The 71840-nt window shown below is 47.6% G+C and overlaps 2 protein-coding genes and 1 pseudogene across 3 annotated transcripts; 1 reads left to right on the plus strand and 2 right to left on the minus strand.

Moving 5' to 3' along the window:
- Window positions 1–38666: 38666 nt before the first annotated feature.
- On the plus strand, window positions 38667–46483 carry LOC133899288 (9-beta-pimara-7,15-diene synthase, chloroplastic-like). Of its 2 annotated transcripts, XM_062340266.1 has the most exons (14): window positions 38667–38982; window positions 39221–39273; window positions 39377–39662; window positions 39757–39937; window positions 43525–43742; window positions 43826–43946; window positions 44018–44115; window positions 44198–44412; window positions 44492–44604; window positions 44692–44787; window positions 44864–45079; window positions 45185–45326; window positions 45454–45699; window positions 45806–46483. In XM_062340266.1, exons 1-14 carry the CDS (start codon window positions 38772–38774, stop codon window positions 46151–46153), a joined length of 2544 nt encoding a protein of 847 aa, XP_062196250.1. In that variant the 5' UTR covers window positions 38667–38771; the 3' UTR covers window positions 46154–46483. The 2 variants fall into 2 exon arrangements, with proteins under 2 accessions (XP_062196250.1, XP_062196251.1); XM_062340267.1 differs by lacking the exons at window positions 43525–43742; window positions 43826–43946 and having other exon boundaries at window positions 38669–38982.
- Window positions 46484–47442: 959 nt separating this feature from the next.
- On the minus strand, window positions 47443–50470 carry LOC133898690 (leucine aminopeptidase 2, chloroplastic-like). Its single transcript, XM_062339362.1, has 8 exons — window positions 50336–50470; window positions 50225–50231; window positions 49964–50158; window positions 49832–49875; window positions 49546–49548; window positions 47948–48123; window positions 47676–47799; window positions 47443–47589 (listed from the first exon to the last, which is right to left on the minus strand). Exons 1-8 carry the CDS (start codon window positions 50468–50470, stop codon window positions 47443–47445), a joined length of 831 nt encoding a protein of 276 aa, XP_062195346.1.
- Window positions 50471–51411: 941 nt separating this feature from the next.
- On the minus strand, window positions 51412–52733 carry LOC133898691 (mitotic spindle checkpoint protein MAD2-like; annotated as a pseudogene).
- Between the last annotated feature and the right edge of the window lie 19107 nt (window positions 52734–71840).

Genomic DNA, 71840 nt, shown 5'->3' on the forward strand with positions numbered 1-71840 from the left:
GGCTGCTACTGAACGGGATGCTGCGGTTCTAGCACTCCAAGAGCTGAAGGAATAGACGCTCGACCGCATGACCCAATCAGCCTCCGTAAGTGCCGCTACGTTTCTTGGTATCCTCAAAAGTTACAACTCTGCACTCGATACTTCAGTAGTAACAGTGGGGTTCAACTGTACCTTTGAGGAAGCAGCAGAACTTGTTCGCAGTGTCTAGCCTGAAATCCCTGCCTTCATCGAGTCGATAGGGCTCAACCTGCCAGATGACAGTGAGGAGAGTCCCTCGAGCTGACGGTCCATTTGGCTCGAAAACACTTGAAACTTGATTTGTGATCTGGGAATGTCTGTAACAGTACTAGTATTTTTCCTGTTTAATATGCTTCTGCCTGCTATTTCCTTATCGATGAAATAGAGTTAGCATAAGTAGATGCAAAACCGATTAGCACATGCTATCACCATTCTCGTGACTGATTGACTGTATATCTGTTAATGCCAACTCAACTAGACAAGCCATTAGATGCGTGGCCCTTGAGTGAACACTCGAAGGAGCCGAAAGAGGAAAAAAGACTAGTGTAGAACTAGAAACTCGAAATAACGTAAAGACTATTTGCAAACTTTTACCGGCATGCGCACTTGACCAATCATACAAATAAGAACTCGTCAGAGAACACATACGGGATCGACTAGGACTTTCAGAACCTTTATCAGCTGTTAGGCGTTGAGATGTTTGACAATCTCGGTGTTGTTATGCCTTATGAGGTGTAATTGTCCGTCATCGACCCAACACATGCCTCCGTTGGTTCTATCCAACGCGATCGACGCAAAGCCAGATAAAACTTTGCAAAAAACATGTACTTACAAAAGAATATGGTATTATTATGTAGCCCCCGACTCTCTAGTCGAGGAAAAGATTTCTCGAGTGGAGAGTAAGAAAGAACATACCTGTACCATTGAAGATGTATGGTGTTATAGCCCTCGACTCCCTACTCGATAATTGAATCGAGAAAAAAGTAAAGCCACAGCATCGAAAGAATGCGATGTAGCCCCTGACGCTTTGCATGATGTGATAATCAAGACAGAGAGTAAAGCATATGCAACATACTTGATGTGGTCCCTGTCTCTTCACCCAACGACTTAATTTGAGTAGAAAGTGGAGCATAAGCACTGATATTGTATGACGTAGCTCCCGGTTCTACGACTGATATGATAACCAGACAAAAAATGAAGCAAAAGCATCAAAAAAGTATGATGTAGCCCCCGACTCTACGCTCGATGTGATAATCGAGTGGAGAGTAGAGCATAAGCATAAAAAATGTATGACGTAGCCCTCAACTCTTTATTCAATGTGATAATCGAAACAAGGAGTGGAGCATGAGCATCAATACATTATTATTGACCAAATACTCGAAAGTGCAAGCCTCCAAGCATTATGGCTTTGACTGCAATGTGGTCATCGAGTGAATTCAAACCGCCGGGTAGGTGGGTATTAAAAACCCACTCCCATTTGTGCTCGTTTTCACCGCAACCTTGATTTGACATGTCGTAATGACCGCTCATCCCTCTTTGCAGAGATCAGATAAACCATAATGCCTACACGATGCCTCGACTTCCGCCAGACGCGCTGCACGCTCGAGGCGATATCAAACACGCCACCATTTTGGATCTTGACGGCTCCATTTACACAGTGCGACCCATTCCCACGGCTATAAATGCAGGGACCTGGGGCCGTTTTATATTCACTCCATCTCCTTCCTTTCTTTCTTCACTTTGCCCAGTAGAACTCATAGAGCTTTAAGCCATGGCTTCCACTCCACCACCATCTCCCGAGTTGAGCTCAGAAATCGAAGGAGTAGAACCTATCTCCCCAAAGACTCTCACCATGGTTCAACCCAGCGTCATCATCATTTCTTCCAATGAGGAGGAATCGAGTAAGAGGCCTAGAGAATCACCTCGGGATGACCGACCCCTCGCTCGGTGGGTCCGGCGCTTCATCGCCGCCTACGCTTCGAGGTGAGCGACACGGATGATGCAAGAGGAGGATGAAGCTCGTGATGATCCTGATAAGATTATCGACCAAGCTACTGATGAGGTCTTTGGTGATGAAGCCCCCGAGCCTCCAGCAGTGAAGAGGGCATGGTCATCCTCTCCGTCGACAACCGCCAGATCGCCTCCGAGGTCCACGGAGGGTCCGTCAGGGTCGCCGGCGCTGGTTAGCAACTCCAGCAGGGTCTTCACGTTGGCCATCTTTCCTGGCCTGTACGCCGACCGTCGTCTAATTCCTGGGGTGATTAGCTGTCGTTCTAGGGAGGAGTATAAAAGGTTTCTCGACTCGTTCTAGGCCAAGTAGGGGTTCGTACGCTTTTGGACTCTTGAAGGTGGTGGATCTCCACTATTTGCAAGAGTTAAGCGGATCCTTTCTGTCAACTTTGCACTAGCCACGCAGGTTGAGAGGAAGAAGTATGTAATAGGATAGTTAGTTTGATCAATTGTAATCGACCTACCTATAACTTACCTTGTCTATGAATGAAACTATCAGAGTTGGTCGATGTGCCATGAGTTCTCGAGTATCTCACCGTTCAGAGTAGATAACCGTACTGATCCAGGTCGAGTAACTTCGACCACTACGTAAGGTCCTTCCTACTTAGGTGATAACTTGTGGCGCTGGGCCTGTTTCTGCACCTTTCGTAGGACGAGGTCTCCAGTAGCGAGTTTCCTGGGCTGGACTTTCTGACTATGATATCTACGCAACGCTTGCTGATACTTGGCCGCTCGAATAGATGCTCGATCATGATACTCCTCGAGTAAATTGATATCGGCCGCTCGTAATTGCTCTTGCCCATCTTCCGAGTAACCTTCCACTTGAGGCGATCCAAACTGCAACTCAGTCAGAAGCACCACCGCTGCTCCATAGACTAAGAAGAATGGAGTTTCACCGGTGGCCCTGTTAGTCGAGGTTCGAGCGGCCCACAGTACCGAGGGAAGCTCTTTCACCCATCGTTTCGAGTAGGCCTTCAGCCTATCAAAAACTCGAATTTTGAGACCCTGCAAGACTATACCATTAGCGTGCTCTACCTGATCGTTACTTTGAGGGTGAGCTACTGAGACGAAACAAGTTTCAATGCCAAATTCTTCGCAGAACGCAATAAAGGTCCCACTCTTGAACTGGCTACCATTATCTGTAATTATCCGATGTGGAATTCCACATTGAGTAATTATGCTCCTCATGAACTTCTTAGCCATTTCTGTGGTTATCTTCCCTACGGGTTCAGCCTCAATCCACTTAATGAACGTGTCGATAGCCATGAATAGGAACTTATAACCACCTTGGGCCCTTGGGAACGGTCCCAGGATATCCAAGCCCCAGACGGAGAATGGTCTAGAAAGAGGAATTATTTGTAGAGCTTGGGCTGGTCGAGTGGTCTGCCTTCCAAAAATTTAGCAGCTCTCGCACTTTTTGACCAGCTCGGAAGCATCCTGGACGGTAGTCGGCCAATAGAATCCCTGGAGGAAAGCTTTTCCGACCAAGGTGCGGTAAGCCGCATGATTACCACACATGCCTCCATGGATATCGAGCAATATTTTATTGCCCTATTCCTGATTGATGCACTTCATTAAGATTTCGTTACTCCCCTTTCGGTGGAGCTTGTCGTCTACTAAAGCGTATAGCTTGGACTGACGAGCAATTTTCTCTGTAGACGCATCATCGTCAGGGATGTCTCGACCTTCGAGATAGACTTGGTACGAAGCCATCCAAGTTGGCTCGCGTTCGAGTAGTGCAACTACCGTGTCTGCGGGTTCTGCCTCGCTGACCTGACCAGACTGCTGGTCGGGTTGGGCATCATCCGTTCGCTGAACTATCAGGACATTTGGTCTGAGGAGTTTCTCAATGAAGACTCCTATGGGTACCGGTGATCGAGAAGAAGCGAGTCTAGCAAGTTCATCCACACCAGACTTATCACCCCTTTTGATGTGCGTTACTTCTAGCCCTTCAAACTTCTGCTCAAGCTTCCGCACCTCTTGCAAGTAAGCCGTCATGTTGTCGTTTGAGCACTAGTATTCCTTTTGCACTTGGTTTACGACTAGCTATGAGTCCCCTTTCATGAGAAGTCGCCTGATTCCATGTGACGCAGCTATGCGGAGGCCATTTACCAGTCCCTCGTATTCTACAACATTATCGGAGGCTTTAAAATCTAATTGAACAACGTACATGAGTTCATCGCCTGTTGGAGATTTGAGTACAATGCCAGCCCCCGAGCTCTGAAGCATGAGCAATCCATCGAAGAAGAGCGTCCAGTGGTCCTCAACCACCCTTGGTTTGATTTCTTCAACGCTTGTCCATTCGGCGATGAATACCGCCAGTATTCCTGACTTCACGCTTGTGAGTGGTGTATAGTGTACGTCGAACTCGTTGAGCTCGACCGCCCATTGCGCTATTCGTCCGGTAGCCTCCCTATCGCATATGACATCCTTCAGTGGATACGTCGTCATGACGGTGACCTTGTGCGCTTGGAAGTAGTGCCGTAGCTTCCGGGAAGTCATCAAGACTGCATAAAGCAGCTTTTGCATTTGCGGGTATCGCAGCTTAGCGTCATGTAGGACTTCGCTCATGTAGTAAACAGGTTTTTGGGCCTTGGTCTTTTTCTCGGGGCATTCCCATTCGACCACCAGGACCGTGCTTACAACTTTTTAAGTCCTTGAAGGTGTTCTCCGCTTCTTCCGTCCACTCGAACTGGTAGTGTTTCTTCAGCAGCTTGAAGAAAGGCATCCCTCGCTCAACCATCCTGGAAATGAATCGACTAAGGGCTGCTATGGATCCTGTTAGTTTCTGGACATCTTTCAGTGTTCGAGGTGACCACATTTGGTCGAGAGCCTCGATTTTGCATGGATTAGCCTCAATGCCTCGACTTGACACCAGGAAGCCGAGAAGCTTGCCGGACGGCACACCGAATGTGCACTTTTTGGGGTTAAGCATCATACGATACTTCCTGAGGTTGTCAAATGTTTCCTTGAGGTCGTCAATCAATGCGTCTTCGGTCCTAGACTTGACTACAATATCATCGACATAAGCTTCTGCATTGCGCCCAATCTAGGGTTGCAGACAGTTTTGAATACACCTTTGACCAGCATTCTTCAAAATAAAAGGCATCTTTACATAGCAAAATACACCGAATGGAGTAGTAAAAGCAGTTTTCTTGTCATCCTCGACCCCCATGCTAATTTGGTGATACCCCGAGTAGGCATCTAGAAAGCATAGCAACGCACAACCTGCCGTAGAGTCGACTATTTGGTCGATGCGTGGGAGAGGAAAAGGATCATTGGGACAGGCTTTGTTGAGGTCGGTGAAGTCGACACACATTCTCCACCTGCCATTAGCCTTCTTGATGAGGACGGGATTTGCGAGCCATGTAGGATGACGAACCTCTTGAATAAAGCCCGCCTTTAGGAGTTTGTCGACCTCCTCGTGGATGGCTTGCTTCCTATCCTCCACGAGTGGCCCAATCATCGAACCATCCCTGGCTTCCGCAAGCACTCCGCCACCGTCTCCTCAAGCAGACAAATCCTCAGTGGACGTCTCTTGGTCAAGCTTACAAACCAACGAGGTTGAAGCACTGGGGTCGACCTCAACAGAAGATCCTTTGGCGGCACTGGAGGACCTCATCAAAGCCGCAAGTGCCAAGGTGGTCACTGCCAAGGCCCGGTATTCGGAAGTCAACCATAGCAACTGCCAAATGGAAAAGGATGCGGAGCTTGCTTCTAACTTGGCAAAAATTGAACGTTAGTGTTACTCTCTATCACAAGTAAGTGATTCGTCTATCGAGTAACTGCTAACTGATTCTTGTCTATTCTTTCCAGTTCTTGAGTCCGTAATTAGGGACAAAAATGCCCTCATTAATGAGCAATCAAAGACCATCGAGAATAAGGACAAATATCTAGAAAAGCTCTAAGGTGACCTGAAGCAAGCCATAACTGACCGAAAAGCCATGGCTGACGCTTTGAAGAAGGCGGAAGCCGATCGAGATGCAATGGCCGAGGCTTTGAAGAAATCAGAGGCTGATCGAGATGCTGCGATTGCCAGTCAGGAAGCTGCGGTTACAATGCTCCGAGAACTAGAGGAGCAGACCCTCGACCGCATGACCCAGCCGGCCTCTCTCAGCGCCAAAACAATGCTTGGTCTCCTCAAGAGCTATGACCCTAATCTTGACACCTCGATGGTGATGGAAGGTTTCGGATGCTCTGCAGACAAGGTAGCAAAAATTATGGAAAGCATCGATCCTCTAATCCCCGCCTTCGTCGAATCCTTAGGGCTTAGCCTATCTGAAGTCGAGAGTGAAGATAGTCCTTTTGGTTGTTGGTTCATGGTGCGGGACTCGAAACATTTGGATTTGATCCATATTTTGTGGATGTATGTAAACACAACTATTATTTTGCTTATCTAATATGCTACTGCCTGCTATTTTCTTATTGATGAAATAGAGTTAGCATAAGTAGATGCAAAACTGATTGGCAAGTGTTATTATTATCCTCGACACTGATTGACTAGATATCTGTTAATACCTGAAAACTCAATTAAATAAGCCTTTAGACATATGGCCCTCGAGTGATTACTCGGAGGAAGCCACAAGAAGGAAAAAGACTAGTGTAAGACTAGAAAATCAAAATAACATAAAGATTTTTTGCAAACTTTCACTGACCTGCGCACTTGACCAACTATGCAAATAAGAACTTGTCAGAGAACACACACGTGATTGACTAGGACTTTCAGAACCTTTATCAGCTGTTAGGCGTTGAGATGTCTGACAATCTTGGTGCCATTATGCCTTATGAGGTGTAATTGTCTGTCATCGACCCAACGCATGCCTCCGTTGGTTCTATCCGACGCGATCGACACAAAGCCAGATAAAATTTTGCAAAAAATATGTACTTACAAAAGAATATGATATTATTATGTAGCCCCCGACTCTCTGGTCAAGGAAAAGGTTTCTCGAGTAGAGAGTAAGAAAGAACACACCTGTACCATTGAAGAAATATAGTGTCATAGCCCTTGACTCTCAACTCGGTGACTGAATAGAGTGAAGAGTAAAGCCTCAGCATTGAAAGTATGCGATGTAGCCCCCGACTCTCCGTTTGATGTGATAATCGAAACAGAGAGTAGAGCATATGCACAATACTTGACGTGGCCCCTGTCTCTTACTCAATGACTAGATTCGAGTAGAAAATGGAGCATAAGCACTAGTATTGTACGACGTAGCTCCCGGACCCTCGACTAATGTGACAACTCGACGAAAAGTGAAGCAATAAGCATCGAAAATTATGATGTAGCACCCAACTCTACGCTCGATGTGATGATCGAGTGGAGATTAGAGCATAAGCATAAAAAATGCACGATGTAGCCCCCGACTCTATGCTCGATGTGATAATTGAGCAGAGAGTAGAGCGTAAGCATCGACACACCGTTCTCGACCATATGCTCGATGATCTCAGTCCCTGAGCATTATGTTATTATTAAATTGTGGTCATCGAGTGTATTCGAACCGCCAGGTATGTGGGCATTAAAAACCCACTCCCATTTGTGCTCGTTTTCACCACAACCTTGATTTGACGCGTCATAATGACCATGCACCTCTCTTTGTAGAGATAGGACAGTTCATAATGCTCGTACGATGCCTCGACTTCCGCCATGCGCCTCGTGCGACCGAGGCCATCTCGAACACGCTATCATTTCGAATCTTGACGGCTCCATTTACACAGTGCGACCAGTTCCCTTGACTATAAATAGTGGGGATCCAAGGCCGTTTGCGTTCACTCCATCTCCTTCCTTTCTTCCTGTGCCTTGCCTGGGAGAGCTTGTAGAGCCTAAGGCCATGGCCTCCACTCCACAGCCGTCTCCCATGTGGAGCCCAGAAAGCGAAGAGATAGAGATCATCACCCCTACGCCTCTTGCCATGGTTCCTCTTGGCGTCATCATCATTTCCTCCGACGAGGAGGAATCGAGTGAAAGGCCCAAGGAAAGAGGGAGTGACATGCCCATCAAAAATCATCGACCCCTCACCCGGCGTCTCCAGTGCTTCTTCGATGCCTACGCCTCTAGACGAGTGGTGCGGGAATCAACGCTGCGGGCTGCGTAGGAGGAGGATGAAGACGGTGGTGATCTTGATGCGATCATCGATCGAGTCACCGATGAGGTCTTTTGCGATGAAGACCTTGAGTCTTCGGTGGCAAAGAAAGTGTGGTCGTCTCCTCCGTCGATAGTCGCCAAATCGCCTCCGCGGTCCACAGAGGGTCTGTCCGGCTCGCTGGCGTCAGTCAGCAGCTCCAGCAGGGTCTTTGCGTCGGCCACATTTCTTGGTCCTTACACTGGCTGGCGCCCGATTCTTGGGACAATCAGCTGCCACCCCGAGGACGAGTATAAAAGGTTCCTCGACTCGTTCCAGGCCAAGTAGGGGTCCGTACGCTTCTGATCTCCTAGAGGTGGTGGATCTCCACTATTTGCAAGAGTCAAGCGGATCCTTCCTGTTAGCTTGGCACTGGCCACACATGTTGAGGGAAAAAGTATGTAATAGGATAGTTAGTATAATCGAATGTAATAGACTTACCTATGACTTTCCTTGTCTATGAATGGAACTGTCAGAGTTGGTCGATGTGCCATGAGTTCTCGAGTATCTCGCCGTTTGGAGTAGATAACCGTACTGATCCAGGTCGAGCAACTTTGACTACTATGTAAGGTCCTTCCCACTTAGGTGATAACTTATGGCACTAGGCCTGTTTATGCACCTTTCGTAGGACCAGATCTCCAGTAGTGAGTTTCCTAGGCTGGACTTGCCGATTATGGTACATACGCAACGCTTGTTGATACTTAGCCACTCGAATGGCCGCTCGATCATGATACTCCTTCAGTAAATTGATATCGTCCACTCGTTATTGCTCTTGCCCTTCTTCCGTGTAACCTTCCACTCGAGGTGATCCAAACTGCAACTCAGTCGGAAGCACCGCCTCTGCTCCGTAGACTAAGAAGAATGGAGTTTCACCGGTGGCCCTGTTAGTTGAGGTTCGAGGGCCCATAGTACCGAGGGAAGCTTTTTCACCCATCGTTTCGAGTAGGCCTTCGGCCTGTCGAAAACTTGAGTTTTGAGACCGTTATCTGTAATTATCCAATGTGGAATTTCACCTGTCGAAAACTTGAGTTTTGAGACCGTTATCTGTAATTATCCAATGTGGAATTTCAAATCGAGTAATTATACTCCTCATGAACTTCTTAGCCACTTCTGCGGTTATCTTCCCTACGGGATCGGCCTCAATCCACTCATGAACGTGTCGATAGCCACGAATAGGAATTTGTAGCCGCCTTGGGCCCTTGGGAACGGTCCCAGGATATCCAAGCCCCAGACGGAGAATGTCCAAGAAAGAGGAATGGTTTGCTGAGCTTGGGCTGGTCGAGTGGTCTGCTCCTCTAGCTCTCGCACTTTTTGACCAGCTCGGAAGCATCCTGGAGGGTAGTCGGCCAATAGAATCCCTAGAGAAAAGCTTTTCCGAGCAAGGTGCGTTAAGATGCATGATTACTACACATGCCTCCATGGATATCGAGCAATATTGCATTGCCCTCTTCCTGAGTGATGCACTTCATCAAGATTCCGTTACTCCCCTTTCAGTAGAGCTTGCCGTCTACCAAAGCATAGAGCTTGGACTTATGAGCAATTTTCTCTATAGGCACATCATCATCAGGGGTGTCTCGACCCTCAAGATAGGCTTGGTATGGAGTCATCCAAGTCAGTTCGCGTTTGAGTAGTGTAGCTACCATGTCTGCGGGTTCTGCCTCGCTGACCTGACCAGGCTGCTGGTCGGGTCAGGCAGCATTCGTTCACCCAACTGTCAGGACAGATGGATTAAGGAGTTTCTCGATGAAGACTCCTATGGGTATCGGTGCTCGAGAAGAAGCGAGTCTAGCAAGTTCATCCACACTAGAGTTGTCACTCCTTTTGATGTGCGTTACCTCTAGCCCTTCGAACTTCTACTCAACCTTTCGTACCTCGAGCAAGTAAGCCGCCATGTTGTCGTTCGAGCACTGGTATTCTTTTTGCACTTGGTTTACGACTAGCTGTGAGTTTCCTTTCACGAGAAGTCATCTGATTCCAAGTGACGCAGCTATGCGGAGGCCATTTACCAATCCCTTGTATTCTGCAATATTGTTGGAGGCTTTCAAATTTAATTGAACAACATACCTGAGTTCATTACCTGTTGGAGATTTGAGTACAATGCAAGCCCCCGAGCCCTGAAGCGTGAGCGATCCATCGAAGAAGAGCGTCCAGTGGTCCTCAACCACACTTGGCTTAGTTTCGTCAATGCTTGTCCATTCAGCGATGAATTCTGCCAGTACTCCTGACTTCACGCTTGTGCATGGTGTATAATGTACGTCGAACTCGTTGAGCTCGACCGCCCATTGCGCTATTCATCCAGTAGCCTCCCTATTGCGGATGACATCCTTTAGTGGATACGTCATCAAACTGTGACCTTGTGCGCTTGGAAGTAGTGCCATAGCTTCCGAGAAGTCATTAAGACTGCATATAGCAACTTCTGCACTTGTGGGTATCGTAGCTTTGCATCGTGTAGGACTTTGCTCACGTAGTAGACGGGTTTCTGGACTTTGGCCTTTTTTTCGAGGCATTCCCGTTCCACCTCCAAGACCGTGCTAACTACTTGTGGGGTTGCTGCAATGTACAAAAAGAGATACTCTTTTTCGTTAGGCAGTGTTAGAATTAACGGAGAAGATAAATACCTTTATAAGTCCTTGAATGCGTTCTCCACTTCTTCCGTCCACTTGAACCGGTCGTTTTTGTTTAGCAATTTGAAGAAAGGCATCCCTCTCTCACCCATCCTAGAAATGAATCGACTAAGGGCTGCTACGCATCCTGTTAGTTTTTGAACCTCCTTCAGTGTTCAAGGTGACCGCATTTGGTCAAGAGCCTCAATTTTGTGTGGGTTGGCCTCAATGCCCCGACTTGACACTAGGAAGCCGAGAAACTTACCGGACGGAACGCCGAACGTGCACTTCTTCGGGTTAAGCATCATACGATACTTCATGAGGATGTCGAACGTCTCCTTGAGATCGTCAACCAATGTGTCTCCGGTTCTCGACTAGACTACAATATCATCCTTGCCAGATTGAGGGTTCTTGGCGTGTACCTGGGTCTACGCTCACTTTGCACACTTGTCAGCCAACTCAAAAAGTTCCTTGACCGTGTGAATCTTTTGAGTAGCCAGCTTCCCAAGCAGGTCGTCGTTCTTCACACCTTGTTTGAAGGCGATGATAACCGATTCATTGGAGATGTCAGAGATCATGTTATGCCTATCGCTGAACTGGCGAATGAAATCTTGAAGGGATTTTTCCTCACCTTGGTGTAGCTGGTGAAGGTCGTTTTCCATTCCTGGACGCTCGAAGGTGCCTTGGAAGTTGGCAATGAATTGAGCCTTGAGCTCCGCCCACGATCGAATCGAGTTGGGCAGAAAGTTCAGCAACCAGGACCTTCTCGGGCCCACGATCAAATCGAGTTGGACCCGCTTTGAACTTCTCGGGCCACCGTATTGACTGGAGCTCATGTGCAAAAGCCTCATAGCCTCCATCGAATTCCTCAGGAGGGGATGGGGGCGGACTATCACGCCTGTCCCTTCGAACAGGGGGGTCACATCGACCGATCCATCCTGGAGATCTACGTTCATTGTAGCATCAATCATCCTCACGGCGCTCCTCATGGTTGTTGTTGATAACATCCCGTAAGTCACGTCTATTGTGAGGGATGAGGTTCCTTAGGTCTCCCTGACTTCTGCGCTCATGGATAGGGTAGTTGCAGTTCAACATGCAGGGCAGTACTCGAGGTCGACTTCCCGAGCTGCCTGCCTGAGACCCTTCTACTCGAGAGTGCCCGCGTTGGTGTCTCCTCGAGACAGCATCTTGCCGACGGGGGGGCCTAGAGGCGCTGGGGTTGTTGGCTCGAGCGGTTTGGATCTGAGTCGGATTGAGTAGGGTACTTACTTGATTAAGTAAAGGGGTTAAAGGATTTGCTAGATCCAACTCCGGGATGGATCTGAGGATCAGATGAGCTCCCTGGACATTGGCATCTGGAGTGATGAAAACATCGCTGCCACGACTGGGCTGTGGTCGAGCCGATGCAGCCTCGTGATGGCTGTCCTGTGGGGGTTTAGTTCTCGATCTCGTGACCAGTGCTGGTGGAGGTGTGCCCACCGAAAGTCATCATCGAAGACCGGGAGGCACCTAAACTCCTGCAATTCGCTGATGATTGATGGTATTAGGAGCATGTAAAGCTCCGGCTACAGATGTTCCCTGTGGGTTCTCTCCAATATTGCTGGCATTGGCCGCTGTCGCTGTTGGATCCTCGGGAATTTCCATGTCGTTATTCACCTTGGCATTTGGATCTACCACCATCGAATCAGCAGATGGGGGCTCGGTTCCTCTAGCCATAAACACGAATCGATCTGTTCGGCTGCTCTGGCTGTTGACGGAGACGTCATTGCCACTCGCATCGCTATCGGTGTCCATGAATTGTAGAACATTGGGCTCATTGGGATCCCACTCGAGGTGTCCCACTTTGCGGCATACGTCCAATGGGCTGGACTCGAGAATACCGGTGTGGATCAGTTCACCCTGATCGTCCCATTGGAAGACCATAGTTCCGAACATAATCTCCGATCCAGCCAGAGGCGATTCGAGAGCAATCTCTGTTGGCCTAAAGTGGTCGTAGAAGCCGTCGTTGGAGAATCCAGTGCGAATGTGCCCTCGAGACATTGTCGATCCTAAAAAAGCATAAGACCCCTACCTGGCGCGCCAACTGTTGAGGGTTAGTTCCTGACAATATGTCCGTAAATGTCGGGGTTACCTTCGTGAATCAGGGATCAAAGATGAAGTGAGGGACACACAATGTATACAGGTTCGGGCCCCTATTGGAGTAATACCCTGCATCATGTGTGGATGATTATGTATATGTGTTCACTCGAGAACAAGCAATGTGTCTAAACCTATTACAGGGAGTAGATCGGATCTAGGCTAGGCTAAACTGTAGATGAAGTTCCCGAGTATCTCCTGTGCTTAGGTCTCGATGCTTGCGTCTGGGTTTTTGGGAAAAAGGAAGAAGCCCCCCCCCTCTAGTCGACCTGTCCTCCTTATATAGGGGTCCTGTGCCACCTCCTATCCTTCTGTAGTTGATAGGGCATCCTTCATCTTGTACGTCAAGAAAAAGCAGATAAAATCCAGCCAGGATACTAGTTGTTATCGAGTTAGGTAACCAATCGAGACCTTCCTAGTATGCGCCTCCTATAACTCTGGGAGTATCAGGTATCACGGATTTGGTTCCGTAATATCCAGATTTGTTAAACATTTACATGGTATGCCCTGTACATTTATGGTATATTCCTTATGCGCATATACCCCAAAGTTAGATATTTGGCAGTTTGGTTTAAGAAGTGGGGTGGTGATGGATCATCTCACTCAATTTCTTGTTTGTTTTGAGGAATAGATTGGTTTGATTCATCGCCACCCCATCCCTCACAAGCACATGATTAGTATTAGATGAGGGATGGTGTCATTCCACTAAAATTCATAGGATGATTCTATGTTGGACCATCCCTCAGATGAAGGATGCGGTGATCCCTCGAACCAAACACCTATTAGTGTGCTTCCTCCATTATAATATCCAATGAAAACACTATACTCGCTTCAACCCGTGTCACATGCAACAAGTCTGTGATGCAGTCGCTTTGTCCATTGTCTCTGATTGAGTTGCATGCGTGCGAATGGTTTGACCACGGATACTGCTAGCAGATATCATTGACCACAAACACTGCTGGGCTCGCTACTACACAACTCCTCATCGGTACCCCATTTTCACGGTGCCGGTTCAAGATACGAATCGGCACTAAAAGTTTCAGTGACGGTTCATATCTTGAACCGGCACTGAAAGTTGAACGGTTTAGTGCCAGTTAAAGGTATGAACCAGCACTGAACCTTTCAGTGCCGGTTCAAGATACGAACCGGCACTAAACAGATCAAGTTCAGTGCTGGTTTGTTGTTGGTGCCACTTATTGGATCATTTTATATCTCATTTGAGTGGCTATTATATCAATATCTGATCATTTATGCCACTTGGCACCTAACATCACTACTACAGAAATGCCCTTTACAGATGATTTTGAACTCCTGTTACAGACGATTTTTTGAGCTGTCTATAAAAAAGTGTCTATGTGTATCAAGATACCACAGACGGTTTTAAATCCGTTTGTAACATAACAGGCCACAGACGGTTTTTAAACAAAAACAGTCTGCGGGTATGCTTCAGGGTGTGTCTTTTGTGCGCTAGGCATAGACAGTTTTGCAGGAAAACCATCTGTGGGCCTCAACACCACAGACGGTTTTAAAACAAAACCGTCTGTGTGGCTCAGACGGTTTTAGAGGCAGCCGTCTATGGGCCTTAATACGACAGACGGTTTTGAAACAAAACCATCTGTGTGTCTTAGACGGTTTTAGAGGCAGCTGTCTGTGGGCCTCAACACCATAGACAGTTTTATATGAAAACCGTCTGTGATGTCCATCACATAAAACTGTCTCTGGCGTCCATCACAAACCACTAGGTACAATTTTCTTGCTGGTGGCCACCCTTAGGCAAGAAATTGTACATCACATACATCACATAGGTCTCAAATCCACATCACATACAGTAGATATCATATACACTAAGAAATCCATCATGTAAATATAAATACACATGTAAACATCACAAACATCAAGTATATAACCATCACACACATCAAGTATCCATCGCACTCAATATGTATAAACAGCAAAATCATGTGTCTAGACCACCAGCATTATGGAACTCCCCTTTCTTATCTATTGCTTAAGTCATCAAGAAAAGGGTGAGCCATCCTCGAACTTCACATAGCTGCTGTTTCTGAAGGTTGGTAGTAGGTAGGTTGAAGGTCTGGCAGTAGGGAAAAAATGTGAGCAAATTATACTATGGTTGGACATTGCAATGTGAGCAATAGATTTTCATTTCATCTACATACCAGGAGATCTTCGGGGTATTGCTTCATGAGCAGCAGCATGTGGCAGGCAACATAGAAGCCGCATGTGTTGCCTGGGGGCTGCTAGTGGCACTGAGGGGTGTAGTAATACGAATTAAGTTATATGAGTTGATTACAAATAATGCGTAATGGAGAGTGTATTTAAATATGCATACCGAGAATTTGAAGCAATAGGTCAGGGTGGACATTTCCTGGTTGCCAACACCATGTTTCTTAATGTGGATGTCAAAAGCTCTACATGCATCATGCACCAATAATATCAACTAAAAGTGTGAAATTTAGGAACCGGTAAAAACTGAAGTAAGCATGGTTTAAAAGGACACTCACCTGTCGATACCTGACTGCAACCTAGAATAGTCTCGTGTGATACTATTTATAGAATCCAAGTACCACACCTGCTTGACCTTTGGAACAATGACCACTAGAATCCAATGATCACCCGGATTGTAGGCAAACGTAACATATCTCTTGTTATCAATGGTCCTTGTAATATAGTCCACCCCAAATTGCTCGTCAAAATTAATGCTCTGTAGAGATATAGGCCCAGGGTCCAGATATGCAATACGCTTCTTCGCAGCCCAATTGTCTTGTATCATGTGTCTACATATAAGAAAAAAAAGTTAAATGCAATATACATGGTCCTATGACTATATAACTGTTGGGTCTTATTGAAACTTACAATATGAAGCATCTTAGGAGCGACATGTCCAAAGCATCAAGGTTGAAGAGGTTGAATAAATCATTGAACTCCACAAAGAAGTAGTCGGCCTTAGTGTGAAAATGCTTCGCCGTATATTTGACAAAGATGTTTATCTACTTAGCTTTGCATGCCTGCATGTAGAAGTTATGCAGAGCAACACATGCAGGTCCTGCTTTGGTTATTTCATTAGGCGATAGCCACGGTCGGCCATACTTGTATTTAGGGTTTTGAACTTCCTTGGACACTTTTTTCTTAGCCTCTTCCTTAGGCTGCTCCTGGGTGACCTCTTCATCCAAAATGGGCAACTTCTCTTTGGAGGACGATTTAGCCTTTGACTTCTTACCCTGGTCCAATAACTGCGGAGGGGGCGCAATGGACTGCCTCGAACCTGACAAGCAGAGTGGCAGAGGGTTGAGCTGGATGCCCCTCCTCCTCCACAAGATCCTCTGAACTACTGCATCCCCTAGCAATGTGATCTCATCATTGGGGGGATCGCCAACTTGTGGGCCAAAAAGTTTGGATACACATGGTCCACATGTACCACTACGTAGCCTTGGGTCAGCTCAAACAGAATGCAATGTCCTATGCTGTGGGTGCAGGACACCCCAAGCGACCTCCATGGTTAAGCCGTTTGGCCTAATAAGCAGCACGCACTACGTGGGCTCCTCTAGTCCATCTAGGGGATCTGGCTGGCTCGGATCCACCATATTCTGGAACGCGCTGCTACTCTTTCCTAGTGCCACCTGACTCTGAGTGACTGGCACAATCCGGAGTCCCTAGGACTCTAGGATGCTGGGCAATGATGCGATGACATCATGAGTGACCTGCATCCAAATTCTCTGCACCAATTGGTCAACATCCATGCGCTCACCCTTCCTCTACTTATACATCCCTTGGTCCTCAGGCCACCCATACAACCAACTCTCATAGCTAGAGATGCCTCAAACCTGCCTTGGATGCTCTGGTTCCCCAGGTTAGCAGTGAGGATGTCATTCTCTCTGACAGGGTTGAATTCCTCTTGGCTGGCTTGTAGCTACTTCTCTTTTATTCTTTCAGAGACCTCCTGAGTCTCCTTGGAGTCAAAGGTGACGTCGCCACTTCCGGACACTTTGGTCCTGCCTTGCAACCAATTGCAACATCGCCCTTCAGGATACTCAGCAAATGGCACTGGGCGACCTTTCTTCTCTACTTTCTCATCCTCCTGCTGCCACTGGAGGATTTTGCCCTCATACCTCATTGTGCCTAACCTGTGGTTGTGCTTGTTCTTTGACCGAATCTCCTTGTGCTTCTCGCTTTCTGCCTCAAACTAAGGAGTACACTTTCTCCTCACAAATGCCTCCCAATCCTCCCTTGTTTTGTACTTGTAGTCATCAAAGGGCTCCTGACTGATGAGGGCAGAGGTGCCCGATCTTTCGAAAGGTAATATGATAAGTCGATTTGGTGGAGCTTTGACGTTGATGATCCAAAGGCTCCGATCCGAACAAATCAGGAACCCTCGCAACCACTACACCACTACTCCGTGGTTATCAACCGTGCCAAGGCGCGGTTGACCACGCCAAGAAGGCTTTTCCTGCTAGCGAATCGAGAACGCAAGCAAGAATAGGTAGATGCAATCTGAATATTGCTGATTACCAATGAAGTACTTGAGTTTGGGGTTCAACAAACCGATAAACAGTGAAATTATCTAAAATAGAATAATCTAAGCTAAACCCAAGCCTAAACTACGATAGCAACTATGTACATATAGGGGGACGTGAGGAGGTTGACCTAGGGTTGTGCAGCTGTGGAAAGAGGCGTACACAACCTAGACTCCGACCCCGACACGATTACAAGACCTCACAAGGCCCAAAACGGTGGTGCACCACCTTATTTCTTTGAGTCTGACTAAATTATAAGGAATATTTGGTCAAGCTCATATCCATTAGAAAGGGCTCTTCGTAAGCTTTCCAAAATGTCCAAGATCGCCTAAAATGGACTTCATCTGAGAGAGTTATGCCCATTTTACTGACGTGCTATCCTGAGACACGACCACGACCACGACCACTGCTTCGACCACGACCACGACCATGACCACGACCATGACTAGAGCTTAGCCTCGAGTCCGAGTAGACTTAGCCTTCGATGGGTGACATCCGAGTAAGGTTGTGGTGCTTCTCCCATGTTCCTAAGCAATAAAACAACACAAAACTTAGTAGTGTTCTATTCTCTACGAAGAAAATATGAATAATAAGGAATGAATTAACCATGTGTGTATCCGAGGGAGCTATGGGCTCATCACCGACCCTTTGCAACATATTTCCTCACAAAAACACTCTTGTGTGTCCTCCATTCCTTCAAAATCAGAGCTAGAGCATTCTTCTTACATGCTTGTTCCATATTCTTCGGAATCTCCAAATAATTCTGCAGGGTCTCCCATAAGGTATCCGCTTCTGACAGGGGTAGGGACTTCTACTTCTCCAGGAGTAGCGACACCCTTTCTCTAGCAATGAGGCCACATACTTTTTGAAAATGGTTCTTTGCTGTACGAGGTACCGTAGGCAACCTAGCCAAGTTGATTTGGGTGACGGTGATTTTGTCTGTTGGCCACCGGGTTGGGTTCCTACACTGTTGGGATGCACTGCTTGCTGACGTGGTGCCTATATCACCCCTATCCTCAGCTCCTGAGGGGTGAAGGTCCGAGGATGATCCTGATGAAGCTTTAGGACTTGATCCCATTTTCTGGAAAAAATAGGGGAAATGAACTAGTTAGAATCAAAAACCACTTTACAGAAAGCTAGGGTTGATATTTTCATCACAGAAGCATCTAATTAGAGAACTACGAGGCCCTAAAAGTTGCACAGCACCTAACACAACCTCTAATCCATTCATTGCTACCAATATAGTGTATTACACGTGAATGCTTGAAATGAACAAAACAAAATCTTATAGGCAAAGAACATTTAACAAATACAACTTGTTAACATAAGAGAAATTGAGTTTAAGCACAAGAATTCATCCTGCTTGTGCATTTGGGAAGATATTCTTTTATGGTTGAAAACAGAATTGCTTATAACTGAATAAAACCTACACGTTTGTATGTGAGGAACCGTCCAAATAGTATTCTAATTAATCATCAGGAGGATCATTATTCATAATCACAACCTCGACGATTAACCAGAATACCATTCCGGTAGTCCCGGCACGTGTTTTGTGCCCAGGATCGGAACACATGCCTTCCAACTCAAATATCACAACACAGTTTAATAGAGAGCAAGTAATTAAGCTGTATTACAATACTTAAACATGCAACTGCTTCCACAATTCACAACAAAAGAGGAACAACAACAACTACGCAGCGGAAGATAAACCTATACAACAAAAGAGTATGGAGTCGTATGCCCTTAGGCTCCATACCAAAAGCGCCGGAGTTCGGAGTAGAAGGTGCTACTCCTGCCCGCCACCCTGATCGGCAGGCACAAAGTAGCCGAACACTGCCTCTTCCTCGCCAACCTGTGAACCTGAAACTTAAGGGCAGTACCCTCAGTACGAAGGTACTAGAAAGTCTTACACAGTATGAGTATATATATTCTCGACTCCAAGGATCATGCATTTAAAGCTGTAGCAAGGATTAAGACATGTTTAAGTTCATTAAGCGATAAGCAACCTAGACTCTAGGTGTAAGCAACTGACTTAACCAACCACCAACTCAAACCCTGCCAACCAACTGATCAGAACAGATATATAAACAACAAGTGTATAAAAATAAACCATTACCACCCAACCACCGACCACGTGCCGACCAAACCACCCAAACCAACCATGCCACAACCCACATCGAAACTCTACGACCAAAACATGGTCGCTCGGTGGAGATAAGCGATAGCAATGCTCATGACCGAGAGCGTGGCAGTTCCAACTGATTATACACCCTGCAGGGGGATACTCCTGGACCCACACGACACAGGGACCATACGGCTTGTGCCACCCGCTAAGATGCACACAAGGGGGTACCCGTGACAACCTTTCCCCAACCAGGCCCAACCATGTGGATCAACCATAGCTCGGCGCGGCGATATTAGAACTACTCCACGAGCAAACTAATACCGCTAAAAGCACGGACTCAAACCGGACTCGCACCGTCTATGACGAGGCCCACATGACCACGTCTGCGAAGGTAATCAGCTCGCCTACCATTATATCAGCATGTGGTGAGTAAGGTAAGTGCTAAAGCCGACTACACCGACGGTCAGTGCTTAACCGGTGCAAGCAGTCTATGGTGTCCGGGTTCCCTCCCCAAACTGCCTGAGGACTCCTCGTGAGCAGATGACACCCCTAATACCACCCACACCTCGTCTCAACTCACCACTCACCAAACCGACTCATCATCAACACAACCACAAGTATGAACCAGTAATAAGCCCTAGGCTCGCGACAACGGTGGACGCCGTCGTTGACTTCTACCGGAAAGCCTAAGTACCATTAAGCATAGTGAACTATAATTAGACCTCGACGACACCACTAGGCTTCAAGGAATAACACATGACCGAAATGGGAGAATGCATCAGCATAGGTTCTACCCGACTCGGTACCCGACGCATGCAATGTATACATAAGCATAGATAACATATTAGATTTTCAAGTAGACACGGTACAATATGAACGATGCTTGCCTTGCTGCCCTAGCTGCTGCTCACAGCTACCCGAACCACGATCACCACCGTTAGAACCTCCGGGAATAGCCTCGCTCGCCTCTGTCGTCGAATTGACGTTCTCTATAAGAATAACGCGTGCAATGTAATGAATGTTATGAAAAGAAAGATGCTTCATAGTATGCGATAACAGTGTAAAGCGTCATGGCACGAGTTTAACGCACTAAAGATTTCCTAATTGAGATTAGGGTTAACCATTCAATCATCTTTGGATTAATCAAAGCATAACCAAGGCTTAAACCAATTTAGAATGCTAACTGTGCTAAACATGGAAGTGCATATTTTTACTAAACAGGGAATAAATCAACAAGATTTACAGAATTGGAATCATCAATTTTGGAGTTACCCATATTTAACTATGAATTAACAAAGCTTAAACACATTTCATTAATTCAATAATTCCCAGAACACATTTCATGGCTGCTGGTATTTTTAAAATGTAGAGCATGGTAATACGAAGCCAACAAAATTGGTTTCAATATTTTTGGAGCTATATACATTTTTCTACGCATTATACAAGCTATCAGCCGATTTATCAATACATATTTAAATCTATTTGCATTTTCCATTTAAACCGAATATTAAATAGCCCCAACCCTTTTTCTACCGGTGCTGATCTAGCTCAAGCCACTGACCGCGGGCCCGGCTCCCTTGACCGAAGTCAAAATCAGCCCACGGCCGGCGCGCGCGCAACAATGGATGGTCGGCGGCCCTTGCGGTGGCTGCCGGCGGCGAGCGGCGGCCTGAATGGCCCGGCCGAGGGCGGCAACAGCACTAGCATGATCACGAGCACGAGGTTACGGTAGGGGCACACATCGACGCCGGCGATGGACGAAGCACGGCGAGCGGCGGCGAGGGGCGAAACTAGCACGGCGGCGGCATGGTTGGCGTCGCCGGCGGCGAAACCGTGGCGCAATAGACTCGGACGAGGGCGGCTATAGCTTCTATGAGGGCGCGTGGACCAAATGGCGCGGCCAAACACTGAGGAGCTCGATGGTGGCACGGCCGGCGGCGAGAGCTGTGGCGCGGCGGCAGCCGGTTGTCGCGGACGCACGCACCGGCGACGGGACGGAGGGAAAACGGCACGCGCATAAGGTGTACAGGAGCACGGGGAAGCTCACCGTGCAGCGGGTTGGGCCAGTGAGGCTGTAGAACAGTGGGGCGACGGAGAGGGGCGGAGAGGAGGCTGCCGGCGTTGAGGGAGAAGGCTCGGCCGACTCCAATCCATGCGGGAAACGGCAGAGGAGGGCCCTGGCGTCCTCCCTCGGTGCGCCACCCTGCTCGGGCTCGGCGGGACACGCCGGTGGCGCGCATTTTTGGCCTGCGGCCGTGGCTCTGCTTTTTGCTCAGCACTGCGCTGTTCTCTGGTGCTCGCTGGTGCCGCGTGAGAGGAGGAGCAGAGAGAGGGGAAAGAGAGAGGGGAAGCAGAGGGCAAGGGGAGGGGGATAAGGCCTGGGTGCTGATCTTTTGGCCGGCAACGTGGAGGTGGCCACCAAAGTCAAGCATGGCGACGCCGCTTGCTCTGTGAGAGGGGACGGCAGAGAGAGCAGAGAAGCTGGGGGGGGGGGGGGGCGGATGACAAGCGGGCCCGAGAAACAGTAACTGGCCGGCAAAATATCCCCACTACTTTAGCCATCCATTTGAATGCCTTCCCAAGGTCCAAAATTGGCAAAACAAATTTTGTTTGAAACTAAAATTCATAAGGAACCCATTTGAACTTGTTTGACCCAGAATGCTTGAGCCAATTTTGAATAAAAATTGTTCAAATATGCTATCTTTTCCAACTTGTGATAATTTTTATGCCTTCTAAATATTTCCCAAAAATTTGGGAAAATTCATTTATATTCTTCTCCTGGCATCTACTAATTTCTAAAATTGTCACCAGCCCTATATTCCATAGAAGTTTTGAGAGATGCTTTACAACGCATCAGTTAAACCTGGTTTAACCAAATTCAGTTTAATCCACATTGCATGTCTATACTGCTCAAAACAAAAACAAATGATGCTACTCATTAGCGCTTAATTACGTGTTTAGAAACTCTGGGCCGTGACATTGTACTACTGGGAAAATGTGATAAAGTGTTCATTATAGTTTTACTTTACCATTTTCCATAAATACAAATCATTAGCATCATGCTATTAGTACCCCATTACCGAATCACTAGCTTTGCAATCCTACAATCTCAACTCCTACCAAATCCTCACCCTAAATATCATCCAACCACACGTTTGAACCGAATTTGCAATCAAATTTTCGGCAAGAGGCCAGAAATTTCACCTGCGGCAGAGGAGGGGCAGCTCAATGGCGGCGTAGGTCGGCGAGGGGTCCTCCTCCGTAGTCGACGGTGGCCTCAGGGACGGGGCGGCGGCCTCGGGGACGAATGCGATGGGGACGGGGTGGCAGTCTCGGGGACTACGGCGATAGGGACGGCGGCTTGGAGGAAGGCGGCCTCGGGGATGATGGTGGCCTTAGGGACGAAGGTGACAGGGACGAGGCGGCGGCCTCGGGGACGACGGTGATGGGGACGGTGGCATTTTGGAAGGCGGCCTCGAGGACGGTTGAGGAGGCGCGCCGCCGAGGCAAGGGGCAGCGGAGGAGGGGCGCTAGTTGAGGAGGGGCGATGGAGGAGGGGTGGCGACTGAGATGGGCGGCGGAGGAGGGCCCGCGGTAGAGGAGGGGCGGCGGCATAAGAGGGGCGGTGCGCAAAGGAGTATTCCAAATTTTTGGGTTCACGCCTAGGGTTATACGCAAATTCAAGGCCACAGACGGTTTTCTAAAAAACACTTGTCTGTAGTAGAACGGGACTTATACACGCCGGATGGTCCTGCGTATACATCTGATGCTTCACCAGAGTAAAGTCCAGTTCGGCATATACATCTGATGCTTCTCTGGATGTTCTGGCGTATACATTTGATGCTTCGCCGAAGTAAAGTCCAAAAGTTTTCTATTGAGTGAAAAATAGTACACGCAGGATGGTCCGGTGTATACATCTGATGCTTCGTCGGAGTAATGTCTAGTCCAGCGTATACATCTGATGCTTCGTTGGATGGTCCAGTGTGTACATCAGATTCTTCATCGGAGTAAAAATCCAGAAGGTTTCTTTTGAGTGGAAAATTGACATATACAAGCCGGATGGTCCATCAAGTATATTTCTCTTTGAATCCACGCATAATCAAATATGCATATATATTATACACATTTGTGAACTTTCTCTCATTTTTGCAGTCAATGTATGGCAACACATAAATTTTTTATTCCAGTTCAACATATCCGCCTCAGCAGCACACATGAATCCAGATACGCCATTAAGGTACTCGTCACAAGTACAATTCTCCAGGTACATCCAACTACGGTCAGCCATCTGTGATTTCCAAAATTACAAAATTTAATTGAAAAATTGCTACAAAATTGCTAACAAGTCGATCTGTCTCGCAAATCAACATTCAAGACATTTTTTTAACTAATTAATCTCACTAGTTGCAGCACGTTTGCCTTGATTTGCTCTACTTTAGTGGGGAACCAATTGACAAGAGCTAATTAATTGACAAGAGCTAGCTAGCAAGCAGCCGTACCTTTGGACGACAGGTCAGCCTCGATTTGCAAGGGAAATATGTGGAGAGACCAGCCTGGCCTCACCTTGCCTTGAAGCCCTCCCCTTTCCCTTTCTCTTCGCCTCCCCAGTCGCTTCTCTTCCCTTCCCCTCCCTCCCCTTTCCATTCTCGTGCGGCATAAAAATCTCCACGGAGGCAGCCGCACAGTCAACGTCAAAATTAGGATGCAGGCAGGTGCGTGGTGAAATATAAGCACCCACATACGGTTCACGTCCAAACCCGTCTCCAATATTACCATAGATGGTTTTTGGGGAAACCGTCTGTAAGATTTCAGATATGTGTACATTAAACCCGTCTGTAACTTCGCCACAGACGGTTTTCCCTAGTAAACCGTCTGTGGTATCCAGACGATTTTAAATGAAAACCATATGTGATCTTGCCATAGACGGTTTAGAATAAAAATTGTCTGAGGTATGTAGAAATCAAAGACGACACGTTTCTGCCACATACACTTCTTATTAGAAACCGTTTGTGACATCCCTCTTAGTGACGGTTCGCAAAAAACCGTTTGTGATCTGCCGTCTATAATGGGCATTTCTGTAGTAGTGTATTAACCTCTTTTTTTAGTATGTTGTGTATTTTGTAATATATTGCTAATTTACATGAAAAGCACACAAAACGAGGCAATTTTGAGCAACGCAACATCCCACGGGAAAGTCTAGAGGAAATCACAAAGAAAATTAGAAGAAACCGCATTGAAAAAGGGCAAAAATTAGAAGAGAAGGAACCAGGGAGCAGTGGGCCCAAGTGGGCCTAGCTGCCCTGGGGCACCCCCTGGGCCGGCCATGGGTGCCCAGGGCAACCAGGCCCAATCTGGACCAATTCCGGTGTACGGAAGCTCATGACCTACTTGAACAAGAATAGAAGGTTTTTCCGGCGAAACCAACTCGAAAAGGTGGGGAAAAAAGATACACAACTGCAGGACACTATCGTTCCCCGCCTATATATTCGGAGGACCTCAAGGGGCATAAGACATCGGATTTGGCAGAATAAACGCCAAGGCTAGGGTTAGACACATTAGGGCAACGCCCTTGGCGAATTTCGAGGTGATCCGCCGATACGGTGAAGTCACCGGGACCGTCATAGCCCCCCCCCCCCCCTGTGCAATTTGTTTCGATGGATTCCATCCGTTTGATGGGGTAAGCCTCCGTTCTTCCCTCGAGTAAGGGGGATCTCGCCATGTAAACTCTCTTGATCTATTATATCAAATTGATGCTTGGTCTATGTGATGTGTCCCTTGTTTCTAGCATATGTGTAACATCCCAATTTTGGCCAAAATCAAATTTCAAATTTGTTCAAATAAATTATTTCAAACCACTTCAAAAACATCTCAAAAATCAATTTCCAAAAATCTCATATCCTTTGAGCTCAATTTCTCCTCTCTTTTCTCTCAGCCCGGCCCAACCATCATTTTCTTTTCTTTTCCTTTTCCCCCCTCCCGGCTGGCCCACTTCCTCTCCCCGGCCCGATTTTCTTTTTCTCTCTGGGCTGAACGCCCCCTCTCCTCTCCTGGCCCGCATCACTCCCACCTCTCCCTTCTTCCCTCCCGCGGGACCGATCCGGCCCAGCCCACCCTTCCTTCTCCTTCCTCCCGCCGCGATCGCCGGCTTCCGCTTGCACCGTGCACCCCACCAGCCCTGCCACCGGCAAGCTGCCGTGCCGCCCTCGCCTTCCTGCCCTCTCCCCCTCTCTCTGCCTGGTCGTCGTGCACAGGAGCGACGACGAGGGCACAGCCCTAGCTCAGACCAGACCCTGTACGATCGGCCACCTGCCGCGCCGGCCACCGTCCCTGCCGGCCCCTCCTCCCTCGCTCTCCGTGCCACCACGCGCGTACGGTGGTCAATCCAAGCTCTAGCGCCCGTTGACGCCGGACCCCACCTCGGCTAAAGCCGCACGCCACTACGGCGACTCCACCGCGAATCCCGGCGGCTGTCGTTGTCCTTCTACCCCTCCTCCGCCTATAAATAGGTGAACTCGGGCTTCACCGCACCACGCCACCCTCCCAACCGAGCTCAAGCAAGAGTCACCCTTCCTCTCCCTCCCTCACTGCTCTCTCTCTCCCCCCGCCGAGCCGAGCTCCACCTCCTCATCGATCTCCCTCACCGGCCCAACCCAGCCGCCTTTAAGCCGCCCAGAGCACCACCTTCACCTCCTACACCCTCCCATGTGCTTCACTCCCCTCCTCCGGCCTCCATCGAGTCTACCAACGAGCTCCCCGACCCGCTCCAATGGTGGCACGCCACCAGCCGCACCCGTTGCCTCCATCGCCCGGACTCTGCTCAAAATCGACTCGCCGTCCTCCCCTCTCTCTCCTGGTGCACTCGCCGTCGTGAGTGATGGCCGGGAAGGCCGTTACGGCCATCCTGCGGTGAGACTGCCGCCGTAAGCCGTCGGCTGAGCGATGGCGCCGCTCGGTACCGTTCGTCCGGGGCAGTTTTACCCCCCCTGGGCTGCCTCGGCCTGATGTCCTGCCAGGCCCAGCCCAGAGACCTAAGGAGCCCAGCCCAGCACAGTTTCAGCCTAGATGAATAGTACCCGAGCACAGTACCATTTCCCATTTTCCAGAAAACCGGATTTTTCTAAGAATATTCCGGGAATATTCTCCCCTTTTCAATTTTCCCAATTTAAATTGCTGACCAACCTCCAAAGCCCATATTTCCTCCGTTACAACTCCGATTTTGACGATTCTTCCACCGATATTCATCTAAATTCAAACTCTATCTTTTCATACCAGTTTCATATTTATTTCATACTTATTTATATTTTATCTGTATTTAATTGTGTGTTTGCTTTGTTGTGTGCCGCGTTTAGATACCGGAGAGTTCTTTAAGGAGGAGGAGCCAGGAACCCAAGAGTTCGAGCAGGACCCCCCCGAGGACTTCAACGGAGGCAAGTCTCAATCTGTTTCCCTTTAATCATATTGAACCCAGTTTTATCACCACAACCCGTAGCAGCCATTTTACACTGATATATTGCATGAGGTACTACTAGTTGGCATATTTTAAACTGTTGATCTAGTTATAACCTAAAATAGTTTAGCCAGCCTTTTGCGTTTATCCTGTATGCTTAATCTTGTAAACTTAGGACTTTGTCTCGGCTGTCTTACTCATGCTTAGACGATTACCTTGTCACTAGCATGCTTAGGATGGTAATCCTGCTGTTACTTCATAATTAACCACATCTAGCTTTTTGAAATGTGCAAAACTTAGTGCTTGGTGCTGCGTGGGTTGTGGGATGGGAAAACCTTGTTGGATGATGATATTAATAACTGAGTTGGGGTTAGAGCTGGGGCAAATCAGGGTTCCATTAGGAACGCCTTGGGAGTTGAAGTGTTGTATGTGTGACGGGCTTCGTGAGGAGTGCTGCCTGTGTGGCAGGCTCTATGTGGATATATTTGTCTTGGCTCGTTTAAGGACCGAGTTGATGTGACATCCTACCTAGTCTATATAGTACAGCCACTCGATCCTGTATGGGCAGGACTTAGCCTAAATCCCACCAGCTAGTCTACTGTGGTATGGAGGTAGGTGTGCAGCAGGAAACCATGAAACAGGTGCAGGCGGTGCAGGCTTGGCGACCCAGTTGGAGGCTTAGCTAAAGGTCATGAACCACTAGTTATCTCCCGTAGGCGGTTAGTGTGATGATGCTATGGTGGGTAATAGCTTTGTTGAATCGCACTTCCACGGCGGTGGTATGTTGCCGAACTCAGCTTGTGGGTAAAGTGTACCACTCTGCAGAGGTAAAACTATTCGAATAGCCATATCGACGGTCATGGACGAACTATGGTTCGGTCACAGCAACTAGCAAGGGTTGCATGTGTTTTCCTTGTGCGTGAGTGGGCAAGGTGTGCCCGTTTTTGGAATATAGGTCCGGTCGTGTGCCATGGGTTGCCGTGGACGGGGTGTCCGGCAACGATAAAACTTGGGCCCTGGTGACTTTCTACCATGGCCAAAACACCCCTTCAAATTTATAATGTTGTTATAATGTTTTCATAAAACTTGCCTTACAAAAAATGAACCTTGCATGTGTAAAACTTAGCATTTCCGCAAATTAAACATTACAGCTTGTGCCTTGTCTATTCCATATGCATGTATTTATATCCCTACCGTAGGGCCAGGGTTGGGACTTGCTGAGTACTTTTGTACTCACCCTTGCTTGTGCTTTCAGAGTACGACCCGGACTTCATTGAGGCAGACACTCCTGGTTTCCCGAAGGTGCTGTACGCTGCCATGACTCGCTACCTGTTGGCCCTGGATGAGCTGTACGACCAGCAGGCAGCTGAGTTAAGGAAGTGTGTCTACCGAGCTAAAGAAGGTGAGACGCGTGGGAGGTCTCTACGCATCCAGCTCGCAGAAGCCAAAGCTCAAGATGCAGAAGCAGAAAGCCGCATCCTAGCGGCTAAAGAGGCAGCAAAGGCAGCAGAGGAGAGCCACACCAGGCTGATTAGCGAAGCCTACCTCACCGGCCGTGGCAGCCGGAGGATCCTCCATCTCCCTGGCATGGAAGGATGCCCAGTGCTTGAAGGCCTTCCCCTCTGCCCCATGGAGAGCGTCAAGAGGAAGTTCTCGGAGGTGGTCCCAGCTCTGCCACTGCCTACACCTCATGAAGCCACCGGTGCAGAAGAACCTCTCCTCCTTACCCAGCATAGCTCCAGCATGGAAGAAGAAGAAGAAGAAGAAGAGTACACTCCCCTCACCCCACCAGAAAACCCTCTCCCCAAGGAGAGTGAAGACATCACTGGCCCCGCAGAGGCCTAGAGTTCCAAAAGCAGCGGAGTGAAGCTTAGTGGTCTGACCTTAGTTTATGTCACGCTTATGTACCCCCCTTATGTGTCACGGAGTAGTCGCGTGTAGTTCCCACCAGTGATGTAACGTGTTTCCCCCTAAGTAATCGAGCTTGTGGTGTGCTTGTTTGCCCTTGTGTGTGCTTTCCTTGTATGCTAGCAAGACTTTTAGTCTTGTGATCTTTGTTTTAAAAAGAGTTTTCAAGAAAAACAACCCTAGTATATGCTCTCAGCTTATGCTTCTCCTCTTCTCTCAAGCAGATGGCACCGAGGAAAACCATCAGAAGCCAGCAGCAGCAAGACAACCGCAGAGCAGAAGAAGAACAGCAAGATGAAAGTGAGGCAGAAAATTAGGGTGGAAATCAGCAGGGTCAAGGTCTGCCAGATCCTCCAATCAATGACTTGATGGTAGTTATGGCCCAACAAACCTGCCTGCTAGCAACTTTAGCTGAGGGATTCAATCAACCCCGTCAGCAACCACTAGGACTCCCTAACAAGATGGTTGAGTTCGTGAGGATCAAGCCACCCACTTTTGCAGGCTCTGACAATCCAATGGATGCAGATGACTGGTTGAGGAACATACAGAGAAAGCTAGATGCAATCAGCTGTGTGGGAAGAGACAGAGTTCTCCTAGCATCCCATCAGCTGACTGGTACAACCTTGGCATGCTGAGAGAACTACTGTGAGGCTGCAAATAATGCTGCAGCTATCACATGGGGAGAGTTTGTTGAGGAGTTCCGCCAGTACCATATTCCGGAAGGAACCATGGAACTCAAGGCAGATGAGTTCAGGAGTCTGAAACAGGGCAGTATGTCTATTAATGAGTACATCCGCAAGTTAGTTGAGTTGTCTCGCTATGCACCTGAGGAAGTTTCCACTGATAAGAAGAAGCAAAACCAGTTCAAGAAGGGTTTAGAGAGTAGCTTGAAGGCACAGCTGACACCTCATATTTATCCAGACTTCAACACTCTGATGAACATGACCATCCTGACAGAAGAAGCCAGAACAAAACTCTACAAAGACAAGAAGCGCAAGTTTGCCGCCCACAGAGCTCAGCAGCAGGACAGGTCCCAGAGGTTCAAGCGTCCCGCTTACTCTGGCCAGAAGACACAGTCTACTATGCAGTACAGGACTCAAGCCTCATCTTTACAACAGCCCAACCCTTCACACCGCAGCCAAAGCAACACCAGAACCCAGCAGAACAGTGGCAGCCAAGTGTTCAACAACAAGGCATGTTTCAACTGTGGTGACACCGGGCACTTCATCACTAACTGCCATCATAAAGCCAAGCAAGCAGCATCTGTTCAGTCCAATACAGTGAATGGACCCTGACCCGCAATGTCTGGGGCCAACCGTGGAGCCTCTCACGCTCCCAACCAGCAAGCAAGGTCACAGTAGTCCTTCGAGCGTGCACGTGTCAACCACATCCATGCCCAGGAAGCCCAGGATGCACTAGGAGTTGTGCTTGGTGAGTTTCTAGTTGAATAAATTCTTGCAACAATACTGTTTGATTCTGGAGCATCGCACTCTTTCATATCATCAAGTTTTGTGAAAAAGCATGATCCACCTACAATACAGCTTAAAACCCTCTAGTAACTAGATCACCCGGAGCAAACATTAAGTGTCAGCTAGGATGCTCTCAGGTAAGGATCTCTCTAAGTGGGGTAGTTTTCCTAGCAGACCTAGTGGTGCTTAAGTCGAAAGGGATAGATGTAATCATTGGTATGGACTAGTTAACTCAGCATGATGGCATCATAGCCTGTGCAGCTAGGACAGTGACCCTAACCAACTATGAAGGGACACGAGTAACTTGTCATACACTTGGGTGTAAACCCGATCCCATAGTGTATAGCTTGGAGGCTAAGACCCTTGAAGAAGTACCAGTAGTTGATGAGTATCCGGATGTCTTCCCAGAAGAGTTACCTGGTATGCCACCAGACCAGGATATTGAGTTCATCATTGAACTCATTCCTGGAATAGCCCCCATAGCTAAGAGACCCTACCGTATGGCAGCCGAAGAGCTAGCAGAGCTGAAGGAATAGTTGAGAGAACTTTAGCAGAAAGGGTACATCAGACCCAGTTCATCACCCAAGGGATCACCTGTTCTGTTTATCAAGAAGAAAGATGGAAGCATGAGAATGTGTGTGGACTACAGGTCCCTGAATGAAGTCACGATCAAGAACAAGTATCCTTTGCCAAGGATTGATGACCTGTTTGATCAGTTGAAGGGAGCCAAGTTCTTCTCTAAGATCGATCTAAGATCAGGCTACTACCAGCTGAAGATAAGAGAAGAAGATATGCCAAAAACAGCTTTCGTGACCAGATATGGGCAGTATGAGTTCACAGTGATGTCCTTTGGTTTAACCAATGCACCTGCGTATTTCATGAATCTCATGAACAAGGTGTTCATGGAGGAATTAGATTGGTTTATCGTAGTCTTCATTGACGACATATGTAACACCCAGTTTTAAAGGAACAAAATCGGGCACAACACATGTATGCCAGGATCAAGTTTCCATACATGTGCTACATCATCAGTGCATCATCACAGTACCATTATTACAACGTTATTTAACTTATTACAAAAGGACCCGAGGGTCTAAAGGAAAACACAGTGGAACTAAAGATCTTCAGCGCCAGCAGGCCTTCCATCTTCCACAGGCGTCGACAGGGGGCACACCAGCCTAGAACAGCAACTCCGGGTCGAAGTCGTCCTCTTCGAAGGTAGCAGCTTCATTGACAGCTTCTGATCAACAAAGAGGATGCAAGAGAAGGGACAACGGGTGTGAGTACAAAAATGTACTCCGTAAGTGTAGGGAAAACATGTTATGGGGCTCAAGTCAAGGAAAGGTTAAACATAGGTTAACTGCACTAAGCAACTAAGACTTATGACTTCAACAACAGGCATCCTATTTACTAGGTGTGGAGACACAACTATAACAAAAGGAATGACTCATCGGATTCCATCCGACTACCAAGACTCACTAGGTAATTCCATCACCCGGCTACCCAACCAACCATACCGAACCCTGATCCCATCTAATCCTGAAGAAGTCCAAGTTTGCTCTTGTCCGTGAGCACGACTGATCGACCAGATAGATACTCTGCAGAGTTTGCACAGCTTTCTCCACGAGTCATGATTCTCGTGTTGCTTCACACTTCCGGGGTATGGAGTCGGGGTCTCACTACAAGGCCTTTACAAAGCTCCTGCCCACTTGCAGGCACCCACTGAGGTTTCACCGCTAACAGATGATTACATCGCTGCAGAAGCCCCCTCTTATGCCACTCAACCGTCCAACGATGCCCACAGAGTTAGAGGGGAGGCTAATTAGTTGGCCAGGCCGTACCCATATAGGCCTCGTGGTTGTGCAGATTCACTTGGTTACATGTTCAAGAATAGGTCCTTAGGAACCCACATAGGAACAATCACAAACTTGCTGTATAGCACCACCTCAAACCAACCATCCTGTTAGGATCCCTATATCATGTTGCTACAACATTACCATACCCGATTCTTGTTGCATATACATTAGTCAAGATTAACATTTTCCCAACTATGACTGCACTAGCATATACTACCCATTTTAACCCATGATCCATCAACGGCGACAAGGAATTATCATACAAAACTAGTAATTCATTTACACAAGCATGCAATTGAAGGATAAATAACTACACATGAATCCTAAAACAGGGGCAAAATGTTCAAGGACACTTGCCTTCAGTGGAGGGTTGCTCAAAGTCTTCGAAAGCTTGCTCGTGAAGATTTCTGAACTACTCACCTCCTAATCGACAAACCGGAAAAAAACACACAAAAGAAACCTCTAAGGACAGTACACCAAATAGTACTAAATCTAGGTAAAAACCCTATAAAAAGATTCTACACGTCGCTACGAACATTTGAGCTTGAAAATCGCCCAAAATGGAGCTACGAGCAAAAAATATTATGCTTTTGAAGTTCCAGGGGCTAAACTGCAAGTTTTAGTAGATTTTCAGAGAAAAACCCGAATTGATTTTATACTGAAAATTCTATTTATGATGTCATAAATCAAAACCGATTTAATTTTCTATTGGAAAAGTGCATCGAATAGGTTTACGGGCCCATGGACCACGGCTTGGAGGCCGGTCCATGGGTCCACGGTGGACCGAACCGAAGAGGTATGCACCCCTCTGATCTGGGCCGTCCATCCGAGATCGGACGGCCGGGGTTCAACCGGGGCTTTGGCCGGCGGCACTGGACCGGGGGGGGGGGGGGGCAACAGCGGCGGAGTCGCCGGCGCTTCGCCGGAGTAACGCCAAATCATGCTACCGGCCACGGATCACGACGGGGAGCGGTGCAAAATGAAGAGGAGGGCAAGGGTAATCTATACTGAGGTTGCACGATGGCTTAAATACCCAAGGCAAGGAGAGAAACAGGTAGAATTGAAGAGATTCGGCCGGAGCCCTTAATTCCATAAAAGCTTTGGGTTCCAAATTAGAGAGGGCAATAGAAGGGGGAAACGGCCGGAAAGGAGGGAATAGGGGGCGGGGATCTCGACCATGCACCTTAATCGGTGAATAAAGGCATGGGACGGCTCGGATTTCAAACGGCGCGCGCGGATTTAAGGACCGAGTTGATGTGACATCCTACCTAGTCTATACAGTTCAGCCACTCGATCCTGTATGAGCAGGACTTAGCCTAAATCCCACCAGCTAGTCTACTGTTGTCTGGAGGCAGGTGTGCAGCGGGAAACCATGGAGCAGGTGCAGGCTTGGCGACCCGGTTGGAGGCCTAGCTAAAGGTCATGAACCACTGGTTGGCTCCCGTAGGCAGTTAGTGTGATGATGCTGTGGTGGGTAATGGCTTTATTGAGTTGCACTTCCACGGTGGTGGTATATCGCCGAACTCAGCTTGTGGGTAAAGTGTACCACTCTGCAGAGGTAAAACTATTCGAATAGCCGTGTCCACGGTTATGAACGAACTATGGTTCGGTCAAAGCAACTATCAAGGGTTGCGTGTGTTTTCCTTGTGCTTGAGTGGGTAAGGTGTGCCTGTTTTTGGAATATAAGTTCGGCCATGTGCCGTGGGTTGCCGTGAACGGTGTGTCCGACAACGATAAAACTTGGGCCCTGGTGACTTTCTACCATGGCCAAAATGTAACACACTAATTTTTAACCTTTCCTAATAGTAAAGAATTTTTGTTAGAAGTGTTGTGCTAGCTCTTGAAAACCCTAGAGAGAGAAAAAACATTAATTTATAAAGCAAATAAATAATTTAAGAATTGTTTGTCGCATTCATGTTGGAGTAGATGCATTAGGGTTTTATTGTGTGGAAAGTCCCTTTTGAAAACCCCCGCGAGAAGCCGTTTAAAAATCGTGGAAGAAATCATCGCAAAAGCCAAATTCAGAAATTCAGAAAATTCCTTCCGGGCCGATTTCTCCTTTTTCTTCTTTTCTTTCCGCCGGCCCATTTTTTTTCTTTTTCTTCCGGCCCGACCCATTTTTCCTCCCGTCCCTTTCCCCGGCCGCCCACGTGGGCCGAGCCGCGCCGACCCAGCTTCTTTCCCCGCTCGCGCTCGCCCTCGCTGGCGTGTGGGTCCCGCGCGTCTTCGTCTCCGCGCTGCGCCGCTCGCCGAGTCCGTCTCCGCACTGTCTCCGCGTCGCGCCGCCGTCTCCGCGCTGAATCCCAACAACCCGAGCCCGAGTCGGTTCCGCAAGGCTTATCCCCGCGCCCTCCTAGCCTATATAAAGCCCCGAGCCCCCCTTTTTCCTTCGCCCAGATCCAATCGACGAGCAACGCCGCCGCCCGCCATTGCTCTCGGCCAAGCTCGCCGTCCGCCGTTGCCGCCGCCTCCGCCGCTTTTGAGAGCGCCATTGTGACCGCGTGCTTGCGTAGAGCCTCCCCCGCCGCCCGTCGTCGCCTTTCCGCCACCGGAGCCCCGTCCCCGACGAAGAACCGAGCACCGTCGAAGCCTCTCCGTCGCCGACCCCCTTCTCGAGCCGCGCCGCCAAAGGTGAGCCATCCATCGAGTTCCCCGTGCTCTCCTCTCTCTATTCCGCCGCTCACCATCGTCCCCCGTAGCAAGTTGGGAGAGGCAAGTGTCCTTGAACATTTTGATCCCAGTTTGTTTAAAATGCGTTCTTTTCAAACATGCATGCTGTTAATCCTGAATCCTATATATGTATAGTACCATGTTCCATATAATTCCTTGTCGCCATGTTGATAGTAGAAGATATGATGGGTAGTCATGCTTAGCTTCGCACAAAAGGGATTGAAGGGTTAAACATGATTAACTAATCAATGCATTTATGAGTTGGGAACATTAATGATGGCAATAGCAACATGAAATCTTAGGCCTTGAGCAAAGTTGGGTCAGTGATGATGAAGTTATGATGTTGGTTTAGTTTTTGCTTAAGTAACCTAAGTAAAGACCGGTTCGTGGAGCGACAACCCAAGAAATATCGTACCAACCATGAGACCTGGTATGGGACAGGCCTAGCCTATTAATTAGTGGATTCCAGTTTTGTGCATGCCAAACGGAAGGGTGGTTGTGTGGGGACGGCAAAGGCCAGAACCATTTGGTTAGTGGTATGAGATGTGTAGTGGAAGGGAAGGGTGAGAACTTCCTGGAGCTACGGGGTGCAAAAGGGGGCTTCTGGGTGGTGTGATGCCACTTTGACGGCGGTGAAACCTAGCGGGTATGCACATACTGGATGAAACTTTGTAACGGCTTTGTAGTGACTTTCCGGGCGACACACCACTGGAGTGTGTTAAGTGTTTCGCGGACACGGCAACAAGGAAAATCACGACTTGTGGGGAAAGCTGGACAACCTCTGCAGAGTGTAAAAACTGTTATAACAGCCGTGCTCATGGTTATGAGAGACTTGGATCCTCACATGATTAGCCAAGAGGGTTGGGTCATTTTGGTCTGTGGGAAGCCTGATGTGGGAACTCAGGTGGAGGGAAACACTGTGGAGATGGTTCTAGGAGCTGGAGGTTTAATGATGATGAACCTAGTTAAGTAGGTTGCTTTCATAAAACTGCATAGTACAGTTGGCTTTTATGCAAAATTATAACTGTTATGGCATATTCCTTGTTTAAGCTTGCATAGCATTTTATTTCTCACACTTGCGGAGTACTAGTTGTACTCACACTTGTTGTTTTACCCCAAATGTTGTTCAAGCGCTGCTCAGACAATGAAGGAGATCCAGATTACTTCGATGATGAAGAGGAAGACTGCTAGGCTGGCGTTTCCCCAGGTCAAATGCCTGTGGAAGTTGGAGTTTCGCTGTGTGCTTTTTATTAAAGACTTTTAGTCTCATTATTTATTATAGTTAAAGCGTTGTAATAATGACACTGGATGTGATACACTGATGAAGTCGCTGCATGTATGAAACTTGATCCTGGCATACATGTGGTTTACATCTGGTTTTGCCCCTTTCTAAAACCGGGTGTGACACAACCCCCCCCCCCTTCAAATTATTAATGTTTTTATAATGTTTTCATAAAACTTGCCTTACAAAAAATGAACCTTGCATGTGTAAAACTTAGCATTTCTGCAAATTAAACATTACAGCTTGTTCCTTGTCTATTCCATATGCATGTATTTATACCCCTGCCGTAGGGCCAGGGTTGGGACTTGCTGAGTACTTTTGTACTCACCCTTGCTTGTGCTTTCAGAGGACGACCCGAACTTCACCGAGGCAGACGGTGAGGCAAGCGAGTAGACTTGGTCGCGTCTGCACCCGAGTTTCCTGTGGAGTGGCGTGTTCACCATGTTGTCTCTACTGTGTACTCTGTTGTCGTGGACCTTTGTAATAATGCATTGTTGTGTTGTGCTCTATGTTCTGTTAGGTTGGTGGATTATATTCACCGCCCCTCGTGTTGTATGACCATGATAACATCTGTTGTAAGACTTTTATTTACCAGCGACTGATCCAGGAACTGGTATAATAATGGTTTTAAGCACCGAGGATAACTCGGGGTGCTTCAATATGTTACTACAGTCATATGTTCTTAGTCGGTTAGATGTAAACGTGGGACTCGATTAAGTTACTTCCGTGACAGGGTTGACGCGAAAGATCCTTGTTCTAGTGCGTAACCGCTAAGTGTCATCCTTCCAGTTAGATCTATCGAGTTGCATGCGAGTGAACCATAGCCTGAGGGGGAGAATCACCTTTAGCCATTGTTGTCAACCCTAAGTCTTCTTGTTCTGCTGAGTTCTAGATTAGGGTTTGCTCTAGTCTAAATCGTTGTTCTAATCATCTTCTTTCAACCAAACCAATCGCTTTGTTAGTAGTATAAAGCCTAGAGTCTAGATAGAAGATCCACTTGTTCCCTGTGTTCGATAAACTATGGAATACTCTAAGGGAAAAGCTACATCGATACAGTGTGCTTGCGGTTAAACATAAGTGTGCATAGAGATCACCAACAAGCTTTTCTGGCGCCTTTGCCAGGGAACAAGTCTGTTTTTCTATTTAGTCTTTTGGATTTTTACTACTAACCCTCTAATCCTTAACCCCTTTCTCTAGTATTATTTGTTTTTGTGTTTTCTTCGTTGTCATGGCTTTTGCAGGATCTTCCAAGACGCTGCTGAAGCTTTCTAAACCAGCTGCCCAATTGATGATGCCTCCAAGGCCTAATGCTAAGGTTGAGCGAGGAGACTACAGGCTGCACCCAATGCTCATACAGTTGGCTCAAGAAACTCAGTTTTCAGGAGCAGAAGATGAGATAATCCCTCCCTATACATATCTCAAATACCTCGAGATGCTTTGTAGCACATTCCAACATTAAATCAAGGAGCCCTTAGGCCCAACCTACCTAAATAGAAATAAAACCATATAAAAAACGATGAGGTGCTTGCATTCTTGTAATAAAACAATGGTTGTGTGTGCATCTCACGATGTAGAAGGTTACCAGTTAACTCTTTTATTATCTTCAGTATAAAGGTACAAACAAAACCATCTAGCTGTCCACGTACAAGATAAGAAGAAACCAGATGTCAAAAAAACATGCCTGGAAGAATGGAGAAGTGACTCGAAGATTTTTCGGTCGCCGTTCAACGGAACCCGGCTCACTATTCACAAAGCCCAAGTCAAACTGACAATGACACAGTTGTGTACACGTGACTTTTCTGAACTTCTACACAAGTGTGTTCAAATTAACTGGCTAGTTGTACCCGTGATCTCATGGCACTGCAGACAACTGATTTGTGCACATACTAGACAAGAACCAGACGTCAAAAAACATGCCTGGAAGAATGCAGAAGTGGCTCGAAGATTTTTCGTTCACAAAAGTCCTACACATACTAGACAAGAAGAACCAGAAGTCAAAAAACATGCCTGGAAGAATGCACAAGAACCAGAAGTCAACGGAACCCTGGCTCACCATTCACAAAAGTCCAAGACATTGTACCAGTGACTTCAAGTGCACTGCATACAACTAATTTGTGCACACCTCAATTACTTTTCTAAATGACCAGCAAAAGAATATTTGACAAGCTGGAGATGGAAGGATTATAGGCAGAGACAGATGCCCAGCATTTGTTCCAGCCGAGCAAAATAAAAAACCATCTTCCACGCGTGCGTGCTTGCACCTGCGACTAAAGCGCCAAGCATGTAAGTATAGTACTACATTATAGATTCTCCTAGACGGTTCTCCGATATTTCCAAAGTAAATTACCATAACGATATATTTTCGCCAAGTAAAAATACACGATGGGATTGCCATGCCTTAAATTTTTACCGCCTCTTCTGTAAACTTAAATATCGAGCAGACGACCAGAGAAACGTACGTCTCGTCCACCATACTCAAACCTCGACCTATCAGTCAGTGACGCAGACTCGCTCCTATATAAAACCCTGCGCCCAGCAGGATGGATATTACACCGGACGGAAGGTCGTTTCTCCAAAAATAAATAAAACCCATTTCCCCATGGCGAATCCTATAGAAGCTGTGGTCCGTTCCGTCCTCCTGGCACCTCGCCGGCAAGCCCTCCTCCTCCCGGCGGCTGCCCCGTCCGTATCAGAGTGTCGCTCGCAACATAATAGAAGAAATCCTCCTCGCGTCAGCTTCTTCGCCTGCTCGGCCGAGCACGCCCCCAGGCTTCCTTCCGTGGGGACTCGAGCGATGTCTTCTGGTTCTGGTAAGGAGTAACAACCCCTAGCTTGCTTGGATGGAGTCTTTTAATCCTGTCTATCCAATACATGTAATTTTTGTTGAAACAAATTAATTGTATAGACTCTGTGGACCAATACCTAAAATTTCGGCTTTCTGAAATTTACTCTTTTAGTTAAGATGCTACTCCATATTTGTGTTTGTAGAGTAGCTAGCGCCATATCTAACTGATCTGTAACATAATCTCCTTTAATTTGTTCAAACAGAATATGTTGAGGGGAGATTGGCAGGAGAAAATACAAGCCTGCAGATAAACATGGTATGGACATCACCACTAATCGTTTTTTTTTTCTTCAGCTAAATGTTTGAGGTTCATGTCTCAATTAAACATGCACGGTCGTCAAATGGTTGACATAAATTAGGAACGGGAGGCTAGAATACGGAAGTACCTGGAGCTGGAGAATCCCGAATACTTGCCGTCTTCGTATGACACGGCATGGGTGGCTATGGTGCCATTGCCGGGCTCTTATCTTCGGACTCCATGCTTCCCTCAATGTGTGGAATGGATACTTCAAAACCAACACGGTAATGGGTCTTGGGGTGTCAACGAATTTGACTTATCAGTCAACAAGGATATTCTCTTATCCACTTTGGCATGTGTTATTGCACTCAAGAAATGGAATGTTGGCTCGGAGCAAATAAGGAGAGGTACTAGACATAGATTCAGTTACTTTCCATTGTTTTAATGTCTTCTGTTTTTGAGATTTGAAAGACCTTAACACGAAGAAAATTATATTGGCAGGACTACAATTTATTGCAACGAATTTCTCCATTGTTATGGATGAGCAGATTGCTGCACCTATAGGCTTCCATCTCACATTCCCTGCTCTGGTTAGCCTTGCCATTAGGATGGGTTTGGAATTTCCTGCCACAGAAACTAGTATTGATGGGATTCTTCGCCTCCGTGATATGGAATTGAAAAGGTACGTCGATGACAAAATGATGGTATATAAATTAGTGTTGTACAACAGGCAAACAATTTTGGAGAGTAATAATGTTATAGTTTTTGAATAACTTTATCCAAATATGGAATTATAATTATAAGAAAAAACTTAGATATCGTTTTTTGAAATATTATTATTAAAAACATGTATATGTTTTCCTTGGTTACCCATAGGGCAAAAAGAAACTATATTTCTAAAATTAGTTCCTGATTTGACATTAAGTGTATGTAGTTTTCCAACGTTTATGTATTTCTGTGTCAAATTGCTATCTGGCGTCATATTTCACATATAGACATACGAGCCATGCTTATGACTTCTAGGATTGTTCCTTTTACGGTGATGGTCACTTCCGATTATGAGAGACTTAATTGGAATCCATGCACATTGCTCTAAAAGATACATAATCCTGTATATGAGAGCTCCGCCATACACTGTTCAGATAAATGGTTTAATCAATTTACTCTATACTTTTGTTAATTTTATAATTTTACAACTTCTACAATTTTTTTGGATTAATGTGGTAAGCGCTAGCTACTTTTTGGTCTCCATAAATAGAGAGACATAATTGAAATCATGCACAACTATTTTTTATCGTAACAGGTATATTTGTATAACATATACATATATAAGGCAATATAAGTGCTATTTAGCACCCTGGGTGTATGTTGGTGGCCACTATGCACTCAAAATATGAAATAACCGTAAGCGCACGGTATCCGTTATAGCTTTTTCGTCACAGTATTCTAAGGTTTAATATCGATCTCCAAAGAGCATGCCTAATACATCCCTAAGCACACTAGTAAGGTTTCCTTAAGGCAGTTGCATATACAGAGCAGGGCGAAGTGTATGCGATGGGCGATGTGAACGTGGATGGTTGTGACAGTGCAAACAGTAAACGAGATAGAAAGGCGATAGGTCGGATGGATTGATTGATAAACGAGATCTTCTATTATCTTCTAGAGAGTATAGTTACATCTATTATCTTCATCTAAATCATCTTAAAACCGTATCCCTGCCTGCCTGCTACTCACGGTCCCTTCGCTTAGTCCCCTGTCACAAGATTGGTACCTCGGTAGCACTGGTTTAACGAGCTACAACAGCGTCGACTAAGTAACTAACATTGCTATATACCTTAAGTATCGTAGAGGCTCAGCATGCAAGACCTAATCACCACGATCAAGTAAAGCAGCTATGTATGTCGTTTAGCCCGGAACCAGACGAAGAATTAAGCAAAGCTATAATAGTGACAACAAATTTAGAGGATCTTTTTTTTTTAATTTGTTTAGAGGATCTATTGGTGGCAAGAAGATCGGATAAATAGAGGAACATAACTTTGATAAAAGATACTTGATTCATCACCAAGGTAAACATACATCGACAACTGTCAAGTACTTGGTTCCAGAACTCCGGTGTAATCAACTATACAGGGAGATCACCGGATAGACTAGCCTAAGCTAACCTAGACAACTAGATCTTCGGTCGGATGGAGGAGCAGGGCTCCGCCCTTGTGGCTCTTAGCTCCAGGTGGTTGTGTTATGTGGTGGATGGATTGATTGATCGATTGGTGCCGAGAGACGTCAAGGGGTCCTCTATTTATAGTCCAAAGGGTCTAGGGTTACCCATCGGCCAAGTTGGTGGAGATTTCCTCCTGTGCCGATCGGCAAGGGGAGGATCTCCTTCCTTACCTGCCAAGTCTTCCCTGAGTCGGTTCAGGGGGTTTTTCAGGAGATGTCTCGTGACTTCCAAGTGGGTCTTTCCATAAAATTATCTCCGATTCAAATCTCCGGATAAGATCCAAATCTCCGGTGATCTCCGGCTTCCATATTTCGCTCAACAGATTTGCCGCGAGATAACAGAAGATTCTAGATTACTTAGTCATGAAGCAAAGCTTGGAGTCGACATAGGCCTTGCTGGGCCCTCTTGGCATGTGTGCTGATTGGCAAGAAGGGCCATGCCGAACGGCACAGTGGTTGTTTTCCACTGTGGGCCTCCTGGATTTGCAGTGTATTCTGGGTATCTGTTCTGAAGAATCTGGTTGTGTCATATTTGTTGTCAATTTTGTGGCATTCTGCAAAATGTACTAAACGACACAACATGTGGAAATTTGTCAAGGTTAGAGAGGATAGTCAATACTAATGGTAACAATTAAGCCCAAAAATCAAGAGAATTTGGCACTAAAGTGGGGAGTTAGTGAGCGCCAACAGTGTAGAATACTTTACATTGCACTCATGGTGTTTTTACGATTGTTTGATTTAGAATTTACGATTCGTATGTAAACATTTACGATCTTGTTGACTTGGATCATAAAAACCAACATAAAAATTGTAAAATACAAGTTAGAATATCATTAAAAACTAAAAAATTTTATTGGTATTTAGAGTTTTTATGACATTTTGCACTTATGCAATTTTACGATATTTTGACTAGGAATTTACAACCATATGTTTATGATTTCGTTGAAAAATTTAATTTTCAAATTGTAATAGGATTTATGTACTAATAGTGCTACCCAGGGTGCATAATAGCGCTACCCTGGATGGCAATGTGTATTTATGTACTATGTAGATCGACTGGATTCTGATCAAGATGCTCGTATTAAATGGAAAGCTTTATTTCTTTATATTCAATCATTCCCAAGTTTTAAAACTAAACAATTAAACATGTCACAATTTGTAAAACTATAGATGAAAACTGGAAGGTTATAATCTGGACCCTGCAATAGATGGCACTTTCAGTATGTTTTTTTTTCTTTTTTCCAATTAATATGGAATTTTGAGCCTTTTACGTTCTATAATTAATCTGATGGCTAACGGAAAGCCTCAAATAGGATTTACGAGATAAGAGTAAGATTTCATTCCCCATATCTATTGGTTTGATTGATCTTATACTTGTAAACTATCTGAGTATGTATTTCACATAATTTATGAGTAAATTTCAAGAAACTACAACTATTTTGACATAAGTATCACAAAACTACAACTTTTCAGGCACATATCACAGAACTACAACTATTTTGACATAAGTATCACAAAACTACAACTTTCTCACAGAACTACAACTATTTTTGCACCAATTTGACATAAGTATCACAAAACTACAACTTTCTCACAGAACTACAACTATTTTTGCACCAAAATTTGTAGTTCTGTGATACTATTTTTGCACCAAATTTTGTAGTTCTGTGAGAAAGTTGTAGTTTTGTGGCACACATTGTCAAAATAGTTGTAGTTCTCTGATATGTGCACAGCAAGTTCTAGTTTTGTGATACTTATGTCAAAATAGTTGTAGTTTCTTGAAATTTACTCATAATTTATTTATAAAGTTAGTATATATGTATGTGTTGGTGATGTGAATGGAAATTCAATGTGTGCTTCGTTTCTTTTCCTTTTCTTCAAAAGTAGGGGGAAAGTATTTCTCAATCTTTCTTTATTGGGAGTTTTTGTACAAATCAAAATTTGGATGAATAAAGGGGTCAGATTGTCAGTCATATGTTATTTTTGTTACCGATGAATATAGCATCAGAATTTGATTATTATCCTTGAGTAACACATTTACACTTAATTTAGACTGGCTGGTGAGAAATCTTATGGGAAAGAGGCATATTTGGCCTATGTTGCTGAAGGGTTAGTAAGCCTGCTGGACTGGAATGTAGTTATGAAGTTCCAGAGGAAGAATGGATCGTTGTTCAACTCTCCTGCCGCAACTGCTGCTGCATTAGTCCACAACTATGATGATAAAGCCCTCCAGTACCTAGATTCTATTGTCAATATATTTGGTAGTGCAGGTGCGTTTGTCTATGTTTCCTTGTGAAGGATCTGCAAGCGTGTAGACTATTGCTAAATACTTAATGCTATTATATCTTTGCAGTACCAACAGTGTACCCACTAAATATATATTCTCAGCTTTCAATGGTGGATACTCTCGAAAAGATCGGAATATCTCGGCATTTTTCTAGTGAGATAAAGAGCATCCTGGATAAGACATACATGTAACGACCATGAGTAAAGACTTTTTATATGTTCTTAGTAGCATGTAAACTTGACCTTATCTAGTTTGCAGTTTCTGGTCACAGAGAGATGAGGAAGTAATGTTGGATGTAGCAACATGCGCAATCGCATTTCGCCTTTTACGGATGAATGGATATGATGTTTCCTCAGGTACTTCCATAGCTAGAAATTTCCTGTCTTAGTAATTTACTCTTAGGTCTTGATCTAACTCATTATGAGTAATCTCGCACAGATGAGTTGTCCCATGTTGCTGAAGCATCCACTTTCCATAACTCACTTGAAGGATACTTAGATGATACAAAATCTTTATTGGAATTGTACAAAGCTTCAAAAGTCAGTTTATCAGAAAATGAGCCAATCCTAGAAAAAATAGGTTGTTGGTCAGGTAGCTTATTGAATGAAAAGTTGTGCTCTGATGCCATGCAAAGAATACCAATCTTTGGAGAGGTGCGTGCATGAAACTTAAAATCCCCATTTCACTTGGTCGTTCAGTTTACATTTGATTCCATTGTTTTTCCAATTTCAGGTAGAATATGCTCTTAAATTTCCCTTTTATGCCACGGTGGAACCTCTAGACCACAAGAGGAACATTGAACATTTTGATGCTAGGGTTTCTCAAAAGCTAAAGACAAAAAACTTGTAAGGTTCTAATTTCTAGATAGAATTTCCCATGAAATCGTATCAATATATGAGTTAGAAAAAAACGCAAATATTTTTCTGAACCAGGCCGTGTCATTTCAATCAAGATCTCTTAGCTTTGGCTGTTGAAGATTTCAGTTTTTCTCAATCTATTTACCAAGATGAACTCCAGCAACTTGAAAGGTAATCTCACTGTTATATGCTCACTTGTCTTCTTAACTTCCTTTCTTGGACTATCTACAAAATTTTGTTGTGACAGTTGGGAGAAAGAAAATAAGCTGGACCAGCTACAGTTTGTACGGAAGAATCTGACAAATAGCTATCTCTCTGCTGCTGCCACCATAAGCCCTCATGAATTATCCGATGCTCGCGTTGCATGTGCCAAATCTATTGCACTCACACTTGTTGCTGATGACTTTTTTGATGTTGGAGGATCAAAAGAAGAACTAGAAAATCTCATATCCTTAGTTGAGAAGTACAATCCTTTAACTTTATTTCTTTGCCAGCACTTTCTAAAGTAGTGTTTGTGTTATGCTTTATTAATAAGTTATCCTCCCTCTTTTGCCAATGGTTGTCTTAGGTGGGATCAACATCACAAAGTTGAGTTCTACTCTGAGCATGTAAAAGTAGTATTTTCTGCTATTTATACCACAGTTAACCAGCTTGGAGCAAAGGCTTCGGCAGTACAAAACCGTGATGTTACAAAATACGTGGTTGAATCAGTGAGTTTCGTGTGTGATCCTCTGATTCTGAATTTCATTGAGTTGACAAGTTGATACCACATAGCAGGTGTGGTAAGCTACTTAAAAAATAATATAAGTATGTTGACAAGTCGACATTCATCTGCAGTGGCTAGATTATTTGAGGTCTTTGGCGACCGATGCAGAATGGCAACGGAGCAAATATGTGCCAACAATGGAGGAATACATGACAAATTCAATTGCCACATTCGCATTAGGCCCTATTATACTCATAGCACTGTTTTTTGTTGGACAAAATCTCTGGGAGGACATCGTCAAAGATCCAGAGTACAACGAGTTGTTTAGACTAATGAGCACATGTGGCCGTCTCCAGAATGATACTCAAAGCTTTGAGGTATTTTAGTTCCTTTCTAACAAAATATTCATAGTAACTAGTCATCATTGCCATACAGATTAAGCTTATCATTTGGTATTTTCTGACAAATGATCTACTGTTGCAGAGGGAATGCAAGGATGGTAAACTGAATAGTGTGTCACTGATTGTTCTTCACAGTGGAGGTTCTATGTCAATAGAAGCGGCTAAAAAGAAGATACTGGAGTCTATAGCCTCATATAGAAGAGACTTGCTACGGTTGGTTCTTAGAGAAGACAGTGTCATTCCTAGACCATGCAAGGAGATGTTCTGGAGGCTTTACAAGACAAGTCACGTGTTCTACTCTGAGGCCGATGGATTTTCCTCGCCGAAGGAAATGATGGGCGCACTGAATGCAGTTATCAACGAGCCACTGAAACTAGAGGCTACTAGTCCATCTTTGGCTGATCAATTGAAAAATAATGATTCCTTGTAATTTTCCCCAATCATATGATCAGGTGCAGCATCAAGGAAATATACCTAGAAAGGTATATCACATTTGCCAAGCATGGAGAAGGAAAACGGTAGTAATCATATGAACCTCCCAAATGAATCATCGGATAAGCATAGCTGATTCTCTCATTATCTAATTGCTATACATGTAGCCAACAAAAGAGTAGTAGCCTAAGAAATTAACTCTGTCCCTGTGGTCATTGTGCTTCGCTCCTGGTCGACAAATGGTATAAGTTAGGAAGGCAATAGTGCCAAAAGAATTGTCATATGTTTTAAAAGCAATACCACTATAATAATTGTCATTTCCTCGGTCTTTATAATCTACTAGTTTATCGGCACGTGCAACACACACATGCAACTCTACAACCACCTCATTTTAAAATCAAAATACGATGAGACACCGATGAGACACCAAAGTGTGCCATCGTCCTGTCAGTGCCCTCCTCACTATTCTAGCCACCCCACCTCATCTCTCCATCACTCCCCTTCCTCCCACGTCACCTAGCCATACGTCGGCCATGGTCAGGTCAAGAGGCAGCAAGGCTCAAGCACCGGTAACATGCAGTGGCGGAGCTCTGCGTCTAGCAAGAACCGGTCCAATAACTAAGCGTGTAAACCACCCAAACGTGTAATGATATAAAAAATGTACAACTTAGATACGAGAAATTTCAGTATTTGCTATCGAATTCACGTGTCTCTCTAGAATTGCCATCTAATTCGCGTGCCTTTCAGAATATAACACCGAGCATGCGAATTTTTTCAGAATATGACATCCGCGCCAACACCATTGGCGCGGAGGTGCTCTCTCCACCGGGCCGAACCTTTATGCCCCTGTGTACTGTGCAATACCCGCGCCAATGGTGTTGGCGCGAACACTCCCGTGCCAAACTGCTTGGCGCGGAACCTCTATGCGTTCGAGAATGCTGTGAAGGACTTATTCCTACAGAGAATGTTCCGCACCATTGGCGCGGGAGGGTCCGCGCCAACACCATTGGCGCGGGTATTGCACAGTACACAGGGGCATAAAGGTTCGGCCCGGTGGAGAGAACACCTCCGCGCCAATGGTGTTGGCGCGGATGTCATATTCTGAAAAAATTCGCGTGCCCGGTGTTATATTCTGAAAGGTATGCAAATTGGACGGCAATTCCAGAGAGGCACGCGAATTCGATGGCAAAAACTGAAATTTCTCATTTAGATAGTACTTTAACTTCATACTTATACGGTACAACAAACTACATAAAAACATACAATAATACGAAAGTAATTACCTAATTAATGAGTACTCCCGTTGGAAGCAGACACAATATGCTTGAAGAAACATAGCTCAATGGTCTTCCCGTTGGAAGCAGTCACAATGTCACCAGTTCTCATGCCTGTACCACTAATCATATTTTCACAGCCAGCAACTATAAAGTGAACCTGTGAGAAGGGAAAATCATTGGCATTTAGCAAATACACTAAACAAGGTTTACCAAGATATTACTCCTACTAGAAAACTGAAGTACCTCTACTCCAGGGGGCTTGATTTGGCCCAAAGCTTTAGCTGCACCAAATACTGCCGCAGAGCCTCCCATGTCAATTTTCATCAGTTCAATGCTGCAACCTGGCCCAGTCTTAATGTTGTAGCCACTGGAGTCATAGGTCAATCAAGTATAAGAACAAGCAACAATTATTAAGAAAATTAACTTCATGACAAAGTATATCAACTTATATATCTACTACTAAATGTATCTATCATTGTACTAAATTCATGAAACAAGATGAAAGTATTACAAACCTGTCAAAAGTTAGACCCTTCCCAACGATAGCCAGCTTTCTCCTGACGTTTCCACCAGTCAGTTTGTAACACAAATGGATAAAGTGAGGAGGGTTAGCAGAAGCTGCAGCAACTCCTAAGTAGGAACCCATCTTTAACTCTTTGCATTTCTCCACATCTAATACTGTGGCAGTGAACTGAGAACACAGGGGAGATTTGTGTTGTTGATGATGAGTGATTGATGTAATTGTTGATTTGGAGCCTTTGGTTTGCATAGCATGTGTCAATTGCGTTTGATTATGTTTATGGCTAACCAAGAGTGAAAACAGAGGATGGCGGAGAGACATGTTTCTTGACTCATGATGTGTAGGTGTATGGATGCGACATGACGGTCGACGGCAAGACGGTGAAGGGCAAGTGGAGGCTTAGTGCCGATGGACCGTGCTAGCCGGGTGGAGCCATGGGCGATCCGCATCGCTCACATGGAGGGCGCAAGAAAACATGGTGGGAAGAGAAGTGATGAAGATGGCAAGTCAAGAGGTGGCTCGGTGGCGGGAACGCAAAGGCTTGAAGGCGTCAAAGGTCATGGCGGAGATTAGACACACGTCGACATCGAGGAGTCATGCTTCGAGAAGCATGCAAGGTGGTTTTGCCGGTTTTTCCTCAAAACCGGGGGCGGAGTCGGAGGATGCATGGCATCATCACGAAGCTTGCATAGAGACGAAGCAGAGTCGTGAAGGCGCCGGGTCCATCTGATGGACAACAAAAGAGTTGGACCATTTTGCCATTCGAGAATAATATCTATGTATTAGTCTTTAAGGGCATTTTGGAAATTAGCCATTTGTCTATATATATGAGAGAGGGTTGGTGCAAATAAAGCTTTTCAGGACCTATTTTCATTTGGATATTTCTTAGGCTTGGTTAGGGTTTCAAATAGAGAAGTTAGGGTTCATAGCTCTAAACTTAATCTCATCAAGAGTGGGAGGATGAAGGGCGGATTCCAAGCCATGTATCTATGATTCTTGCTATGTTCTTATTTCTGTTCATCAGTTGTTTAGTAAATTTGTGAAGCTGTTGATCTCCCTCCTTTTAATCTGTTGCTCTTGAAGATTTAGTTGATTTTTCACTCTTCGCTTGTGGCAGCGATTTCGAGTGATTTTGTTGGAGCAAAAGTTTGCTAGGACATGTGTGAGAACATCTAGAGTGATTCCAAAATGATTTCCTCACACGAGCACCTTTTAGTTGTTTTTCTCTGAAATTTCCCTTTCTGTGTGATTTTGGTCAAATCCACGAATCGAGGGTGAATTCTTGATCTCTTTGAGGAGATCTTTTGGATAAAGATTCATTATGTACGTGAGAAGCTCTGGCTAAAATTTCGCTGGATTTGGACCACGTTTAGTAGGTTTTCTAGTTTTGATTTTAAGTTCTGAGCTGCTATTTTTCAGTTCTGCTATAGGTTCAGAACTTCCGGTTCCTATCCTGAACATATATGAACAGTATTTTGCAGCAACCAGATTTTTTACTGTTCATCAGTACTGGTCGAAGTATTATTCATCAGACTGATCAAGGTGGTCGTCAGGCTGGTCGGATTTACTGTTCATCAGTATCGGTCGGAGCACTACCTGCACGTCTAATCGAAGTTACTGTTCATCAAGACTGGTCGAGTGCTGGTCATCAGTACTGGTTGGAGTACTATTCATCAGTACTAGTCAGTGAACTTTTTCTATTCGCTGTGAGCGTACTTTCGTGTTGTTTTTCACTGTGTATGGTGTTACGCTTAGTTATGATTCATTCTTGAGGTGCGTTGAATTCGAATTAAACATAGACCTAATTGTTGGTTAAGAATTTATTAAAGGCTCGTATTCACCCTCCTCTCTAATCGCCGCTCCGATCCTTTATGAATACATCACTGTATGTAGAAGCGATCTTTGATGCTTCCGCAAGCACAGCTTAAAGGACGAATGAGGACTGCAGTAAGTAAATACCACAAAGGCATCTATGGAGAATACTAGACGTTCACAGAAAAGATCTACTGACCAGGGGTAAGGACATTGGCAGGAGAGTTCATAAGCTCTCTCCCGAATATCACACCCGACGAAAGATCGTTAGCATACTTAAGTTTCTGATCCACCTCTAGACCAGAACCAAATCCAATAAGATCTACTTGTTTCAGATGCACCTTTTTCGATTCAGACTTGTATCTGCTGTCCTCATACAGCCCGAGCACAGTACCTGCAATTCAAATAGGCACAATAAGATGACAATATCGTGATCCTCTTCATTGTGTAACTGTACTACCAATTAACTACAAGATGCAACATAAATACCATCAGATTTCAATCTGTGCAAATGATACAAAAATTAATCTAGTTAGAGAAGGAATGGGGAATTGGGGAGGGGAGCAATCACCTGCCGAGCACCACGCCCTGCTGGCTGCTGCAGTGACTGATCTGCTAGGTTGCTGGTGGCTGGCCTACCCCCTGCGCCGTCCGCCCTGCTGGTCAGCGCAGCGGCCCTGCCAGCCTGACTGCTGGTGCTGGGCATCGTCGGTTAGGGTTGAGAGTCGTCGGTCGAGTGCGAGTCGAGTCAAAGAGATGGAGGGGAGCGAATGGAGCAACCTAGCGAGTAGCGACAGACCGGGACGGGAAGTCGGGAACGAACACATTAAAGTAGCTTGGGCTGAGCGACGACCGAGCGAGAGGAAAGATCGAGTTGGGCCTGGATGGTTGCCGGCTAGGCCGTGGGCTAAGTGAAGGCTTGTGCCACTCAATAGAATATATGCTTGGGCCATGGAAAATTGAGGTGGGGTGGGCGGGGGGGGGGGGGGGTATTTAGATTTTTTGGGCCACGATGGCCCCAGTTGCCTAGGCTCAAAATCCGCCCCTGGTAACATGGAGTCATTCCCATAGTCAGCTTTATCCTCGGTGTCATCATCAGAGTTCGAGTTCATGGTCACGTTGTTTCCCAATAGATCTCATGCAAAACATGATATTTTATTGGTTAACAATAAATTTTATCCAAATCAAAGAAGATATTTGACATTTACTTAGGTCACACTATCTTTTTTTAACGTAACGTTAGCCTTCACTATGTCTTGACAATCCGTCTCAAGGATCCGTGTAGCAAGAACTCCATCTCTACACACCAAAGCATTGAGTAAGCGCGCACGTGAAATCCATACGACCATATAGAAAAGGTGTCGATCTCCTTATTGAGTTATTGATCTTTTACTTATCTCTCAGTCACTTTTCTACACCGTTGTATTAAGATCCAACCACCCAGATCTGCCCGGCCTTTTATCTTATCCTCAACTCCCACCCCCTCTCTCTTCGTTTGCTTTACATTTGGGAAAGATAGATAAAAAAATAGAAATGCAAATGCCATGTTGGTTGACAAAATATCAAGATTTAGAATCATTATAACCACATCAGTCTGGTTGATCAGTTCTATATGCACATCGGTCCAAAATCAGAAAAATACCGAAGTTAAGGTACCTGAAAAATCAAAATTTATAGTAAGAACATCAGAACCTTCCAAGTAATAATTTTCAATATGCAAATGAGTACGAAGAGATTATCCAAACTTCGAAATCGATTGAGCCTAACAAAGGCATAAATAGTCAAAGAATTCCATGTTGCACATTCTATCAATTGGATATATATACTCAACGAGTATATGTTAGCCCTCCCTGTGAATGTTGTACGGTAAGCCATTATCAGAGTACTAGCAAACCATCCGGACCTGTCACCTACTTTCATCACAGTAATAGTAAAAAAAGGAAAACCAAGATAATTTTTGCATGCAATGAAGTTGTCTTTTATGAAAACAAAATACAATTGACAAATTAAGCACCAGCATACGGTAAGCCATTATCAGAGTACTAGCAAACCATCCGGACCTGTCACCTACTTTCATCACAGTAATAGTAAAAAAAGGAAAACCAAGATAAGTTTTGCATGCAATGAAGTTGTCTTTTATGAAAACAAAATACAATTGACAAATTAAGCACCAGCAGATGGTACCCCAATAGCAAATAAATTCCTATAAAAAATAGCAAATAAATTGATGAGAGATGTGGTGTGTCCAGCGCTGTTAATTACCTTGTTGCCGAAAGAATGCAGCTTCACTATCTGCGTGTTGCTGATGAGCTTGGGGTCGCTCTCGACCCTGGTGTATGGTGCGTTGATGTCCGTGTCAATGTAGGCCAGCATGTCGAATACACCTGGTTCAGTTCAACGCAAGAGGAGAGCGTAACAACTGGTGCCAAAAAGAATGTTGGTAAATCTGCCAGCAGAAGAGAATTAAACGAAAAGTCAGCTCTTCTTACATGGCTCATCGAGGCAGGGAAGGTAGGTGATGCAGGGCACGACCTGGCACATGAAGATAAAATCCAGCCATTCAAGTTTGATCAGATTGAACGGGGAAAGGGGAATGAATATTTAGGAGCAAGTGAGAATGACGCACCGTTCAGCGTCGGTCTCGTTGTTGAATTTGCACCGCTTGAGCACCTCAAAGGTGGCCTTGCTGATGATCATCAGCACTATCCTCTGCAGGTTCCCGGCCTCTAGCCACTCTGCAACAGAGATTCAGACACACAAAACTAATGAGGAAGCCTGAACACATTTGCGAGCAATACAAGAGGAGAGAAATCTCAGATGGGAGGAGACCTGATAGCTAGAAGGTAATGTTGGCGATGAAGGTCTGACCCCTTGTCCTGTGTGAGCAGCATGGTAAGCCCGCACTTCTTCACCTTGGTGAAGCTCTCCTCTGGGAACACCACGCAGTTGTACAGGATGCTGCAAACCATCACCCGCCAAATTCAACTCCATCAATCAATTAAAAAAAAACCCAAACATTCTCATTGATCCATGACAACAAATCAGCACCTACGCCGTGGTTCCCCTCCCCAGCTATTGTAGAGTACCTGTTTGTCGCGTAACCTAAGAAGCGAAGCTGTCAAATATCTAATTATTAGGGTATTCTCCGAATATACTCGTATTCCAAACAAGGTATGTACGGAGTCTCCAGATACGATCCCAATTACTTTAAACCCTGATCAAAGGGTATGGTATGTTCCAGAATCCTGGGCAGGTTACCCTTACGTGTCCTATAATACGGAGTCCATTCTGAGTACGACCAGGATCTAGATCTCAGAGTCCGAGTACTGCATGATCAAAGATGTTTTTTGGTTGTCATTAAGGACCTTCAACGCCTTTAGCCTTGTCAGCCTACATCTGTGGACCATGAGTCCCCGGAGGTCTTTCTGATCTCCGAGGCTTCGGAGCTCTCCGGAGCCCCAGTCTTTCAGAGCCTGAGCAGGCTCCTCGAAGCCCCGGGGGTGAGTCATCAGGTCCCGAGGAAAGATCAGCAGGAGGGGCCCGCTACACCGTTGTATTAAGATCCAACCACCCAGATCTGCCCGGCCTTTTATCTTATCCTCAACTCCCACCCCCTCTCTCTTCGTTTGCTTTACATTTGGGAAAGATAGATAAAAAAAATAGAAATGCAAATGCCATGTTGGTTGACAAAATATCAAGATTTAGAATCATTATAACCACATCAGTCTGGGTGATGAGCTCTGGGGGCTGGTGAGGGCTTCGACATCACGACCCATCACCGCTAAGCACCCCCTGCAGTTATTGCGCAGGCTCCAGAGCCTCGGACTCGTCATCGCGAGGCTCTGTTACGAGACCACAATTCCCCCCTGCAGGTAGACCTGCAGGCCGTACCTTTCCCGGAGGGATTCTGGACCCCGAAGCTACCTAAGTTCAGGGGTGATTCAGACCATGATGAGTTCGTCCGTTCGTATGCCCTCGTCATAGAGGCCAACGAAGGTGTACATGCCACCTTGGCCAAGTGCTTCCCTCTTGCCCTAGAGGGGGTAGCCCTCCGATGGTTCTGGACACTGGAGCCTGGGATCATTTACGCTTGGGTCCAGCTCCGAGACCTTTTTTGCAACAATTTCCAGGGCACCTTCGTCGAACCGGTGACCTCCGGGAGCCTGTTCAACATCAAGAAGCAGCCAGGCGAGACCCTCCGGGATTACTTCCAGAGGTTTTCCCAAACCAAGGCCCAGATTAAAGGCATCGCGGAGTCGTCAGTCATCGGCGCAGCAACCCAGGGTCTGGCCAACAGACCCCTTTTCGATCGATTGCACCGGCGCCCTATGCGGTCGGTGGAGGCCCTCATATGCAAATTCGAGGAATACGGACGCGCGGAGGAAGAGCGGCTCCGTTGTGAGCTCATGCCAGCTACCGCAACCCCCAGCATCGAGCTTGAGAAGTCATCCTCGCAGGCAGGGTCCTCACACGTCTCCCCACCTCCGCCGGCGAAAAGGGGCTCCGAGGAGGCTGAGGGCCTCGGAGTACGCAAGACACGGACCCGACACCAGCGCAGCATCGACAACATCAATCAAGGTCGAGGGGATCCGAACCCGCCGCGTAATAGGGGTCGTGGCCGAGGGCGCTCCGGAGCCTTCCCCGAGCGGCATCAGGTCCCGGGCCAGTACGCTAAGGAGGGATACTAGTGCACTCTGCATGGGGCCGGACGTGGCCATAACATTGAAGACTGCCAGACCCTCATAACCTTCCGAGAGGAGTACCTCGGGAGATAGGCCGCCCACACAGTGGCGGAGGGAGCCAACGACGAGCGATCTGAAGACCGTAGACCAGCGGCGAGCCGCCAGGTCGATCACCTGGCCATGCAGAACCCTTCCCATCTGGCTATGCCTCCTCCACCTCCACCACCTGTGAAGCATTACAATAACAAGAGGGACAGGTCCAGACAGGTGGTTCTCCCCATAACAGGGGGGAGGAAGCTCCGGCTGCTCCTCAAAATGGCAGCGACGAGACTACGTGAGTGGGGTCAATCACGTATGGGCAACCATCATCCATCGTCAGGCCCCTTGATAGGCCGACAACCCCGCAACCTTCACCTTCGACGACTCTGAGGGGGTGAAGTTCCCTCACTCCGACGCCTTGGTCATCTCCACCACCATCGCCGAAGTTGAAGTCCGGAGGGTGCTAGTCGATGGAGGTAGTTCGGCGGACCTTCTCTTCATACACGCCTTCGACCAACTCCGCATTCTATGGAGCCGACTCTCTCCGGCCCATAGGCCCCTGTAGGGGTTCAACGGGGCCCCTCTTGATGCCCTGGGGCAAATAGAACTCCCGGTCGTCCTCGGCGAGGGCTCTGCAGCGCGGACCGAATGATCACCTTCGATGTTGTGGATGTACCCTATGCCTACAATGTCATCCTGGGCCGGGGGACTCTGAACAGGTTCGGAGCCATTCCCCATCACAACTACCTTTGCCTAAAGATGCCCGGACCCTAAGGGCTGATCTCCGTCCATGGTGACCAATACTTGGCAAGGCGCATTGAGTTCAGGCACCCTGCTCCTCTCAATGGCTACCACATCAACAACATGGTCAAAGAGAGCTTCAAAGACCCCCCCCCCTTCGACGCGTCCCGGACACCATTGCCCTCCTAAGACACGACCCGAGAGGGACATAAAACATGTTCCAGCATGTTCGGACCAGCCTGACTGAACTTTCCAAATCTGGGTAGACCTCGCTCTGGAGCAAGAAGCCCAACTCCTGGTTGTCCTACGAGGCAACCTCAATGTCTTCGCATGGTCCCCACAGGACCTCCCTAGAGTCGATCACTGTATCATCAAAAACGCCCTCCGGGTTGATCCAAGGGCCAGGCCAGTGCGCCAGGGGCTCCGCAAGCTCTCCTTTGAGCGGGCAGAGGCCACGAAGGAGGAGGTCCAGAAACTGATGGTGGCTGGCATCATCCAAGAGGTCATACACTCCGAGTGGCTCTCAAACCCTATCCTGGTCATGAAACACAATGGGAAATGGCGCATGTGCATCGACTTCACGTCACTCAACAAAGCATGCCCCCGAGATCCATACCCCCTCTCTCGCATCGACTAGCTGGTAGACTCCACCACTGGCTGTGAGTTGCTGAGCTTCCTGGACGCGTACTCCAGATACCACCAAGTGTGGATGGCTATGGAGGATAAGAGCAAGACTAGCTTCATCACCCCTTTCGGGGTATACTGCTACATTCGGATGCCCTTTGGCCTCCGGAATGCCGGAGCCACCTTCTCCCGTTTGGTGCACAAAATCCTGGAGCAACATTTAGGCCATAACATCGAGGACTACATCGACGACATCGTTATGAAGAGCAAGCTTGAGGCCGACCATGTTGCTGACCTCCAAGAAACATTTGACAGCCTCCGAGCTACAGGCGTGTGGCTTAATCCTGAGAAGTGCATATTTGGCGCAAAGGTCGGCACGCTACTGGGATACCTTATCTCCCAGAGGGGCATCGAGGCTAACCCCGGCAAGATCTGTGCCATCACGAAGATGTCACCTCCCACCAGTGCGAAGGAGGTCCGACACCTAGCCGGCCGTCTCTTAGCCCTTAGTCGTTTCCTCGCCAAATCCGCTGAGCATAACCTTCCATTTTCCAAAACACTGAGGGGCTCCGAACCTTTCAGATGGACTCCAGAGTGCTAGGCCGCCTTTGAGGCCGTGAAGGCCCACCTTTCCGACCTTAAGATGCTCGCAATACCCCTTCCCAGTGAAGGGCTCCTCCTGTACTTATCCGCCTCTAGCTCCGCTGTAAGTGCTGCACTAATACGGGAGGAGGAGTGTGAAGGTCGTCCTACACAAAGGACCGTATACTATGTGTCGAAGGCCATAGCTGGGGCCAAGGCATGCTACACGGAGCTTGAGAAGATTGCTTATGCCCTCCTGTTGGCTTCGCCCAAGTTTCGCCACTACTTCCTTGCCCACGACATCACTGTGCCAACGTCATACCCGCTTGGCGACATGTTTCATAATCGGGAGGCGACCGGACACATCGGCAAGTGGGATATTGAGCTAGCCCCCTTCGCGGTAAAATTTGTGGCCCGTATGGCCATCAAGTCACAAGTCTTGGCTGACTTCATTGCTGAATGGACTCCAGCACCCACTGGACCCCCCCGCAACCCCTCCTCAGGATGTATGGACAATATACACAAACGGAGCATATGGTTCCACCAGTGCGGGGGCCGGTGCGGTCCTTATCTCCCCCATAGGCATGCGGGCCAAGTTCGTCGCCTGCTTGGAGTTCAAGACCACCACCAACATCGCCAAATACGAAGTCGTACTCTTGGGCCTCTGGAAGGCCTGGGCCTTAGGAGCCACTAGACTCATCATCAAGACCGACTCTTAGGTCGTCGCTGGGCACATAGACAAGAGCTTTCAAGTTCGACATACGGACCTGGCAAGATACCTCGAAGCCATCTGCAAGGCCGAAAGGTCCTTCCACGGCATATCAGTACGGAGCATACCGCGGATGGACAATGAACAGGCAGACGCCCTGGCTGCTACCGGGGGTGGAGACAAGCCTTTGGGAGCCTTCTTCGAGGTCCTCCATCGGTCGGCGGCTGGTACCTCAGACGAAACGGCCACCACTATCCTCCCTATTGGACCCCCAGACTGGAGGGCCCTCCTCCTGTCCTTCCTAAGCGGAACGGAGGAGCCGAACGACCCCATTGCGCTCCGTCGCATTGAACATCACGCTAGGGGCTACCTCCTGCTTGACAGGGCCCTTTATAAAGCGGGGGTCTGCGCTCCGCTCCTTCGCTGTGTCACCAAGCACGAGGGGGCCAACCTCCTTTGGGAAATTCATGAAGAACTCTGCGGCAATCATCTGGCGCCCCGCGCCCTGACCGGCAAAGCCCTCTGCCAGGGGCTCTACTAGCCCATGGTTATGTCCGACGTAGAGGAGCTTGTCCGCACCTGCCAAGGGTACTATGGATGGTGTGCCGGAGCCACTGGCCCCCGACTCCCCTACAGCCGATCGCTCCCGTCTGATCCCTAGCATGTTGGGGAATGGACCTCATTGAACTGTTCTCTCGCGCCAAGGCAACCTTTGGTACGCAGTGGTGACATTGGAATACTTCTCCAAATGGGTCGAGGCTGAGCCCCTCACAACAATCACATCCAGGAATAGCCAAAAATTCTTCTGGAAAAATATAATTTGCCACTTCGGCATTCCACGACAACTCACAGTCGACAACAGAACGCAATTCGACTCCGGACCGTTCAAAGAATTCTGCGCTGAACTCGGCATCGAGCTATGCTTCATCGCTATCTGCCACCCACAGTGCAATGGGGCCGTCGAGCGCGCCAATGGCAACATTCTCTCAGGCCTCAATCGACGCCTCATTGGCCTGGCCAAAGGCCTATGGGTTGAAGAGATCCTGAAGGTCTTGTGGTCCCTCAGCACCACCATTGCACGACCCACAGGGTTCACCCCCTTCCGCCTCTTATACGGTGACGAAGCGATAACTCCAGCTGAAATCAAAGGATGCTCACTTTGGGTTCAGCTACCATAGACTACCGGAGAAAGAGAGCTCTCCCTCTACCGCGCTGAAGGCACGCAGCTCCATGCCATCCGGAATCTCGACCGCTACATCATGGAAACCAAGGCCTGGTACAATCCCAAGGTTGTGCCATGAAGCGTTGAACCTAGAGACCTGGTGCTTCGGCATGCCCTAGCTTCGGGAAAACTGCGCAACAAATGGGAAGGTCCATACCTAGTCCTTGAGTCCAACAGGCCTGGGTCCTACCGTCTGGCAGACACAGAAGGGACCCCTCTGGACCACAGTTGGAACGCGGGGACCCTCCGCAGGTACTAGGTGTAGGAGTCCTCCGCACTACCCCCCCCTCCCAGCAATCAGCTGCAGGATAATCCATAGGCCCCCAGGCTCAGGCCTCCCGGACGGGCCTAATCCATACAAGGTATGCCCTATCACGCACCTCTCCAATTCAGCATGCTAATAGCCTTAGGTTGACACATGCTGAGAATAGCCGCCTGAGCTAGGGGTATTATCTACTGCAATTAGCTATTTGCTCATAACAGTACATACAAAACATAGCTAGAGTTATATCCTTCCTCATGAACCCTCTGGCATCTTGAAGGCCTAGCCTCCGTGCCGGAGAGGTCTGAACCCTCTGACATCTTGGAGGTCTAGCCTCCTTGCCGGAGAGGTCTGAGAATGCTCCGACATCTTAAAGGCCTAGCCTCCCTGACGGAGAGAGCTAACCCTCCGTTATCTCGAAGGCCTAGCCTCCATGCTGGAGAGGTCGAGAACCCTCCGATACCTTGAAAGCATAGCCTTAGTGTGGGAGAGGTATGAGAACCCTCCAGCATCTTGAAGGACTAGCCTCTGTGTCGGAGAGGTCTGAACCCTCCAGCATCTTGAAGGCCTAGCCTTCATGCCGGGGAGGTCTAAACCCTCCGGCATCTTGAAGGCCTAGCCTCCGTGCCAGCGTGGTCTGAACCCTCCAGCATCTTGAAGGCCTAGCCTCCGTGCCGGCGAGGTCTGAACCCTCTAGTATCTCAAAGGCCTAGCCTCCGTGCCGGAGAGGTCGAGAACCCTCCGGCATCTTGAAGGCCTAGTCTCCGTGCGGGAGAGGTCTGAGAACCCTACAGCATCTTGAAGGCCAAGCCTCTATGCCGGAGAGGTCTGAACCCTCCAGCATCTTGAAGGCCTAGCTTTCATGCCGGGGAGGTCTGAACCCTCCGGCATCTTGAAGGCCTAGCCTCCGTGACCTCTCCGGCATCTTGAAGGCCTAGCCACCATGCCGGAGAGAGCTAAACCCTACGATATCTAGAAGGCCTAGCCTCCGTGCCGGAGAGGTCAAGAACCCTTTGGCATCTTGAAGGCCTAGCATCCATGCAGGAGAGGTCTGAGAACCCTCCAGCATCTTGAAGGCCTAGTCTTCGTGTCGGGGAGGTCTGAACCCTTCGACATCTTGAAGGCCTAGCCTCCGTGCCGGCGAGATCTGAACCCTCTGGCATCTTGAACGCCTAGCCTCCGTGCCGGAGAGGTCTAAACCCTCCGGCATCTGGAAGGCCTAGTCTCCATGCTAGAGAGGTCTGAGAACCGTCAGCATCTCGAAGGCCTATCCTCCATGCCGGAGAGGGCTGAACCCTCCGGCATCTGGAAGACCTAGCCTCCATGCCGGAGAGGTCTGAGAACCCTCTGGCATCTTGAAGGCCTAGCATCCATGCCGGACAGGGCTGAACCCTCCAGCATCTCGAAGGCCTAGTCTCTGTGCCGGAGAAGTCTGAACCCTCCGGCATCTTGAAGGCCTAGCCTCCGTGCTGGAGAGGTCTAAACCCTCTGGCATCTTGAAGGCCTAGCCTTCATGCCGGAGACATCTGAATCCTCCAGCATCTTGAAGGCCTAGCCTCCGTGCCGAAGAGGTACCAACCCCTTGGCATCTTGAAGGCCTAGCCTCCGTGCCAGCAAGGTTGCATCAAACCACTAACCATGAAGAGTCTAGCTCTGCTCACACCCAACGCAACTAGGCACCCCTAAAAAATCGCACCCTTCGACCGCTAGCAGCCACAGACTGCGAGGGGGCCAGGAAGGAGGTGACAAACAAAGTGTCGGTGTGATCAAAATTAAAAAGGCAAAAAGTGAAGTCAAAACAGTGCGAGTTTATTCATACACGACATATACAACTATTGCACTCAGCTAACTGCCATACATTGAATCCAGGCCTAACAAACGTGCTAGCCTATTACGCCTCCCCGGAGTACTATGGGATGTGGAAGGCGCTAGATCGCCGCTCCTCCCCAAAGTACCATGAGATGTGGAGGATCGACTCCTGTAGAGGCACATGGAGTGACGACGAGGGTACCCCCAGCACGAAGACCTCCTATCAAAAATAGAATCCCCCTGAACTCGGGAAGATGAAGGTTCCGCCGGGAAGGGGTACGTATCAAAGGCAGAATAGTCCAGCTCCTCCTACGACACCTCCGCAGCCTCCATATCCTCTACCTTGATTTCAGCCATGACGTCATCAAGGATTTTCGAAGGCACCCTCCCGTCAAGACCCCGTGGAAGAACAAGACGCCGAGAGATGTGTGGACCAACGGCCTCCCAAGCTGTCCACAATCGTCCTTCTCAACAAAACACGCCTCCGAGGCAGAAGTAGAAGCAGAAGCAATGGGGTCCTCTGGTTCCTCCTTAACCAAGATGTCGGCAACCACCTCCGGATCTACGCGCCCTTGGGAATCATGAGGCAGAATGAAAAGATCCCACCACCGCCTCCGAAAAGGTAAGGTGGCCCTGGACAGTCGGGACACAGTAGACCCCTCCCCGGAGGTAGCATCCCGAGCGCGGGTGAGGCCCCATATGGCCTCGGGTCACCACACTTGTAGGCACAAATCCTACTCAAGTTATCCACATGGCGCGAACATTCCAGAACAACACAAACATAGATAATGACAAGCAGGAGGCAGACATTGTTCTATTTGGCGAACGAAACCAAAAAACATGAAGCGAGAGAGGGTGGTCAACATACTAGGACTCCAACGCCCCACAAGAAGAGAAGAAAAACAAAAATAGCAGCCTTCTTAGAGCTACACCTCTGGAGGCAGATCTTGCGAAGCGTTGTCCACATGCGGAGACTGTTCCCGCGGAGCGATGACCGGATGCGAAGGATGCCCAGATGGCGGCGGTGCATCTGGGAGTTCCGGACGAGGAGCCTGGCCCCTCACAGAAGAGCCCGAGTGGGGAGCTCCTCTACCGCTCAGCTTCACATGAGCGGCCATGTAACGCAGCATCACGGTTTGGCCAGGCTTCACCCATACTCCCTGGCGGAAGTTGTCCAAGGCCGCGTGAACCTCCACAGGGGGCGCCTCTGGCTAGAAACCCTCGATCATGGAGTCCGGCACCAGCTGCTCCAACGCTTCGAGCAGGCGAAGCCCCGTCTGGTGCAGCAAGGCCAGCTGGAGCACCAAGGCCACGAATACACTAGACTTCACGTAGGCCTTAGCAGCGTTGGCCATCGCCCTTGCGACAGACCGGAGCCAACTGAGTGTCGGGACCAGCGCCTCCGAGCCAGAAGGTATTGGCGGGCCCTCAGCCCCAAGTCCACTCAAAGCATCATGAGTGGCTCGGGCTGCCTCCGACAAATGCTCAGCTAGCCCGTGGTGCTCTACGCACAGTGTCTCCTCTGCTGCCTGAGCCTCCCTCAGCTTCCGTTGGATTTCGGCCACTGTAATCTGGAGGACCTTGGCATCACCTTCTGCTGACACATGAGCTGCGACGGCCTCCTCGACGGACGCCTCCACTTCCCGGAGAGCTTCGGTAGCGTTTCGCGTGGCAGCCTCCGCACGCTCCTACCATGCCACCTCCTCTTGCCGAACACCCTTCTCGCGCTCCCAACACATGGCCTCTTCCTGCAGAATACCCTCCGCGGCCTCCGCTCGCTTCTCAGCCTCCTCCAAGGTGCGATGAAGTCCTGCCACTTCGTCTTGAGTCATGTCATGGGCCATGGCGAAGGCCTGATGCCGTGAACACCCTAGCGCCCTTGTCGAAAGTAGTTGCTGCGCAACACGACACATGAACGGTAAGGTGAGCAGCCCAAAAAACTACGGCCAAAGAAACCTTGGGCAAGAGCATACCTGCCAGGCCGCCACCTCTAGGCACGCCTCCACTTCCTCTGGAGGGCTCCGAGCCGTAGATAGCTCAATCTCACCGCTCCTAAGGCAAGATGAGGTGGAGGTGAAATCTTTCAGCTCCTCCGGGTGAAGCGCGAAGTCTTCCGAAGTCAGGGTATGATTGCGTCGGTGTATTCATGGCTGGCTTGATGAAGATGATGGCAATTTGGAGGAGCTCGGTGTAGTTGTAGCGGCGCTGTGGTGTGGATGACAGTGGCAGCCTTCACTCCACTACAGTGCCCAGACGATCGGTCTAGGGTTTAGGCGTGTATGGGTGTGCGTTAGCTGCGTGAGATAGATCACCCACGAGCCTCAGTATACCCCCTGTTATATTATAGCGCTGTGTGGAACGGGACCGCAACAAATAGGTTGGTTGGCCCCCGATCAGGGCGCGTGGGGAGTGGGGCTCCCCCGTTTATCTCGGTCCATCTAGTTAGGATATGTTCGGTTGCACGTTAGATGGTTTGCCGAGATCAAATCCAACAAATTATTGTCGATTTCCTAACCTTCGACAGTTGGCGCACCAGGTATGGGCCTTCATCTGTTTTTCAGGATCAAACATGTCTCCAGTGTGCGCTTACATTGGATTCTCTGACGACGGTTTCTATGACAACTTTGGATCATCTGCATCCACGCTTCCATCGACTCGATCTCCTTCGGAGATCACCTTCGGCAGTCTGGCCTTCCAATGGGGCACTCGGGGCAATCTGATCTACACCAACATTGTCGAGTCCGAATCTTTAGACCCATGCCGCAAGGTAGGCTACCACGACTGGGACCCTGATGAGCCATCTATCCTAAGGTGCTTAAACCGTGAAGAGGATGAGGAGAGCGAAGGAAGCAGCCACACAGATCGGCGAGTTAACATGGTTAACTTGGATGGCATGCTCGATGACGGCGAGGCGTCCAATAACCAGGAGGTCGATTAGACACCTGCAGCCACCGCCGCAGTAGCAGCTGCAACTGCTGTCGGGGCTGCACCAGGAGTAGCCCCCCGGGATCCACCTCCAGCACTGGTCGACCCTAATTTGGTTGGTCCGAGTACACAACTCCCTTAGGGGCAGCCTCTGTGTCAAATATAGAATACCCGAGTTGCTCCCCAGGCGAATTCGAACCCTCCACCCGTCGCTCAGGTGGCAACTCCAGCCGGATCACGACGTTCGGTGGCAACCCCGCCACAGGTACAACTCGGTCTCGATCAGGTGTTCAAGATGCTAGAGATGAATATCCAAGGAACAAGGATGCTCTTGGACCATCTTCTAGTCAATCTGGACGCTAACAACCCTTTGACTCCCATGGTTTAGAGGATGACTATAATGCTCGCTACAGTGCAACAACAAATGGCTCGCGGAGCTATCCCTGCACCCCAGGGATCTGAGCACCCTAGTCGGGTGCCAGCAAGGTCGAGGAGTTGACAACAAGGCAATCAATCTCAACGAACACCCAACTAGCGCAGCCGAGTTGAGCCTTCAGTGGTATCAATTTCCTCACACCGAAACCATGGGCCTCAACCTTCTCGGAATCGGTCTGTCGACCTAAGGGAATGCCTTCAAGAATGCGATCTTCAGCAAGTCAACGGTCAAAGGGAGGAACGTGAAAGAGATGAACGGCAACATCGCAGAGACAGGTCGCCTGCTTGAGATCGACGACCCATGTCCTTGACTCCAAGGGGTAGATCACTGGCTCGCAGTAGTCGACACAGGTCTCCAACTCCAAGGGATGAATCGTTGAGTCCGCACCGATGATCTCCAAATAATTCAGGAGTGCTCATAGGGTGTCGTGCATTCACATTGGACCTCTGAGTAGTCAAGTGGCTTGAAAAATTTAGGCCGGGACCTATCGAGAAGTATGATGGCAGGACCAACCCAACCGATTGGCTACAAATCTGTACTACTGTTATTGTGGCGGCCGGAGGAAATGAGAAGGTGATGGCCAACTACTTGCAGACTGCCTTACAAGGGCCCGCAAGGTCTTGGCTAATGAACCTGCCACGCAATTCTATTCGGCTGTGGTCGGATTTATACAACCAATTTGTCACCAATTTCCAAGGCACCTATGAGCATCCAGGGAAGGAAGACGACCTCCATCGGTTGGATCAAGGAAAGGATTGGTCTCTCTGAGATTTTATCCGATGATTCAATAATGTATGCAACATGATCCCAGACATCACCGACCAGTCGGTATTCATGGAAATCAGACAACCTCGGACGACCAAAGATCTATTCAATCTGGCCTACAAGTATGCACTGGCTGCCGAGGCCCACGAGTGGCGTGATGAACGCGAGAAGGGTGTCAAATTGAACACCATGAAGCCTAACTCGTCCAAACAAGGGTCGGGGAAGAAAAACAAGGATCAGGACGATAAACGCAAGAACCCAGATTCCAGTGTTGCAGTGGTCGACCAGAAAAAGACCTGTAATACTCGAGATGATAAGGGTCAAAGTCGGGGAGGCAAGAAGTGGTGCCCTATTCACAAATCGTCCCAGCATGACTTCGAAGAGTGCACCGTGATGAAGAAAAAGCTTGATGAGATGCAAGAGAAGAACAGGTTGGCCGGCAAGGATTCGGGTTCAAAATCCAGGGACGATGAGAATGACTTATGGGAATTCGAGCACGCGCTGGCGCACATCTTCAGAGGATCTGCCTCATACGAATCCAAGAGGAAGTACAATGCAGTCGAGAGAGAAATCAACACTGCTACACCTGTAATCCCCCAATACTTCATGTTGTCAAAGGTGCCGATTGCTTTTGAGCGGGCTGACCACCCCGGATCGGTCCCTCACCCAGGCCAGTATCTGCTTGTGGTCGAGCCCACCATTAGGAACATAAAGGTCGGTCGAACCTTAGTCAATGGTGGAAGCTTGTTAAACTTGATATTCGTGAAGACTTTGGATGCCATGCAGATTCCAAGAACCAAGCTCCGACCGGGAGCCCAACCATTTCATGGCATAACTCTAGGATATTCATCTCTTCCGCTTGGTCACATTGAGCTGCCGGTCACGTTTGGCACGCCCGACAACTTCCGCACGGAGAAAATTCTCTTTGATGTGGAAGATTTCGAGACTGCATACAACGTGATTCTGAGCCGCCCAACATTAGCCAAGTTCAAGGCCATGGTGCATTATGCATACCAAATGGTCAAAATCCCTAGCTCAAAGGGAACCCTAATAGTTCAGGGAGACCAGCGAGTAGCCTTCAAGTGTGACAAGAAAAGCTTGGACATGGTTGAGCAGCTTACCAGGCAGCCATCCGATGAAACTGAGCCAAGCCACAAGCACTCAAGGCTGAAGATCGCTGCTAAGCCTAACAACAGCACCAAAGTCCTGCCTTTGGACCCTGTAGAGACATCCAAGATGGTTAGGGTTGGTTACACCCTCGACCCCAAATAGGAATTTGAGCTCATCACTTTCCTTTGGGCAAACTGAGATGTGTTTGTGTGGCAACCATCCGACATGCCCGGAGTCCCAGGGAGGTGATTGAGCACAAGCTGGCTATTAAACCTGACGCCAAGCTGGTAAAGCAGAAGCTCAGGAGATTTGCACCAGACAGGAAACAAGCTATTTAGGAGGAGATCGACAAGCTCCAGAAGGCGGGATTCATCCGAGAAATCCTTCATCCCGAGTGGTTAGCCAATCCAGTCATGGTGAAGAAATCCGATGGCCAGTGGAGAATATGTGTCGACTTCATCGGCCTTAGTAAAGCATGTCTCAAGGACTCCTTTCCTCTACCGAGAATCGATCAGCTAGTCGACTCGACCTCGGGGTGCGAATTGCTTAGTTTTCTAGATGCCTACGTGAGGTATCACCAAATTAGCATGAGCAAAGAGGATGAGGAGAAGACCTATTTTGTAACATCTTTTAGTGTATTCTGTTATACAAAGATGCCTTTTGGTTTAAAGAGTGCTAATGTGACTTATCAACAATGTATACAAGGTTGTTTGCATTCGCAAATTGGTCGGAACGTAGAAGCCTATGTCGATGATATTGTTGTCAAAACTAAGACTAAAGACATCCTGATTGGTGACCTTAGTGAAACGTTCAACAACCTCAGGAAGTATCGTATAATGCTTAATCCCGAGAAGTGCACGTTAGGTGTTCCATCCGGCAAGCTACTCAGTTTCCTGGTGGTGTACACTAAAGGAAGTACAGAAACTTACAGGTTGCATGATGGCCCTTAGTCGGTTCGTCTTCAGGATGGGTGAACGAGGTATGCCTTTCTTCAAGCTTCTCAAGAAGCACGACAGGTTCAAATGGACGAAAGAGGCCGAGTCAGCTTTCCATGACTTGAAAAGGTACTTATCCTCTCCTCCAGTCTTAACTTCCCCTAACCCAGAAGAAGAGCTCCTATTATACATTTTAGCTACCCCACAAGTGGTAAGTACGGTACTAGTAGTTGAGCGGGAGTCCACCGACAAGTGAGATCGAGTACAGAGGCCTATCTACTATGTTAGTGAAGTTCTACATGACACCAAGACGAGATATCCGTAGGTCCAAAAAATGCTTTACTCTGTTTTGATGACATCGCGAAAGCTACGACACTAATTCCAGGCGCATATGATCAACATCATTTCAACTTTCCTGATCAGAGATGTCCTTCACAATCGAGAGGTAGTTGGGCGAATAGCCAATTGGGCAGTTGAGCTAGGCGAGTTCGATGTCAAATTCATCCCACAGACGACAATCAAGTCACGAGTGCTGGCTGATTTCATCACAGAGTGGACGCACGTTGACACAACAGAGCCAAAGGTGGTCGATAACTACTGGATGATGTACTTCGACTGGTCTTTTACGCTTAGCAGCTCGGGGGCTAGAATAGTACTGACCTCGCCGACTGGTGATGAACTCATGTACGTGGTTCAATTTAATTTTCGCGCATCTAACAATGTTGCGGAATACAAGGGACTAGTAAACGGGCTCTGCATAGCAATTTCACTCGGGATTCATCGACTGCTTATGAGTGGGGACTCGCAATTAGTCATAAATCAAGTGCAGAAGGAGTACTAGTGCTCGGACGACAACATGGCGGCGTATCTAAATGAGGTACGAAAGCTCAAGCAAAAGTTTGATTGACTGGAAGTTATGTATATTTCCAGGAAAGACAACTTCCAGGCTGACCAGCTTGCCAGGCTCGCTTTGTCTCGATCACCAGTACCAACAGGAGTCTTCATTGAGAAACTTCTCAAACCATCTGTCCCGACAGCTCAGAGTACGAATGTTGCCCAACCTGATCAGCAGATTGACCAGGTCAGCGAGGCAGACCAAGCAGATACAGAGGCTACTCTACTCGAATACAAGGTGACTTGGATGACTCCATTCCAAACATACCTTGAGGGTCAAGGGGTCCCTAACAATGATGCGTCTGCAGAGAAAATTGCACGTAAGGCCCGGCTGTATACGCGGCTGACAACAAGCTCTACCAAAAGGGGAGTAACAGAATCTTGATGAAATGCATCACTCAGGAAGAGGGCAGCAAATTGTTGTTCGATATCCATGGAGGCATCTGTGGCAATTATGCTTCATACCGCACACTGGTCAGAAAAGCTTTCCGTCAAGGATTTTATTAGCCAACTGCCCTCCAGGATACTCGTGAGCTGGTCAAAAAGTGCTAAAGCTACCAATTTTACGCACGGCAGACCACCTGACTAGCCCAATCGCTGCAAACTATTCCTCTATTTTGGCCTTTCGCTGTATGGGATCTAGACATCTTGGGATAGTTCCTGAGAGCCCCAGGCGGCTACAAGTTCCTTTTCGTGGCAATAGACATGTTCACAAAGTGGATGGATGTGAGGAACCGTCCAAATAGTATTCTAATTAATCATCAGGAGGATCATTATTCATAATCACAACCTCGACGATTAACCAGAATACCATTCCGGTAGTCCCGGCACGTGTTTTGTGCCCAGGATCGGAACACATGCCTTCCAACTCAAATATCACAACACAGTTTAATAGAGAGCAAGTAATTAAACTGGATTACAATTATTAAACATGCAACTGCTTCCACAATTTACAACAAAAGAAGAACAGCAACAACTAAGCAGCGGAAGAAAAACCTATACAACAAAAGAGTATGGAGCCGTATGCCCTTAGGCTCCATACCAAAAGCGTCGGAGTTCGGAGTAGAATGTGCTACTCCTGCCCGCCACCCGGATCGGCAGGCAAAAAGTAGCCGAAAACTGCCTCTTCCTCGCCGACCTGTGAACCTGAAAACAACTTAAGGGCAGCACCCCTTAGTACGAAGGTACTAGCAAGTCTTACACAGTATGAGTATATATATATTCTCGACTCCAAGGATCATGCATTTAAAGCTGTAGCAAGGATTAAGACATGTTTAAGTTCATTAAGCGGTAAGCAACCTAGACTCTAGGTGTAAGCAACTAACTTAACCAACCACCGACTCAAACTCTGCCAACCAACTGACCACAACAGATATGTAAACAAGTGTATAAAAGTAAACCATTACCACCAAACCACCGACCACATACCGACCAAACCACCCCAATCCAACCATGCCACAACCCATATCGAAACTCTACGACCAAAATATGGTCGCTCGGTGGAGATAAGCGATAGCGATGCTCATGACCGAGAGCGCGGCAGTTCGAACTGATTATACACCCTGCAGGGGGATACTCCTGGACCCACACGACACAGGGACCATACGGCTTGTGCCACCCGCTAAGATGCGCACAAGGGGGTACCCGTGACAACCTTTCCCAACCAGGCCCAACCATGTGGATCAACCATAGCTCGGCGAGGCGGTATTAGAACTACTCCTCGAGCAAACTAATACCGCTAAAAGCCTGGACTCAAACCGGACTCACACCGTCTATGACGAGGCCCACATGACCACGTCTGCGAAGGTAATCGGCTCGCCTACCATTATATCAGCATGTGGTGAGTAAGGTAAGTGCTAAAGCCGACTACACCGATGATCGGTGCTTAACCGGTGCAAGCGATCTACGGTGTCCGGGTTCCCTTCCCGAACTGCCTGAGGACTCCTCGTGAGCAGATGACACCCCTAACACCGCCCACACCTCGTCTCAACTCACCACTCACCAAACCGACTCATCCTCAACACAACCACAAGTGTGAACAAGTAATAAGCCCTAGGCTCGCGACAACGGTGGACGCCGTCGTCGACTTCTACCAGAAAGCCTAAGTACCACTAAGCATAGCGAACTATAAGTAGGCCTCGATGACTCCACTAGGCTCCTAGGAACAACACGGCACGTGACCAAAATGGGAGAATGCATAGGCATAGGTTCTACCCAACTCGGTACCTGACACATGCAATGTATACACAAGCGTAGATAACATATTAGATTTCAATTTGACACGGTGCAATATGATAGATGCTTGCCTTGCTGCCCTAGCTGCTGCTCACAGTTACCCGAGTCAAGATCACCACTGCGGGAACCTCCGGGGACAGCCTCGTTCGTCTCGTTCGCCGGTTCGAAGTTCCCTAAAAGAATCACGCGTGCAATGTAATGAACATGAATGACATGCAATGAAAGATGCTTTACTGCAAGACAGCAGTGGAGATGCAATGCACTTATGCCATGAGTTAAAAGCCTTAGGGATTTCCTTATCTGAATTATTGTTTAACATTTGACAACTTCCTAGATTGATTAAGCTTACTCTAAGGTTAAATCCAAAAGAAAGTTAACTATACTTAACAAGAGGGCAACTCTTTTGAGTAAACAAGGAACCCACTAACAGGATTTACACAACTCAATTTATGGACTAACCAATTATGAAATGTTTAAAGATTGAAACCATTTTAACAACTTATTAATCCTCAGTAAGCATTTCATAAACCCTAGTATTATCAATAAACATGGCATAATTTAACAAGATTAACAGAATTTGGTTTGCAAATTTTGGACTCATCAAAAATTGTTTATGAATTATTGAAGATTAAACACACTCATTAATTGAATAAACGTAATTATACCTTTCACAATACCTAGTATTTTTCATGTGTAGAGTATGACAATACAAGGCCAACAAAATTAGATTCATCAATTTTGGAAATACCAAACTTTAAGTATGAATTATCAAAGCCTAGACATAAACCATTAACTCAATAATTCACAGCACACATTTCATGGCCACTAGCATTTTTAATGGACAGATCATGATACAACAAAACCAACAAAATTGGTTTTAGGAATTTTGGAGCTCTACACAATTTCCTATGCATTTTTCAAGTTTTCAGCCGATTTAACATTGAACAAATATTCTAATTCGCATTTTCGATTTTCTCTAATATTCAAAAGGGCCCACGCCTTTTTCTACCGACACCGGCCCAGCCCCAGCTACTGACCGGTGGGGCCGGCTCCCTTGACCGAAGTCAAAATCGGCCACGGCAGCTGCGCGCGCGCAACTGGAGGACGGCCGGCGGCTCTTGCGGTGGCTGCCGGCGGCGAGCGGCAGCCTGCACGGCTCGGCCGAGGGCAAAAATGGCATCGGCGCGAGCACGCGGTCACGGTGGGGGCACACGTCGACGCCGTCGACGGCCGGAGCACGGCGAGCGGCGGCGAGGGCAAAACTAGCACGGCGGCGGCACGGCTTTGACACGCCGACGGCGAACGGCGACGCAATAAGCCCGGCCGAGCACACAAATACATTCTACGTGAGCGCGTAGAGCTAACGGTGCGCTTCCCGACCGATGAGCTCGATGGCGGCCCGACCAGCGGCGTGCGTGGGGAGGCGGCGGCGATTCAACCACCGCGGAACACCGCGCCGGCGACGGGACAGAGAGAAAACGGCGCGCGCATAAGGTGTACAGGAGCACGGGGAAGCTCACCGTGCAGTCGGTTGGGCCGGAGAAGCGAGGGCACGGCGGGTCGACGAAGGGCGGCGGAGTTCGGCTGCCGCCGTTGGGGAAGAAGGCGTGGATGGCTCCAATCCTTGCGGGAAACAGCCGGGGAAGGAGGGGACACGGCGGAGGAGCTCGGGGCGCTCTTCCCTGCGGCTCTACTGGGCTCGGGCTCGAGGGAGCTTGCCGGTGGCGCGTCGGCTTGGCCAGCGGCGCGGCGCAATGCAGCTCGGCGCTGTGGTGCTCTGGGCGACAGGAAAAGCAAGCGAGGGAGAGAGAGATATAAGGCAGAGGCGAAGGAGGAGATAAGGCCTGGGCCGATCTTTTGGCCGGCAACGTGGAGCTGGCCACCGAAGTCAAGATTTGCGGCGCCGCCTTGCTCTGTGAGAGCGGGAGAAGGGGAAGCAGAGGCTGCCTGAGCGAAGGGGATGACAGGTGGGGCCGATGAACAGTGACCGCCAGGCAAAAATATCTTCACTACTTTGGTTATCAAGGTGGAGGCCTTACTGTGGTCTAAAAATTGTGGGACAAATTTTGTTGGCTTCTATAAATCATGAACAATCCATTTTACCTT

Source organism: Phragmites australis, chromosome 18 (assembly GCF_958298935.1).
Source record: "Phragmites australis chromosome 18, lpPhrAust1.1, whole genome shotgun sequence".
In the NCBI taxonomy this organism is placed as follows: domain Eukaryota; kingdom Viridiplantae; phylum Streptophyta; class Magnoliopsida; order Poales; family Poaceae; genus Phragmites; species Phragmites australis.

Coding starts and splice junctions, on each gene's coding strand:
- LOC133898690 (XM_062339362.1), bottom strand. CDS start 50,470: ATGCCCAGCACCAGCAGTCAGGCTGGCAGGGCCGCTGCGCTGACCAGC. Junction 49,876..49,963: donor TGCCAATGTCCTTACCCCTG/GTCAGTAGATCT, acceptor TCGTCCTTTAAG/CTGTGCTTGCGGAAGCATCA. Junction 47,590..47,675: donor TCAAGCCCCCTGGAGTAGAG/GTACTTCAGTTT, acceptor CCCTTCTCACAG/GTTCACTTTATAGTTGCTGG.
- LOC133899288 (XM_062340266.1), top strand. CDS start 38,772: ATGGCGAATCCTATAGAAGCTGTGGTCCGTTCCGTCCTCCTGGCACCT. Junction 43,947..44,017: donor ATCCTGGATAAGACATACAT/GTAACGACCATG, acceptor TCTAGTTTGCAG/TTTCTGGTCACAGAGAGATG. Junction 45,700..45,805: donor ATGATACTCAAAGCTTTGAG/GTATTTTAGTTC, acceptor CTACTGTTGCAG/AGGGAATGCAAGGATGGTAA.